The following is a 62,984-nucleotide window of genomic DNA, read 5'->3' as shown; positions in this document are numbered from 1 at the left end:
GTAATTGGTGCCATTGAAAATGGGAACTTGTTGGGCATTGGAAGAGTTGTTGAACACCATCTCTTCTTGGCTTTACAGACTCTCTTTATCTCTCTTTGTTTTTCGAACTCACAACTCTCTGTATCTCTGATTTTTTTTTTGTAGACTCACAACTCTCATTAACTCTGTTTTTGGTGGATTCACAAGTCTCAACAAGAACCACTCACAAGGCTCTTCAAGCTTTGATGCTGAAGTGCGGAAAAAAAATAGTCAAGACTTGAAAACACAATTCTTTGAATTGAAATTCCTCTCCCGAGAACCATCAACACTTGGTCCTTATAAAGACTATTGTTCCCTACAAAAAAGAGATATGAACTATATGACAACTGACTTTATCTCAACAACTTTGACTAATGAACCTAACAATTAAATGCTAAATAATAGGATACACACTAGACATGGGAACATGCTAACAAAAAACATGATAAACAGTTTGCATAACTTGAATTACTTAGCAAGATGAACTTAACCACATCCAAAGAAGTTAAAGTCAGAATCTTTAACTATCTTTATCACTTTCAAGAAACTTGTTAGGTTACAATTTAACACCAAAATTAAGGCTTTCAGCCAAGTTGATAACGGAGGTGAACTCAAGTTTTTTATTCCTTTTCTTAAATAGAATTGAATTTTATCTCGATTCTCTTATCCTTATACTCAACAAAAGAATGGAATTCCTAAAAAGAAAGTATAGACACATTGTTGAAACGGGTCTAACTCTTCTTACACATGTTTAAATGACTTAAATTTTGGGTTGAAGCCTTCCAAACAGCTACATATATATCTCATTAAAAAAATACCTTCTGTACTTCATTTCCTTTCACCTTATGATAAATTGTATCAAAAGCAGCCTGACTATTCTTTTCACAGGCATTGGTTGCTCTTGTCATCCTTATCTTCGACCTTATTCATCTCAAAAATTAGATTTGCATTTAGCTAAGCGTGTGTATTCACTGGATAAAGTCAAGCTCATCATAGTTACAAATGTCTTATTCCTTATGGTGAAGTTTTTATCTCGTGAAATGTTCAATTTAATGAATTTGAACTTCCTTTGAAACAATTGTTTCATTGTTCTTCTTTACATTCTAATCATTCTTCCAATCTTCCCATTCATTATTTGCCTTCTCATTTTAACTCAGCACATATTTCTCATATTTTTGTTAATAATTCAGTAGAATAATCTAAGCACTTTTTACCCCATCCACAACTTTCATCTTCTTCTCCACATTTGCATTCCCCTCTTCTAATCCTATTTCTCAACCCTCTATTCTTATTCCTTCAATACTTTCTAATTCTAATCCTAGTCCTGCTCCCACTATTGTCTCCTTTCATCCAATAGTTACTAGATTTCAAAGATGTATTTTTAAACCCAAACTCTATACCTCCCCTAATTGTTTCTCCTCTGCATTGGTACTTGAGAAGGAACCTTGCTCTATTCAGGATGCATTGCATGATCCTAAATAATTTCAAGCTATGAAAGAAGAATTTGTTATCTAATCAGACTTGGGATCTTGTTCCTTACTCTTCAGATATGAACTTAATTAATTGGATGCAATGGGTGTTTAGAATTAAATATAATTCTGATGGTATTGTGCTCAAGTATAAAGCATGTTTAGTTGCAAAAGAATTCAATCAAACACCAAGCATTGATTTTTCAAAAAAAAATTAGTCTAGTGAGTAAAGCTCCAATTATTAAAGTTCTTCTTTCTTTAATAGTAACTTTTGACTAGGATATTCAACAACTAGATGTGAACAATGTTTTTCTAATGGTAACTTGCAAGAAGTGGTCTTTATGCATCAACCTAAGGGATTTTCTGATTTAGTTTATCCTATTCATGTTTGTAAGCTTAAGCAATCACTCTAATGCTTGGGGTTTTGTTAATGCAGTCTCAAATGTTTCTTTGCTTATCAAGCATATTTAATCTGATGTTCTATTTGTTGGTTTATGTTGATGATATTTTGATAATTGGTTTCAATCCTACCTTAATGAATTCTTTCATCAAGAAGTCGCATTCTAGTTTTTCTCTTAGGCAGTGAGATACTTTTTTATTTTAAAGCACTTGGAGATCTTACAGGAATATTGTATCTTTCTCAAACCAAGTACACAATCGATCTATTACACAAAGCAGGAATGGAAAACTGTAAACCATGTTCAACACCTATTGCAGCTGGTATTCCATTTAGTGATGAAGGTGCTCCACTTACTGATGCCTCTCTATAAAGGAAGCTAGTTGGCTCACTTTAATATCTCACTTACACACGTCTAGATATTGCTTGTACTGTTAATAAGCTGAGTCAATTTTTGGTCTCACCTAAACAGCAACATTGGCTTGCTCGTAAAAGACTTTTGAGGTATTTTGAAAGGCACACTTGGATTAGGCTTGATCTACTCTTAATCTACAAGTTTGTACTGATGATAATGCAAACAGTAAAGTTACTACGAAATCTACTGGAGGTTTGTGTGTTTATTTAGGAGGAAATTTAATCATATGGAGTTCAAAGAAGCAATTAGTAGTTGCACGATCAGTTGCAGAAGCTGAATACAGATCCTTAGCAAATGAAGCAAAGGAGCATATGAAGCAAAGTTCAGTCAGGGCTGTCTTACAGAGACCCTAGACAAGAGTTATTTTGGTAGTCTTTTAATAATATAAATAAAAATTTTAAAAAAAATAAAAAAAAATAGATGTAAAATCACTAATTAAATTTTTATATTCAAGACTAGAAAATAAAATCTTTTAATTAACAATATAGACAAGAAGTAAAGATATAAAAATGTAAAAGTTGAATAAACAAAAAATGTAGAGAGTCCACAATTAGTTCCTACAAATTAAAAAGTTATCGATTTACTTTTATTTTTTTTTAATTTTTTTTAATGCCTATATCATTGTGGTTTCCCCAAGTGAAATTTTCGACATCCAAAAAATCTTTTTTATTAAATAATCTTTTAAAAATAACATCGCTTCTTACCTTTATTCTATTATATTACTTAGTGTATATCTTATTATTCATTGTCAAGCATTAAAAAATGATCTATAAACTTAAGAAGTTGGGGTGTCCTCTCGTCTAAATGGCACATCATTATTTATTATCTAACATTTAAAAATAGTCTAAGTTTGAAGAGCCTCCTTATCTAAAAACACTTCACTATTTTTTGTCTAATATTAAAAAATGATCCGTAGACTTGAAAAGTTAGGGGCTTTTTTCATCCAAATAAAATAATAAAATAAATAGAGTATAAATTCAAATAAAAAATTATGAATTAGTGATTTTACATCTTAATAAATAAATAAATTTTAATTAGTGCGTACAATCCGAAACCAATCATATATATAATATATCTTTTATATTATAGTATAAGTTCCCCAGATTTTTGTTAATGTTGATTCCTCATTCACCTAATCAAATTCAGTGGGAAGACCTAACCAGCTGTTAGGTACGTAGTATTTACTCCATGGAAGCACTCGCAGATTATATCAGACAAATTGAAGAACAAACATGATTTGAGTTTTATTTTTCTTTTTTTCTTTCTGCTTTTGACTAAGGATAAAAATACGAGCAATTAGTGTAATAATTTTTTTAGACATGATCATGAGATTTTTTTCTCATTAAAAAAATATTCTTTTTAAATCCTAACTACTACCAAAAATATGAGTTGTCCCGTGTTCGAATCTCATAGCTGAGTTCTGTGATTTAACTCCTTATAAAAATTTTGGAGCTAGGGGGCTAATAAACAATTTCATCTTTTGGTCCAAACAACATGAGCTTTCACCCAAATCCCACCACAATCCACAATGTCAAATTTTGTATCCCTTACTCTCTCGCTCGATTTAGATCATTTTAAGAGTGAAATGATTTAATATTCAAACTCAAACTTAAAAAATACACAAAAAAAAAAACTCTTAAATCGCTAAACTACCACCACAGGATAATATACGTGACACGTCATTATCTTAAGCTTGAACTAATTAATATGTAACATCTAGTATTCTCAATAAAAAAAAAAAAGAATTGAATAAAGAAAAACTTGGTTGGAAAACGAAAATTTAAGAACCGTGATCAACACAAACAGGCAAACAAGAGTCAGAAGGAAGGATCGAAGGCGGTGGCCTCGTCGTTTTGCCTTTGGCGATGTACCCATTCGGTACCAAAAATAATTAATTAATTTCACGAGATTGGATTGTACAAAATGCAGGGGCAAGCACATGGGAGCACCGCTATGTACAAGCCTAAAATTTACCTCTTGAAAGAAAGATTTCAAAGCAAATAGTAAATTGTACAGACAGGTTGATCCACTAATGTTTAATCAACTGCATTATTATTTCGTTTAGGGGACAAGGGTGACAGCGACTTAGGAAAGATAGGAGCTAACGAAAAGGGAAAGGGTATAAATCAACTGGTAAAGGAAAAATTATTGGAATGTGGTTCTTTGAGCTCTAAAGTTTCGTGTTCGAGCTCTAGTTAGAGAAAAAAACTCAATAGCTAAGAACTATCCTGAAAATTAAAAAATACCAAACCGCACTGACTTCAACGGAAATAGGTTATGAATAGAAATTGACTACTGAGTTATCTGATTTAGATCTCTTGCTGGAATTGTGAGGTCGAGCAGTAAGGGCGTTTATGATATTACGTTAATTAAAAAAAAAAAAGGGGAAAGGTTATTTCAAAATGTAAAAAAAAAAAAAAAAATCCGTAATTAACACAAATCCCAAAAGTGATTATTGAAATTTAGGGTTTACTATAAATAAATTCTAACAGTTCAATTAGTGCACCAGGGGGCGAATGCAGAGAATTTGCAATAACAGCGGCCGAACTCAATTATTGTGTAGAGGATGTCTGACATGTCTCAACCTATTGTTTGTTCAGCCAGGCTCTGCCTCTGGGTCCAAGTCTGGGTGATTCAAACAAGAAGGTTTATCAATGGATGGGATCCATCTATATCCAACAAACCGTCCGGCGAATTCAAACGGCATTTACGGCAAGAAAATACCCTCTAAAACGGCGATTAATGTTAAGGGAAGGGAAATAGGGAATAGCTCAGCACAGATCAGATTACGTGCAGTCCAATAAGAGTGCTAGTTGTACAACTGGGCGACTGAGATAGATTTAGTTTTGAGTGAGTTGGTTAGTTTATTCCTTCAGTATATTCATTGAACGAGAATTGAGCCAAGTTACTTTCCAGAATTCTCTCGAGCTCGCTCTTTCTTCTGTGTTCTCTTCTTTTCACTTTTATTGATTATCTTCACAATATTAATAATAGGAAGGAGTAGGATAGCCCCAGTCCCATTTCCTGAAATTAAGCAAACTTGATGTGCATTGGTGCAACAATACATCAGCCAGCCAGAGCTAGCAAACATGGGACTGTGATTTGATCATGACAACCACCTTATAGTGTTCTTCAAGCAACACCAGCAGCCAAATAAACGTGAATACATTATTACTCAGTATCCTGAATTTTCCCCAAAAAGAGAAGAAATAAACAGGACGACTAGTAGTCAAATAACAATGTCTTGTCACTAACAGCGGCCACCCCCAGACATGCCTAAGGTTCACCGCCGAGCTCTACTCGAAGATTGTCGTAAGGATAGACCTTTGGAGCCTGCATATGGGGGAAAATTTTATCAATCATACGCTCAAGCTGGCAAGAGGAATAATAGGAAAAAGTATGATGGCAAGTTTTCAACCTACGGGTTTTGCTAGCAGCCATCTAGCTATGGATTCACTGTTTTCTTATGGTAATAGTCAAAGGAGACAAATAGTAAAAATAATCACAGCAACAAGACATCTTTCAACAAAGTGGAAAGTATGAGCGAAGGACCTATTGGATCTCTATTTCTAATCAACATTAGTCAAATGATGAAAATGGTGCCTCATGATTTAGGAGATAAAGCTGGCAAGAGAAATAACAAGACCAAGTAAGATTAGCAAGTTTCCCACCTATGACTTTTTTGCTAGCAGTCTTCTAGATTCAGTGGTTTCCCATGATATTATAACCAAACGAGATACAAATAGGCAAATTCTATCAAAGTCAGACATTATTCAACAGTGTGGAAAGTATGTGCAAAGGACCAATTTGATCTCTATTTCTAATCAACAATGGTCAAATAATGAAGTGCTCATGAATTGGGACACATGAACATTAAAAAAATGGAAATATATGGCATTCAAACATGGAATGGAGTAGGGATGTCAAGTTGAATACTATATGGAAAATTTATGAGCAGAACAATTTCAATTAGAGTACCTTGAAGTGTCAAAAACAAAAATTATGGTTCAAATAGTTGAAAGGCAAAGATCTATAAGAACATACAATGTAAGCCTGCACTTCCAGTTAAATTCTTAGTTTATCTATGGCACAATTGCACATGGTGAATCAAAGCTAAAGAAATCCATTGAGATCTATGAAGCATAGATATTGCCATATGGCATGGACACTTGACAACTTATCAAAAAGGACACAACATGGAAAGTACTCATCAATAATAATAAGCATATGTTTCACATGTGTATACATAAAAATGGTAGCCATGTCTTCATTTTTTACATTACTAACACATTCATAATTTTTTATATAAAGCTAGTAAAAGTTTATCTTCACATTTCACTTGAACAATCCACTATCTGTATTACAAAACTCGGTTCAAATAAAGTTGATTTTCAGATTTAAAATTCTTAAAATCAAGAAGTTTATATCAGAAATCCAGAGGAATAACTAGTGGATATAAAACTGCATGCTATGTTGTTTAGCAAAAAATATTTCATGTTATTTTTTATTTTATAGTTAATAGAACTTGTAATATGGACCTAATCACCGATGATCATGCATGGTCCTACCATGAAGACGAGTGTCCTCAAGTATCAGACAAGTGTCCAGTTGAGTACTTGGCAGATGTTTGGATGTGCATCTCCAATGCAATTACCCGACACAGCACAAAGTCTTCTTAAAAGTTTCAGTACTTTAGATTCAGATCCAACCAGAGGATCCCCGTTTGATTTGTGTCGTATAAAAAAGCATTCACAAGATTATGCAATCATCCAATGGAAAAATTAGTACACTTATTTCACCAAAGACTTTTCCATAGCTACTATAAAATATCTATAACAAAGGAGAATTTACATCAAAAATCAGATTTCTGAAAAAATTAGAGATAAAACTTGTACAAAATAAACCCTGTACAATTCCTTCAAAGCAAGACCATTCAACAACACCACCACCAAGCCTTCCAACTGGGTAAGGTCAGCTACAAGAATTCTAAATCACCAATCATCTATATCTATGACTATATCTTTTGTTAGTCATTATATCTCATGTCACACACCAATGAGTTTTCCACCAAATCTTTTCTAGTCTACTCTCTTCAAAGGTGCATCTCTTGGTCTATTTTCTCATGTCTGAAATTTTAATTGAGTCCTGCACATATTATTTTTAAACATAAGATTCTCCAACATTATTAGGAATGGCATTATTTTAATTTTGTCCTTTTCTTATATGGTTGCATATACATCATAACATCCTCCTCTCAGTTGCATTTGTTAAATAAGATAAGTAAGGGGGTATTAGTGTATTTATCTTTAAGTAAATGTATGTATATATATGCTTATGTTGTACACTTGAGGTATATACAAACAATTCATTTGTATACATCTAACATGGTATCAGAGCCCAAACCCTAACCTAACCCTAGCCGCCGCCGTCAGCCGACACCATCACTGCCGGTCGCTTCGCCCGCCATTGTCATCAGAACGGGTCTCTTCGTCGGCCGCTGGTCATTCAGCTATCGCGGCTCTTCTTCTCCAGATCCGGTCATCTTCTTTTGGCCACGCCCAGATCTCGCCTTCACCGTCGCCGCGCCTGCACCCTCACCATCACCGCACCTGCGTCCTCACCATCACTGCGCCCGTGCTCGAGCTCACCCTCACTGTCACCGCTTCTGTCCCAGTCATCTCTCCGTCACCTTCGCCATGCCTGTCCAGATCCAGCCATCCTCAGGCGAACTCCAGTGACAGCTTAAGCTTCTGTGCTCCAGATCTACCCATAGGTATTGCTCTAGATCTGTTCTTTCTTCTCCTTGGTCATGTAACCCAATCTACTCCAGATCTACCCAGATCTATCTTCCCTCTCTTTGGTTGTGTAATCAAATCTGCTCTAGATCTGCTGTTCTTTCTGCATCATGGATTCATCTCCAGCTCACTCTTCATCCATAAGCCGCTCCACCATGTCCACACCCGTGACCATTCCCCATTTTTCGGGCACACCGATTATTACAACGGAGAAATTGAGCGGACAGAATTATTCTGCTTGGTCATGTACAGTTGAAATTTGGTTTCTTGGTCATGGCCTTGAGGATCATTTATCGAAGACTATTTCAACTGTTTCTGAGGGGGATCAACCTCTTTGGCGGAAAGTGGATGCCAAGTTATTGAGTTTATTGTGGCAGACCATTGAGCCGACCTTAATGCCGATATTTCGACCTCTTCGGGAGTGTAGTGCCCTATGGACTCGGGCTCGTGAGCTGTATACTAGTGACATCACTCGTATTTATGATGTGATTGGTGCTTTGTTCAATTTACAACAAACTGATTTGGATATGACCACATATTTGGGTAAGCTTCAAGCTTCTATTACCGACTTTAACGAGTTGATGCCCTTTGATACCGATATCAAGAAACAACAGCAACAACGTGATCAAATGTTTATTATCCTCTGTCTTCATGGAATTCAACCAGAGCTTGACTCAGTTAAGACACAAATCCTCGGCAATGCCTCTCTTCCTCCTCTGACAGAGGTATTTGCCAGACTATTTAGAGCCTCATCTATTACTGTTGATCGTGGCAGGTCCGTTCTTGAAGATCACTCTACCCTTGTTACGACCCCGACTGGTCGTGGTGGTCATCGGGGTGGTGGTCGTCCACGGCCCCAGTGCTCCTATTGCAATCGCCTTGGTCACACTAGAGAGACTTGTTATCACCTACATGGACATCCACCTCATGCAGCCAGTACTGCTAACATGGTTGTGGGCATTTCAGAGGGTCAGGCATCTATCACACCCAGTGATTCCTCACCAGTGACTATCTCCGAGGGGGAGAATGCTCAGTTTCTTCAGTTCCGGGCAGCACAATAGGCTACTTCACCTGTCACATCCTTCGCTAACACTGGTAACCCTACTGCCTGCTTTACTAAGTTTTCATCTTCTCTTGGCCCATGGATCTTTGACTCCGGTGCCACCAATCACATGTCTGGTAATCGTTCTCTCCTATCTCATGTTCAAACTTCGCAGTCTCTACCTCCTATTACATTGCCTGATGGCTCTCAAGCCTCAATCACGGGTATTGGTACTGCATTACCTCTCCCTGCCCGCGTGTAGTGTCAAGTGAGCTAAGGTCGCTGCATCGGCGCCCGGATGTAGTGACAAATAAGCAAGGGTTCCCGCATTTGCTTGAACGGATGTGGGTAAAGAAGTTAGTCCAAAATCAAAATCAAAACCAAAACCAAAAACAAAATCAAAATCAAAAACAAAATCAAATTCAAAGTCAAAGCCAAAAACAAAATCATAGATTAAGGATTGGGTCATGGAACATAGGAACATTAACAGGCAAAGCTATGGAAGTGGTAGATGTGATGATTAAGAGAAAGATTAATATTATGTGCCTCCAAGAGATGAGATGGGTAGGGAAAAAAGCAAAAAAATTTCCAGAAAATGGATATAAAATATGATACACAGGAAATGATCGAGCAAAAAATGGAATGGGGATTATTATGGATAAAAGCTTAGTAGATAAGGTAGTGGATGTTAAGAGAATAGGGGATAGGATTATTATGGTGAAGGTTATTCTAGGAAGAATGACTAAGAATATCTTTAGTACATATGCACCACAAGCGGGGTTAGGTGAGGAGATAAAAGCAAAACTCTGGGAGGACCTAGAAGGACTCATACAAATGATACCAAGAGGGGAGAGAGTGATTATAGGAGGTGACTTAAATGGTCACGTCGGTAGAGACGAAAACGGCTATAGAGAGGTACATGGAGAGTATGGATTTGGGGAAATTAATAATGAGGGTAAGTCTATTCTAGATTTTGCAAAGGCATATGGGCTCATCATAACCAATACTAGATTCAAAAAACGGGACAAACACTTAATCACATATAAAAATATCATATCAAGCACCCAAATAGATTATTTCCTCATGAGACAAGAGAACCGAGTATGTTGTAGGGATTATAAGGTGATATCGGGAGAGTGTTTGACTACTCAACATAAACTTCTAGTACTTGACGTCCAAGTAAGAAATTGGAAGAGAAAAAATCACATAAAACAAAATCCAAGAATTAGGTGGTGGGATTTAAAAGGGGAGAAACAACTAATCTTCAAAGAAAAATTAAGAGGTAGAAGAGAATGGAATGGACAAGGACAAACAAACCAAATGTGGAGAGAAATGACTAATGCCCTGAGAAGCACAGCAAAAGTAGTGCTTAGAGAGACAAATGGTAGAGCCCCTAACCTTAAGGAGTCTTGGTGGTGGAATGAAAAAGTACAATTGAAAATTAAAAATAAGAAAAATTGTTATAAGGCTTTATATCAGTGCAACAATGAAGAAAATCAAAAAAATTACAAAGAATCAAAAAATGCAGCAAAAAAAGCTGTTAGTAAAGCAAGGTCAAAAGCATACAAGAATTTATATAAACGACTTGATACAAAAGATAGAGAAAAGGATATATATAAATTAGCTAAAGCAAGAGAAAGAAAAACAAGAGATTTAAATCAAGTAAAATGCATAAAAGATGAAAATCAAAATGTATTAGTGAATGAGGGAGCGATTAAGGAGAGATGGAAGGAGTATTTCACAAAATTATTCAATTATGATGGCGACAAAAGAGTTAGGTTGGGACATCTTAGTAACTCCGAAGGGAACATGAGCTATACATTTTATCGACGCATAAGTCCAAATGAAATAAGACAAGCATTAAAAAAGATAAAAAATCATAAGGCAGTGGGACCGGATAAATTACCAATAGAAGCATGGAAATGCATGGGAGAAGAGGGCATCTCCTAGCTAAGGAAATTATTTAACGCGATTCTTAAATCAAAAAAGATGTCAGATGAGTGGAGGAAGAGTACTTTGGTCCCTATATATAAGAACAAATGAGATGTTCAAAACTGTGAAAATTACAGAGGAATTAAGTTAATGAGCCATACCATGAAACTCTGGGAGAGAGTAATAGAGCAGAGGCTTAGAAAAGAAACAGAGGTTTCGAAAAATCAGTTTGGTTTCATACCTGGTAGGTCAACAATGGAAGCTATATACCTACTGAGACGCCTAATGGAAAGGTATCGAGAGCATCAGAAGGACCTACATATGGTATTTATAGATCGAGAAAATGCCTATAATAGGGTCCTTAGAGAAGTATTATGGAGGGTTTTAGAAAAGAAAGGAATCCGAATAGCCTATATACAAGCCCTTAAGGAGGACATGTATCATGGTGCAGAGACAAGGGTCAGAACATGCGGAAGGGATACTGAACCGTTTAAAATTACAATAGGATTGCATCAAGGTTCTGCACTAAGTCCATACTTATTTGCTTTAGTAATGGATGAACTCACTAAAGATATTCAGACAGAGATGCCATGGTGTATGCTTTTTGCAGACGACATAGTGTTGGTGGATGAAACAAAAGAAGGAGTGAACGCTAAGCTTGAGTTATAGAGAAACAATTTAGAATCTAAGGGATTTAAGTTAAGCAGAAAGAAAACAGAATATATGGAATGTAAATTTAGTAAGAATGCAAGAGTGGAGGATGTTATAATAAAATTGGAAGACCAAATCTTACAAATAAAAGATCATTTTAGATATTTGGGATCAATGATTTAAAAAGATGGAGAAATTCACGAGGATGTCACACATAGAATTAAGGCAGGTTGGCTAAAATGGAGAAATGCATCGGGGGTGTTATGTGATGGTAAAATCCCATTAAAACTAAAAGGAAAATTTTATAGGACAGCTATAAGACCAGTTTTGTTGTACGGCTCAGAATGTTGGGCAGTCAAATACTAACATGAGCAAAAGACGAGCGTAGCGGAGATGAGGATGTTAAGATGGATGTGCGGCCATACAAGAAAAGATAAAATTAGAAATAAAATTATTCGTAATAAGGTAGGAGTAGTGCCAATAGAGGAGAAGATGAGAGAGACTAGACTAAGATGGTTTGGTCATGTGAAAAGGAGACCAAGAGACGCTCCTGTGAGGAGAGTGGATGAAATGGAACAATTAGTCAAAAAAAGAAGTAGAGGTAGACCTAAGAAAACTTTGGGAGAAACATTAAAGTTTGATATGAAGTGTATGGCCATCAATGAAGATATGACAAAAGACAGAAATGCATGGAAGTCTAGAATTCATGTAGCCAACCCCACATAGTAGGATAAAGGCTAAATATGTTGTTGTTGTTGTTGTTGTCAGTCAACTCACTCGCAGTCTTAATTGCTCTATAATTTTTTCATCTGATTCTGTTCTTGTGCAAGATCGGGGGACTGGACGGACGATTGGCACGGGGCTTGAGTCTCACAGTCTCTACTATCTGTCCCCCCCCGCTTCTTCAGTGGCGTGCACGACAACAACTTCCCCACTACATGTCCATTGTCGGTTGGGGCACCCATCTCTTCCTAATCTCAAGAAGATGGTTCCCAATCTCTCTAGTATTTCTTCCTTAGAGTGCGAGTCTTGTCAATTTAGGAAACATATTCGTAGTTCTTTCCCAAGTAGAGTTAATAAACGTGCTAGTTCTCCTTTTTCAGTAGTCCATTCAGATGTATAGGGTCCTAGTTGTGTCAGTTCACAAGACAGTTTTCGTTATTTTGTAACCTTTATTGATGATTTCTCTCGGACTACATGGTTATATTTAATGAAAACGCGTTCAAAGTTATTTTCAGTCTTCACTACATTTTGTGCTGAAATTAGAACACAGTTCAATTTGCCTATCCGTGCTCTTCGTCGTGATAATACTCTTGAGCATTTGTCTCTCCCATTTAGATCTTATATGGCATCCAATGGGATTCTTCACCAGACTTCGTGTCCTAGAACCCCACAACAAAATGGGATAGCTGAACGCAAGAATCGTCATTTAATTGAGACAGCCCTCACGCTTCTTCTTCATATGCATGCTCCACTTCAATACTGGAGTGATGCTGTCTTAACTGCATGTTACTTAATTAACCGCATGCCATCTTCTGTCCTTAATGACCAGATTCCTCATTCCATTCTTTTTCCTCGGATTGACTTATATTCTCTTCCTCCTTGTATCTTTGGGAGCACGTGCTTTGTTCACCATCTTACCCCAGGTCGTGATAAGTTATTTGCTCGTTCCGTCAAATGTGTTTTTCTGGGTTATTCTCGCCTTCAAAAGGGGTATCGTTGCTACTCTCCTCAATTAACTCGATATTTTGTTTTAGCGAATGTTACCTTCTTTGAGTCATCTCCTTATTTCCCTTCTTCATCTGCGATCTCCGATTCTATGTCTGTTGGGTTACCTTTGCATGTTCCTTCTCTTGACCTCACATCATCTCCATCTCCAACGTCTTCACCATCTCCACCATCCTTTGCCTCTCGCCTTGATCGCTCTGATCTTCAGGTCTATCAATGGAGTCCACATCTCGTGGCCCAACCAGCACCGACTGTTGTCGCTAGTCCGCGGAAGCCGTCTCCTGACTCATCCCCAGTGCCAATTCGTTCTTCCTCCTCTGGTCCGTCGCCTTCGACTTTTGATCTTGACTTGCCTATTGCTCTTCATAAAGGTACTCGCCATCCTATCTCCCATTTTGTTAGCTATGATTATCTGTCCCCTGGATATTATGCTTTTGTTTCTTCTTTATCTTCTGTTTCACCTCCTAAATCTGTTACCGAAGCTCTTTCCCATCTAGGGTGGCGGGCTGCTATGGTCGAAGAAATGTCTGCTTTACATTCCACTGGGACTTGGGACTTAGTACCTCTTCCCAAGGGTAAATCTACTATTGGTTGTCGCTGGTTTTACACTGTTAAAGTTGGTCCTGATAGCCAGATTGATCGTCTTAAGGCTCGCCTTGTTGCTAGAGGATACACTCAGATTTTTGGTCTTGATTATGGCGATACATTCTCTCATGTTGCTAAAATCTCCTTTGTTCGCCTTTTCTTATCCCTTGCTGCTATGTTTCACTGGCCTCTTCATCAATTGGACATCAAAAATGCCTTTCTCCATGGCAATTTACAGGAGGAGGTGTATATGGAGCAACCTCCTGGCTTTGTTGCTCAGGGGGAGTCTGGACTGGTGTGTCGCCTTCGAAAATCTTTATACGGTTTAAAACAGTCTCCTCGAGCTTGGTTTGGTCGATTTAGTTCAGTTGTTCTTGACTTTGGGTTAACTTAGAGTGAAGCTAATCATTCTGTTTTTCATTGTTCCCAGTCTGGCCGCCACATTCTTCTAGTGGTGTATGTTGATGATATAGTACTTACAGGGGATGATGATGTTGGTATCACTGAATTGAAGGCACATCTTCACCAACAGTTTCAGACGAAGGATCTGGGTCCTTTGAGATATTTTTTGGGTATTGAGGTAGCTCAGTCAAAGCAAGGCATCTATATTTCTCAAAGGAAGTATGCCTTGGATATGCTAGAAGAGACATGATTGCTAGGATGTAAACCTACAGATACCCCTATGGATCCAAATATCAAGTTGTTATCGAGACAGGGGGAGCCTTTTTCTGATCATGGGCGCTACCGTCGATTAGTTGGGAAACTTAATTACCTCACAGTCACTCGTCCTGATATTTCATTTGCTGTGAGTATGATAAGTCAGTTCTTGGATTCACCTTGAGACAGTCACTGGGATGCAGTGATCCGTATTCTTCGATATATTAAGGCTACCCCTGGTTGGGGTATATTGTATCAAAATCATGGGCACAGTTAGATTGTGGGATATACGAATGCTGATTGGACAAGATCACCTAGTGACAGGAGATCCACATTTGGATACTGTGTATTTATGGGTGGAAACCTAGTCTCTTGGAAAAGTAAGAAGCAAACTATTGTTGCCAGATCTAGCGCAGAGGTTGAATACAGGGCAATGGCCGTAACAACATGTGAGCTAGTGCGGTTGAAACAATTAATTAAGGAGTTAAGAGTTACGCAAGTTAAGCCTATGCAATTGGTTTGTGACAACCAGGCTGCAATGCATATTGCTTCTAACCCTGTGTTTCATGAGAGAACCAAACATATTGAAATTGATTGTCATTTTGTTAGAAAAAATGTGCTTTCTAGGGATGTAGTTACAACATATGTGGGTTCTAACGATCAACTGGCTGATTTACTCACCAAGTCACTTAGAGGGTCTCATGTGAATTATATTTGTACCAATCTGGGCATGCTCAATATATATGCTCCAGCTTGAGGGGGTGTTAAATAAGATAAGTAAGGGGGTATTAGTGTATTTATCTTTAAGTAAATGTATGTATATATATGCTTATGTTGTACACTTGAGGTATATACAAACAGTTCATTTGTATACATCTAACTGCATTCATTTTGTGCATTTAATACTTAACCACCCAATAGCCCGTACCATATAATGAACAAATCTTATAGCCGTCTCATAAAACTTCTTTTTACTGCCCAATAGCCGATACCATATCATGAACAAATCTTGTAGCCATCTAATAAACAAAATATTACAATTGTATAAAATATTGGAAGTACTTAAGTTAACCATCTTGTGTTGATTTTGTAAGTAACATCCTTAGTAATCTTTCCCATTTGAGCAACTAATCTAAGATATCAGAACTAATATTTCCTTGAAATAACTTGATCTTCAAGTCTCATCATAACATCATCATACTTCTTTTTAACCAAAACTTATATTCTATTATTCAATTTTCAACCTACTCAACTTGAAGCCTTTGAATTTCATAGTATCCTTTCGTAATTTGGGCTTAACATTTACACCTTTTTTTTACCTATCCACCAAAATAATGACATTGTACATAAGAAACATTATGACACCTCTTCTTGGATGTGCATAGTAAACTCATCCATCATTAAAGCAAAGAGGTATGAATATAAATCTTTGATATAATCCAATTGTAATTAAAAAAACTCAGCATTTCCTCCACAAATGCTAAACACGATTCTATTTTGTGATACGTGTCTCTAATAACTTGTCTATAAATAACCTGGATTTCCTTTTCCTCTAATGCTCCATACCAAGAGCATTATGATAATTTTTCTTTTATTTTTTGGACTAGTGCATGATGAGAACTATTGATTGCCAACAAATATCTGGCCAGAAAAAAAAAATTTGACAAAAAGCCAATAGTTGATCATAAATTCCAAGCTATCTTAAAAGGAGTCGATTTGGAAAGAGACCATTGAAGGAGAGGTTCATTTACTATTGCAAATTCAAGTGTTAATAATATTTTCTCCCAGCAATATGCTTGCACAAGCAAGGTAGAAGTTATTTTACAACTTAGCCACATAGAGAATATGTCTATTAGCAGCAAGGAAAAAAAATTTGAAGTCTTGCACACCATGTGTCAAAGTTTAGGGAAAAATACCCTTAAACAATTGCAAGGTCGAGGGACAAAAGACAGATTTGTAACATTTTTCATGGGGAAATCAAATGAAACTTAAAAGTGGTCTGAGTCTGTGAACTGGCAGCAACAAAATGAGTTCTTCCTTGCTTTTCTCCCTTTTCTTACTCATCTTCCACTTCATATTAGATTTTCTGTGACTCCTTACATACCTCTGATTTTCCAAGCTGATGACAATTATCATTTTCTCCGTTCTTTTTGTTGCCTTTTCTTGGTTATGCCCAGGCGGCACCTGAGATGCTTGATGCCTCATCAAAGGTAGTCACTTAGCTGTTGCCTTACTAAAAGGGCCTCACCTAGTAGTACTAGACGAGGTGCTTCCCTAGAGCATTCCTTTACCCAAGTGCCTAGGCAAGCACCTCTGTCTTCTTTGACAACACTGCTGCCCATATTTATTTATCTTAAAGCCATTTTAGTTGCAAAATATTTATAGAGGCTTACTTTTATCTCTTTTTCCCCACATTAATATTTTTATTTTTGCTCTATCGAATGAGTATGATTTTATGCACAACAATTTTACAATATTGGGCTAATTGAGATCAATAATTATTTTTCCTCAATCTATATTCTCAATGTTTGATGATAAATTTGTTTAAGTTACATATGAAAAATGGTGCAAACCAATGTTGTATCCTGTGGAAAGGTATGGTTTTATCATAATTGGTCATAATTGGACGACCAACAATGAAACATTAATACATCCACTAAGGATGTTAAATCATAAATCCCTTACATCTATATATGTCTTATGTATTTTTTAGATTCCATCTTTTATCCCTCGTCCTTGCAATTCTTTAAGGATACATTTGGATAGAAGGATTTCAAATGATATCTTTTGAAATTTGTAATTTGAAATGCTCCACCCTAGATCTAGACCCAAATCCAAATACTTTCAATAAAAGTGTATCCAAACAATGAATTTGGACTTTCAAACTCCAAATGACACAGTGAAATAACCCTATCCAAACTCAACATAACTGTGAAAGGGTATTTTTCCCAAAACTTGGACACATTTGTACATTCCAAGGGTATTATTTGTAATTTTGGTTTTCTGTAATTTGTTTTTAATTTTTATTTCTATTAGGGTTATTTGTCTTGTAGTTAGAGGTTGTTAGAATATTTTCTCCTTCTATCTTTTTCCCTTTTTTGTCTTGTAGCTTAGATAGTTGCAATGCCTTGTCTTGTAGCTACAGCTATGAGCTTATCACAGCCTACGTTGGATGGGGAATGGAATTGATGAATGTTTTGAATTCTCTCTAATTCTTCTCTGTGATCTCATCTTCTTCTTGCTATTGTTCTCTCCTAATATTTCTCTCTCTCTCTCTTAGATATCTTCTCCCTTATCTCATCTGATTTCTTCCCCAAATTTCTCTCTTAATTTCCAATCCCCTTTCACACCCTAGTTCAACCCTAAGGGTGTGACAACTGGTATTAGAGCAGACAACAATTCTAACCGGTGCTGTGGGATGCCACCGTTTTGATCGAGAGGAGGGCTATGTTTGTTGCGGTTCTAAACAGGAGTTCCGACCCATACTGGTGAAGCGACCAAGGTATTGTGGGGTGCTACCGTTTTGATTGGAAGACCATTCCGACCTAGACTAGTAAGCTTCCTGCAGGCGCGACTGTGGTGTTGTAGTTTTGATCGAGAATTCTTACCCGTTTTGGAGAGACGGTTGTGAGCAAGACAACCAAGAAGTAGTGTGGCAGAAGCGACGAGGATGAACAACACCAAGAGCAGCTCGATGATAAGATGGACATGTGCCTTCGACAGACCCAAGAGGAGTTGGGTCGAACTAGAGCAGAGGGTGTGGCCACCAGGGAGGAAGTCGTTGTCATGACCCCAAGGCAGTACTTGTAATTGTACTAGAGTTGTTAGTTGTAGTTACTTGAGTTGGTTAGTGTGTTAGTTGATTAGTGGGTTAATAACTAAATGGTTGTAAACAGCCTATAAAATAGGTTGTAGATTGTAGATTAGAGAATAAGAGGTATCGACTGATTGAATGAATCTATCTTGTTTCACTCTCAAATCTCATATTTCTCTCTGTCTCGTCTAAACCCTCCTATCTTTCTCAATGTCTCCCTCTTCATGTTCTATTCCTTTCTTCTATTTTGTTCTTCCTTCTTCAATCTCTTCCAAAATCCCATTTTAAACCCTAGGGTTGTGACAAGTGGTATCAGAGCCAACGTTCATTGGCTGTAATTGAGGCAATTGGTAGCAGTAGATTCCGATGACTCTCGAAGGAATCGATGAGTCGTCAGAATCGATAAAACAAAGATTTCGAGTGTTTCCAGCAATACAAGAACTTTGATGAGTTCAATTGGTGACGATGTGATAGGCGAGTGCAAGCATCCAAAAGAAATCAAGAATGATTCAAGAACTCAAGGGAATTCCAGTCATTGGTTGGTGATTGGGTAAGAAGTGGGTATAGGCTAGAGTGACATGTTCCAAGTAATCTTGAAGCTACAACGAGCCGAACACATAACCAGAGGACCGTTGACCTGCAGGCGAGCACGAGGAAGCCACTTCCGGGTTGAATCTTGGAGGCGAAGTAGGAGTTTAGCCATTGAATTGCGATTAAGGCAAGGGCAACAGACATTTGGCATGAGACGAAGGTGTCGATTCCAACGAGAAAGAAAGGCGTGAAGTGGGAAGAGGTCCGAGTGAGCGGGAACCCCAGCGATTACACTAGTTGATTGGTCTTGAGGGTGATCAAAGCCGGTTCGGAGGAATTTCGACAGTTCTTGTTCGTCGTTTGCAGGTGAAGTAGATCAGGCGAGTCCTCTAATCAATTCTTGGGGACTTTGAAGGTGATGGAATAAGTCTGGGCATAGGTCCAAGAATTAGTCTTGATTGAAGTGCAAGAGCAATGCTTATCGGCGGAGACTTCAGAAAATTCAATAGCTGATTCTAGCAAGCTCGTAGTAGTGGGTTTGGATTCCATCAAGGAGTTGATTACTCAATCTTTAGAAAAATTGCCAATGCCACAACATCAAAAGAGGCCTGGGAAACATTCAAGTAGGCATACAAAGGAGCTAACAAAGCCTAAGAGTCTAAGTTGCAGTAAGTTCAAAGGGAATACAACCTTTGTGAGATGTCCAATACAAAGAAAGTAAAGCAATACTTTTCAAGATTGGCATATTTGGTCAATAAGATGAGAATCTATGGTGAAAAGATTGAAGAGAAAGTTGTTCACAAAGTCTTCAAACTATGTCGATTAAGTATGATTGTGTGGTAACTTTCAATTATGGAATCTTGTGACGTTAACAAAATGACGATTGTAGGATTGTAAGGTACTATAGAAAGCCACATGGACGGAATTAATGAAAGGATGAAGAAACCAGTTGAAAAAGCTTTGCAAAGCCAATCAAATTTAAACAAAGGGCAAGATGATCAGAATAATGGTGACCCCAATCAAAAGAGGCAATGTAATAATTGAGGTCAAGGCTATAAAAGACATGGTCCAACAATTCAAGTGACAAATTTGGCCAAGGAAAAGGTAACCATTCAAACTACAAAGAAGATAAGTCTGATATTCAACGCTATAAATGCAAAAAATACTAGTTCAAGTGGTCCAATTATTGAGGTAATCAGGCCAATGTTGCAGAACATAATGGCAAAAATAATCTAAAGTCCAAAACTTTGCTACTAGCACACAATGCTGTCAATACAAACAAGAACACGTGGTTCTTAGATACTGATTGCAGCAATCACCTGTGTGGACAGAAAGATATGTTCTCTTCTTTAGATGAATCTATCCATTCAGAGGTGAAATTTGGAAGCAACACAAACATGCCATTCATGGGAGTGTCAAATTTCTATTAAATTGAAGTATGGCTCTTACAATTATATTTTCATATGTGTTCTATGTTCCTAGCCTTCATCCTAATTTGTTGAGTGTGGAATGATTAACAGAAAAGTGTTATGTTAGTCGAATAATGGGGCCAATGTAGTAGGTTGTAGGCATTGATCTGGTGGGCTGAGGCCTGTGTAAATAAAAGCCACGGATAAGCATAGCTGGAGAAATGTTCCAGCATGTTCCCAGGCAAGTTGTAAAGCAAGTGGGGAGGGCATAACCGCTTTTGGCGCCCATTTAGGCCATAGATCAGTATAAAAGGAGCTGATCTGCGCCTCTACCCCTATGTTGAATGAAATTAGGAAATTAGTTTCCCTCTCAATTCCCATTCTCTCTTTCCCTCTAATTCTCTCAATCCTCCCTTCTCTCTTTCTCTCGCTCTTCTCAATCAATCGAGAACTCACTTGTCAAATCAGGAATCTGACAAAAAGGGGTATGATATGCTTATTAATCATGGAATCTGCACCATTGTTGATACAAAAGGGAGGTTGCTTGCAAAGATAGATGACTCATAATCGGTTATTTCCATTGAAAATTTTGCATGAAAAATTGTCACGCCTGAGTTCTATGATTTCTGATTATAATCATAATCGGCTATGGCATATGCGTTTTGGGCACTTTCACTTTTCTAAGTTGAATTATTTGGCACATAAACAGCTGGTTTTTGGGCTGCCTGCTATTGATATTCCTCACCGCATCTGTGAGACATGTTTTGAGGAAGAAACATAGAGATGCTTTTCCAATTGACAAGTCTCAGAAAGCAAGAAATCCTTTGGAAATCATTCATTCAATTTGTGCTCAATTGAGGTATTCACATGGTGGTAGTAGGTATTTTATTACTTTCATCGATGATTATAGTAGAAAAGCCTGAGTATATTTTCTGAAGCAAAAAAAAGAGACAAGTGTATTTTCATAAAGTTCAAGTATTTCGTGGAAAAACAATGTGGACTCAAGATCAAAAATTTGAGGACTGATGGGACACAAAATACCTCCCTTGCATAGATTTTCTGGAAAAACATGGCATTCAGCATCAGATGACCACTAGATACACTCCCTGACAAAATGGAGTGGCAAAAAGAAAAACAGGACCGTCATGGATATGGTGAGATACATGTTGAAATTTAAAATTTTGCCTACACATTTTTGGGCAGAAGCTGTTGCATGTGCTATATATTTATTAAATGGGTGTCCAACAAAGACTGTTTGGAATCAAACACCTGAAGAAGCTTGGAGTGGTAGGAGACCTTCCATCAAACAGGTAAGATTTTTTAGTTGCATTGTGTTGATGTTTTGCATTGAGAAAACAGTCCAGAAGGTTAAGAAGAACAGGAGATGTCTCGAGTGTTTGAAGCGACTGGTTTTATTCCAACTTAGAAGAGTCTAGCTTAGGTGTTTTATTATAAGGGGTATTTTGGTCTTTGTGTAGACTAAATAAAAACCTTATAATTACCACCCATAATGTCTATAAATAGGAGACATAGGGCAAGGCAGTCACAGATAATCATTCATTTTCTATGATTGAGTGCAGAGTGTGTGAGAGGAAAGGCGTGTGTCCAAGAAAGTCTTTGTAATCTCCAAGAAGATTGTACTCAGGTAGAATAGAGATGGAAGAGTGAAATATTGATGATTCCAAAAGTCTCTAGATACAAGTGAGACTGTTGTGAAGAAGAGAGGAAATACTTTGTGTAAAGAAGAGTGTTTGTAATCTCTTGAGTGCACTGAATTCATGAGTCAGAGAGGAAGAAGAGAGGGACTTCTTGTAACTGTTCTACACTTGGTTTCTTGTCGAATTGATCTCATTCTTGGTGGCTAGATGTAGGGCCATTTCTGTGGCCTGAACCAGGATAATTCTTGCGCATCTTGTTATTGTGGTTTGATTGTTTCATTTCTGTTTTCATTCCTTTAATTCTGTCTTTCATTACAATTGCATATTTTCTGTTGTTTGAGATTGATTTTGGGTGAGGAGTGTGAGTGAATTGGTAACAAGAATCATTGATTGAGTTATCTAAGAGCTCCTGAACTTAACACATTACATATGCTCATGTGCTGGATCAGTTAAATAAGGAACTTGATGATAAAGGTGACAGATGTATTTTTACTGGTTATAGTGAAGAGTCTAGTGCCTTCAAATTATACAATCCAGAGACTAATACAGTGATTACCAGTAGTGATGTGACCTTTGATGATGCTTGAGGAGCTCAGTTTAAGGGAGGCAATGTAAGGAGATAAACAAAGCTTGGATTGCAAGATATTATCTATTTTAGTTAGTGACAATCATGCAATAGTCAATCCAGTATCTGCTTGATTTAGGAATGTGATCATTATTAAGTAGAGATAAGGATACATAATTATAGTCAGATTAGGTTTCTGTGTCTAGTATAAATGTGTAGAAGTTAGGGATTTTTAATTTGAAAAATTAGTATGACAGCATATAGAGTTTGAGTAATAAAATAACGTCTTCCTCAATTACGAGAGGATAGATGAGGTGACCATCAATTACGAGACATGTAATAGGCTTAGGGTTATGGAATGAGACTCCAAGCAAAGACAAAGAAACTAATAAGTATGATCACAAACAAGAAAATTTTCTTCCCCCTAAAATGTGGTTATTAGCGAAAATCTCTCCAGTTATGCTCAAGCACAAGCACAATAATAAGCCACGGCACTCAACAAAACAATAAGTTTTGCAAGACACCCCACATAAGGGGGTTCAAGGAGCTTGAAAGTGCGGGTCAAGCGAATGAACCCCAACAATGAAGTGTGGCATCTCAAACGAGGGGTAGCAAGCATCTCAATTCAGACAAGTGAGTAATGCTAGTACTAAGTGCCATAGGCAGAGGCAATCTAGTAATGAAGTGTTGACATCATAGCAAAAAGAATGCATGCACCTTTGCTTGGAGGTGCAAGATATGATAATAATGGGCTAACAAACAAATGCTCTCAAGCAATACAATGCAAGTATCTAGGTGAGGAACCACCTGTCAAAATAATTACCAAACATGCCATGATTGCATCAGATAAATGTGTAACATTAGTGCATTAAATGTGACCACACAAAAATATTTATTACAAGAAAGGTATTTGTATATGATATTCAAAATTGTATCCTCTAATCTGTTATAGATAGACAAAGCAAAGCATGAAGAAATGAGATTGACAGGAAACAACAGAAACAGAAAAGTGAAGAAATGAGATTTGGTTTCTGAAAACCCTAAATAGAGCAGAGCTTGATGAAGTGAGATGGAGAGAAGCAAAAGAGGAAGAAAAAATATTGATAGTCACTGATGAGTGAGAAAGTACATGTAACTTCAAGGGCTAAAATATTGGAGTTAATCCCCAAATAGGGGGATTAAGGCTTCAGGTGCTGTTGTTGTAGGGGGATTGTCGTAAAACCTAATCATCTAAACCACATAAATGTTTGGTCTCCTTTTCTTTCTTTCTTTGAATGCATACTTATTTCTACTACATTCATGAGAACACCATAAAAAATCCCAACAAATTGATCATTGGTAATGGTCAAAAAAGTCATGCCATACACCACCTCCATTTATATACTGCTGCTCCAAAAAGTTCATGAATAAAAAGGTTACTTAAGTTTGCTAATGGGACAAAGATGTGGGCAGTTTACTTCAATCTCCAATAACCTGTTCAATGAAACCTTACGACATGAGAAACCTGTCAATATTCCATTTCACATTTCCTTCAATGATAATTTGTTCGTCTCTATATTAAACATCATTTTGATGCATATTTACCACCAAGTTATAAGAGTCATATAGGTCTGGCTCTTTTTTATTAATGACCCCACCCACCCCACACACTCCCGGGCAAAACTCTAACAAATCACTAAAGACCAAACCAACTCCCCCCACCCTTGATAAATGTTTCCCCCAATTTGTTCATCAATGTGTTATAGCATGGTAACATTTCCTGAATATGCCAAAATAAGTTTATTCATAATCCAAGACAAAGAAGAGAAACCAATTTTGATCTTGTTCATAAGCCAACCATGTTTGCAAATTCACCATCCTCCAAGAATGTCATAAATGTTAATCAAACTTTATCAAAGAAATGTGTCCATCTAGCAAGAAATCTGGTTACTCGGGCTAACACTAAAAATATGCCCATTCAAATTCAGCTCTTAAGGCAAATCAGTCCGTCTAAATGAATAAATACAAATATACATGCAGAAAGCAGAAGATAAAGTTGTTACGAGGTTCATCACCCCTAGATTTATAATGCTACCCAAGTTCAATTTTTTTGTGAAACATAAGATTGGATCCATGTTTGTGCATACAAATGGCAGCATTATGGTGCGGTGTTCAACCAAACATAACGTAGCAACATAATCTGATTCAGATGTACCAAAACCAATGCCATTCATAAGATTCAAGATGTCAAATTAGTAACGAAATGGTATTGGTAACTCACAAAAGGTGTCTTAGAGGCTTTGTCATTCCAGACAGCCAGCAATCCAAGAGAAGCGAAAAAACTCAAACCCCCGCACAACCAAGCCAAAGCTTCATACTGCAGGATGCATAAGTCGAAAATATAAACGGAACTTCATTAAATTCTGTAATAATCCCAAAACAAAAAAAAACATAATCCCAAGTATAACAATCAGAAGAAACAGGGAATTTCAGATTTTACCTTCCCGACTGTGTCGGCGATGCGATCTATACAAGGTTCCGGGAATGAAGTGCCGTTGTCCCAAACCAGCTCGTCGTTTACTGGAAGCTGTAGGATACAACAGTAAATCAAGTTAAACATGTTTCTAGGGTTCTAATCTTGAGAGAAAAAAATGAAGCTTTCTAAGGTTTCGTAATTTCATAGCAAATGCAGCAGAAAATCCAAAAATCGAAAAGCGCGATTATTATTCTTAGGGTTTTAGATGGGAGAGAGAAGACGATTACGGGTTTGTCGGGGACGATGTGTTTGCCGACGGGGAGGCCCATGCCGGAGCGGAGCCGGAGAGAAGAGGCGATGGAGCGAGAAACGACGCCGTTTCCGCCCATGATCCGAGACGCTACATGGCTCAATTTCCCTGCCATTGTTTTCCGGTCAGAATGATGCAAGTGAAGGCTTTCTTCTTCTACTTCTTATTGGGGGGGTTGCAGCCGCACCGGTAGCTATGCAATTGTTTGCTCGGAATGAGAAATTGATGAAATTTGGAAGGCCAAGGAAATCAATTTACATGGTTTAATCAATTTTATATAAAATATTTGGCTAAATTGAGAAATTATTCTTGAAATTTATGTAAATTATTTTTATTATTTTTATATTTTAAAAAATAGCACTGATCTTCATTAAAATTAATTACAGTACATCACATACTCCATGCTATTAAATAACAATTGTTAATGTTATTAAAAATCTCAAAATACTCTTGCAGTTAAAAAATAAAAAATACTAATAGTGATCGACATGACCATCCCCACTACCATGGCATGGCATTGTCATTTATCGGTTCAAAATCCATCAATAATATATTTAACGAAGAATAAATTTGATTACGAATCACTTTACAATTGTAAAAAGAGAAAAATAAAAATTATTATTAACATATGAAACTTTACCACAAAAAAAAAAAAAAAAAATCATCATGATTCATGGGTTTTCATTGAGGGAGAAAGAATTATTTGTATAGTCAATCCGTATAAAAAAATAATATGAAAAAAGATAGCTCAGAGAAATGAGTCACTAATTAGAATTGAATATATTAATTCAATTGAATTTCATCAATAATTGGTCATCAAATATAATGAAGGAATATAAAAGCAAAAATAATTAATTTGAATTACAAACATGAGAGAGAAAGAAAGATGGAGTTATTTAAATACAAGGATAAAATGATTAATTTAAATATTTTATTAATTATATGAGAGGTTAGTGTTATTTTTAAAAATATAAAGATAATTAATGCAATTTAAGCAAAAGTAGTAAGTGGGGAAATTTACCCATAATTTTTTTATCAATTTCTTATAGAATGTTATAATTTTGATCAATGTTATATATAAGTTTACACAATTTAGTCAATTTTATAATTGATCTTACAATTTTAGTTAATTACTAAAAATGATGAGAATAATGAAATAATTGAGGAAAGTTATATTTTTAGAAATTATTTTATAAATATTATGTTTATGAGAAATTATATGTAAATTATTTTACAAGTATTTTTATATCAAGTTTATATTTTATGGATTTTTATATCAAATAAAAAAGCATTTCGACTTGATAGATAAAAATATATTTCATGAAGTAGTTCTTTAATTATACATTAGTTATTTTTTATTATTCGTAATTGCTAAAAATATTGGAAATTATCCAAAAATTCTAGGATGATGAAATAATTAATGTAAGTTTATATTTTCATAAATTATATTAGAAACACATTTATGATGTTTGTGAAAATTATGTATATTATTTAAGAAAACTATTTTCCAAAAAAAAATATCAACTTTTGATTTTTGGATTTTTTTATCAAATAATAAACCAGTTTTGACATTGATGTAAATAAAAATGGGGATTGCCAAGCAATTTCTTAAAATTATTCATTAATTCTTTTTTAATTATTCAATATTTATATATGAAACTAACCACAATTTGTAAGGTAGAGTATGAAATTAACTACAAAAAGTTGGCATATCAAATTAAAGAAATCAAATATATCCATTATAAAATTGAACAAAATTGTAAGGTCAATAATGGCTTGATAGAATTCATTAGTAATTTGTAAATAAACTTACCTATTATGTGGCCCGATTAAATGGGATAATAGGGATGTAGTTGGTAGCGATTACCTTGATAAGAGGAATCGTCTGCACCCACTATATTAAGTGATTATCAATTCTCTCAATTTCTATAAATATATAAAAAATCACAAAAAAAGACATCTATCTTGAATGACTTCTATGAATTAAATGACCAAGGTTTGGAGTGAGAAACTAATTGACTAGATTGCATTCGAAAACAATTAAGCGTTGTAATTTTGTATCTTTGAGGATTCGAAATGACGTCTTCATCATCAATCAAATCAGGTACATAACTCATGTTAACAATATATAAAGTATGAAATCATGTCAATTTCTAAGATTCTGGTTATGCAATTAAGAAATATGAAATATGTAAGTTGTGATTACATGTGGTATCGAAGAAATTGAATGGTTTCTGCTTTTAAGTAATAATATTTGTATATGAGTGAAAGATTATCTAAAAGGAGGATGAATTAGGTATTTTGACTATTTTAATGAAATAATAACAAATATCTTGAAATATTTTATAATGCAGTAAAGTTATTTAAAAAATAATAATTTTCTTAAACTACAAACAAATAACAGATGGAATAAGCATGTATATGTATGTAGCATACAACATATTTCATAAAAATGATTTAAGAAAACTTTAGACATTTGATAAGTTAATATATGAAGATGTATGTATTTAAAAAAGAATATAAGAGAGTTTTTAAAAAGTTAAAAATCAATTTGAAACATATGAAATAAACCTATGCAATGAGAAATGACTATGCAATTAGAAAATCTCAAATAAGTTCTTATATGCAATGAAACTAATGTTTGAAATTTTTTTATGAAATTTATTCAAAGTTGAAATAGAAATGTTTTATGAAAATCGAATATAAGATATACATATAGTTTTTGATATAAAGATAGAGAACTATATTTAGAGTGAAGAGTCTATAAAATAGTTATTAAAATGTGAAAGTATATAATTTTTAAGATGATTTCAATCAAGAAAACGTTTTAATGATAGTTAGAAAAACAATACATTAAATTGAATTTATGAATAAAAAATATATGCATAGCAGATAAAGAAAAATACTATTAAAATGAAAGTAACATGAACACAATAATTTTAAAGTAGTTCAGCCAATTGCTTAGTCCACTATCTTACCTCTCCATCAAGGATTTAGAAAATATCCACTAAAGATATTAGCTTCTAGGGCTCAACTATAACCTATATACAGTTTTTACAAGCTCAACTGAAACCTCCACTTTTATGGGTTAAGAAAGAACCTCATCTTAAGCAATAACCTCTACTTTTAACGGTCTAAGTAAGAGTCCATGCTTTTCACAGGTTAAGTAGTAATTTTTACATGTGACTTTTTCACACTTGGCTTAGCCACAACCAAGACATTACTTTTCAAGGTGCAAGCATAACCTCTATAAGAGTTTTACAAAGAATTGTGAAAAGATTTCTCAAAAGAAAAGTATAAGATGTACAATGATACCAACTATTCTCTTGAACAAAAGAGAGTTACAAGATTGAATGAATGAAGCATTCAACTCTCTTATCTAAATTTGGTTTATAAGATATACACGTAATCTCACTAGATAATTATTTGGAGTAAAAAAAGAATGAAAACAAAGCACACTCACTCAAGCTAAACAAATTAGCTAGAGAAGGATTAAGCTTGTTGTATATGGGTTGGCTCTATATTTGTAACATCCCGTATCGAGCAATAAGAAGGATCGAAACAACTTATCCTGATGGACCTACACGAACTTTCCAGGGGGATCACCCATCCTTGGATTACCCCAGGTCAAGCACGCTTAAGTTGGGAGTTCTTTGTCAACATTCAGCCCGAAAGGTATCTAGCTGGTGTTGTTTTCTTCCTTTACTTATCCTTGATATATACTATTCTCATCTGGGCTCCTTGGATATTACATTCTCCCCCCCTTGAGCACATGACGTCCTCGTCATGCGACCTTACAACTGGTCCCAGATCTCCCCCCTTGCATGGCCGATGTGGGATTGGCCTAAGGTGCCTACATGCACCCCTCCTCGGAGACTCAGCATCCTCGCTGAGGTTTGCCCCACCACCGCGCTCGGAGGCTCGGGGGTCGGCTCTGATAATATTGCTTGAACATCAGCACATATGGTTATGTCAGCAGCATAGGCTTTCTTTGTGGCTCAATAGCCATATAGTCGATCTCACAACTTGGCATTTTATAGAAATTTGTTGGTCGGATTCAACATTGAGACCTGCGCAAATCACAACTTCTTTGATTTGACCAATAACGGGCAAAATTGTTAGAAAGCATATGCAAATTATATAAATAAGCATTACACACACTTGTATAAATATAGTTTATCAATCTTTTATAAGAGAACACAGTTAAACGTCTTGGAATAAAGAAAAAAAGTTTCAATGGTCAAAATTGCCATTTTTTAGTTTTCTAAGGAACGATTATAAAATTTGAAATTAGATGTCAATTATTCGACTAACTCCTAGAGATACTCAGTTGGATATACTCAATTGGATATCTCAAGTAATCGATTATATAAAAGTCTCACTCTAGTATGACCAAGTCATCACTCGACTAACTCAAAAGTTACAGAGATTTTGCATTAAGCACTCGACTATCAAGCTAACTTTACTCAACTAACACAAGCATGCACTCTAGTATAGATAACTGATACTCGACTAAAATTAAGCATAAAGACTTAGTCAGATTCAATCCAATCTTTACTCGATCAAAACAAATAGATACCCGATTATAAAAACACATTAGTCGATTAAGAGAAAGATATATTCGACTAAGGAGATACTTAGAGTTTTGATAACAGAAGGATACTCAACTGAAAAACATCCTTACTCGATTGATTTTTGAAAAACAAAAAGCTTGTAAAAAATACTTGAGTTGATTAAAAGAAGGTTTTGTTGAAGCACATAATCGACTTATTTGAAGAATACATTAACTATTACACGACTAAAAATATGATCAGATTTTAATAGCTATTAAGATACTCGATTATAAGCATACCATACTCGATTGTAGCTTTAAGAAAAAAAGAATTTTGTATACTCCAGTAGGTTTTTGTGATACTGGATTGAATACTTGAATATATTGAAAAATACACTTAGCAATACTCACTTGATTCAAACTACTTTTGATCGAAGGCAAGTGTAGAAGCATTAAAAAATTGTTTGAATACTTTACCTTCAAAAGCTTCAAAAATACACATACTTAGTTTACAAAATGCTTTTATACTTAAGCCGATTTTTAAAAATATTTTCTTAAACATTTAACATCAAGCTCGATTGACACAAAACATGTTTTTGCTATTTTGGAGTATATAAGAATATATGAGCCTGAAGTTCTCTAATTTAAGAAAAAATATATTTATAAGTTTCATACTTCTTTATCAGCCAAAACCAATACTTAGTTGTTTGGGAAGAAATACATAACTATATGAGTATGAGGTTTTTTAATATACATGTATAAAAGTATTTATATAAAATGTTTTGAAAATTATCAATAAGCTAAATTTACTGAAAATATATTTTTCAAGATTATTTTTCATAAATCAAAATACAATTTTCCTAACAATGAGGAAAGGGATAGAATATGATAGTTGTAGAAAGTAACCTATCGTCAAATGTCAGGAATTTACTCAAAGTTGCTAACCCAGCCCATATGCAGATAGGTTACTCGTTGGAAAGGTTGTTGGTGGTAAACTCTGACAGCAGTAGTGGCATTTACTGATGGTTACGAGTAGCTTCTAGAGAAAGAGATATGAAGCAACGACAACACGTCCTTTCTTCTTTTTCGGTCATGACCTTTCATCTTTGTCATGACCCTTCTTCTTCTTCTTGTTCAGTGATGGCGACTATAGGAAACCTTTCATCTTCTAATGTTTGACCATCAAAATCCAATGTCAAGCCATGAACCATGGGCTTGTGGCTCATTGTAACAACCCACTTCCACTTACGGGCGCCACCGGTAAATAATCGATCGGATTACTCACCCGACGAACCACAACTAAAGGGTTGGACTATGTTTCAACAGGAAATGCCCTAAGTGGGAACTAGGCTTCGTCCTTTCCTTCGCTCCACTCAGGAATCGATTCTAACTTAAACAAGAAAAACTCAGTAGACCGAGACCCGAAACCCGAGTGAGCTTCACCTCTCTTCAGCTCGCCTCAAAGCAAGCCAGAGGTGACCCAGGCACAAAGCTAGCATAACAACACTTCGCTGAGTATTGGGGATTTATGAGAACATACCTCGCTGGTCTTTACTCGGTCCAAACTTGGCTTCAACAACTAAAGCCACATATACATCATGCAAACTCACAATCATCTATCACACTATGATGATTACAATAATTAGATGCATCCAACACTCAACAACACATACATTTACTCACAAGGGTATACATACATAACACCACATGACTACGTGCAAGAGATAATAAGATACATAACTCGGGCAACATGGCTAGTTGCCACAACAGCCTCCCGACGCCATCCCTTCTTGCATCTAGACTCGCATCATCTACACATGAGGTAAAACCTCATGACTCATAAAGACTCAGTAAGGGTGCAATGCATGTAAATATGAATATAAAGATGTTTATGTATGCCAAATGCATGCAAATGAGGCTAGGCCCACTTATCCTCACAACCCTTCAAGGTTTGAGGCATTAACCTATCAGCCCTCACAACACTGGTCCTCCATATGGCCATCGGTCCACTAGGTCTTGCATCACACAAGATATAACCACTACATGCCAATGCAACATAAAAACATTATCAAACATATTTACCAACTTACAAGGCCACCACCACATGGGGTCATCCCTTACGTGGCTCAAAGCCTTATCTTTGCCTTGGCACGAATTCCAGCCCGAATCCCGAGCTTTTCTAGGATCACCGCCTCCCTGGTCGAACCTAGATGCCAATCACACAAAACCCCACAACATCAACATTAACCAATGCCTTCGCTTTTGCTTACACCGCAAAACCACCCAGCAATAACTCAAACAAAGAACCCCAACCATGGCCTAAATCAGCTATCAACAACTTTCCAAACAACCCTGACATAGGGTTTAATCCAACAAATAATTATTCTACATTAACTCGCTTGATGCAAATAATTTGGGAAGAAAATATTAATTTACCTCGACTCAACTGGAGAGAAATTCGAAAAATGCTCCCACCGATGATGCCTTCCCGAGCTGCCACTTGCGCCCAAAATCCCATTTTCAAGCTTCCGACACGCTCCTCAAGCCTCTAATTAATTTCCTGAACTTTCCTAAGCTTTTTTGGAATTTTTGGCTATTTTTCTCCATTTTTCTAGATTTTCCTTCTTTCTTTTTATTTTATTTTCTTTTTCTTTTTTTTCTTTTCCTTTCTATTTTCCTCTTCTTCTTCTTTGGCTTCTCCTACGCACGCACTGTTCATCACCTTCAACCTCTGCCGAGCCTCCTTCTCTCGCTCACGCTGCTCCTGCGCGCGACTAATGCCAGCCACGCCGCCGTCTTCAACCAGCACCGCCTCCGATGGCGGCCACCAGCTGCCGAGCCACCCACACCATCGGTTGCCTCCGCTGCGAACAGCCATAGCCAGTCATCTTTGCACGCCACGAACTGCCATGGCCGATCGGCCTTCGCTGCAACAGCCACTGCCGTTGCCTCCGGCCACTGTCGCCGCCTCTGCGCGCTTGCCTACTTCACTCGGCCACTAGTTCAGCCACCACTAGCCCGCACCAGCTACTGTTTCCTTGTCGGCCATGGCTGCCGACACCTCAAGCTCTCTCTCTCGCCCTTTCTCTTCATCCATCTCTCGCATCTCTCTCTCTCAAATGCTCAATCAAGCTCCCTCTTGATTTCAATCTCTCTCTCGGCTCTCTGCTCCTCCCTCCCGAGCTCTCTGCTTTTGATTTTAAAATTTCAAATAGGAAGCTTCCTCGCGCATATACGACCTCTCTCTATATATATACACATAATTACAATTTTTAATCCCCCTATTTTTACCATAATTCCACTTAAAGAATATAGTAATTACACTTAGGAATTTTCTATAATTTCTCTTGGACCCTCCCAAGACTTTAAATTATACCACCAAGCTACACCAAATCCTAATTTATCAAAATTAATAACTGACTGCTATTCGAGAATACCGACCTCGTCCCTGTGCCTGCACGAGACCTTTATTCGACCCAAAAACACTTAAGGGTTGCCTTACTCAAAAAATTGAACCACCCCTAGGGTCCTCTCAGCTTCCAGGAGATCCCCTCCGACTGTTCGGTATTGGCACCCACTCGGGTTTATACAAAATTTATTCTGAAAATTATTCCTAGTCTGACCGCTTCCAGCGTCATTAATCTCAACTCTTAACGCTCATCAATCTCTTGCCCTCTTCCTTGGATATCCAAGTCCCAAGGCACTCATAGCCGCCAATTCGGTAATTTTATTAATTAATTTATCGAGATTGACCCTTGGGCTTTTCGGACCACCCGAGGTTCTGACAAAATAATTCAAAAATTATTTATTTTCAATACCATGTAATACCGGGTATTACACTCATGACAGACATGAAGTTACCAGCACATTGCACTTTTATGCATCAAGTGTAAGCATTTGCCAACATAGTAAGATGCTCGCTCAAGTAGGCGCCCAAAGGTTGGATGGGTTGCCGAATGAGAAAGATAGCTAGCAGCCAAGACCACTAGTGATGATAGTTGCAAAGAAAAGAGAATGTGAAAGGATGACGGTAAATAGATAAAGAAAGAAAAGAAAACAAACCCTAAATCTTCCAACCTAGTTTGAGGAGATGGTCGAGTTTAACCCAGCCCACCCTTTTAGAAATTTGGATCCAGTTGGCTACACCAAATCTGCACAATTTTGGATCAAGTTTAAACTAACCCACTCAATTAATTTCTTAAAAAAATTAAGTTAAATTCTAAGTAAAATTAAGTTTTCAGAATACGGTTTGTGTTGTTTTATGATTTCCAAGCATTACAATTTTAAAAGAAAAAAAATGTATTATGATGAATTATGAATTTATACTTAATAATTATGTAAAATGCATATATTATTGTTATAGTTTGATAGTCGCCAAAGTGTCTAACTAGTCGTCAAGTTTCCAAATGAGTAAGCTTTACAAATTTCTGTCACAAAATTTTAATCTAGTACAATCATTTTGTAATAAAATAAAACTAGAAAATAGTCTAATACAAACTGTATGCACTCGAGTATTTACAAAACTTAGTCGATTGGATAGCTATTTATAATCGAGTAATATGTGATAGTTTTGAATTTATAGCCATTACAAAGAATTTAATACGCACAGTTTCTCATTTTCAGAGTTCAATCAGAACATTAAATGTTGATGGATGTTTTTCATACAATTTGTACATTAAAATTGATGTTTTAGAGACAAAAAATGGCAGTTACCTTGTAAGACCCCGAGAGCCCAGAGAAGTTAGTATATATAGAGAATAGTGTAAGAAAGAAAACAACACCAGCTAGATACCTTTTGGGTTGAATGTTGGCAAAGAACTCCCAAGTTAAGTGTGCTTAACCTGGGGTAATCCAGGAATGGATGACCCCCTGAGAAGTTCGCGTAAGCCCATCAAGGTAAGTTGTTCCGGTTCTTCTTATTGCTCGATGCGGGATGTTACAAGTGGCATCAGAGCCGACCCTCGAGCCTTTGAGCACGATGGTGGGGCAAACCTCAGCGATGAGGCTGAGTCCCGATGGGGGTGTGTGTAGGCCCCTATAGGGGGTGCATGTAGGCACCTTAGGCGAATCCCACATCGGCTATGCAAGGGGGAGATCTGGAACCAGTTGTAAGGTGGCATGACGAGGACGTCATGTGCTTAAGGGGGGGAAAATGTAATACCCCGATAGCCCAGAGAAGTTAGTATATATCGAGGATAGTGTAAGAAAGGAAACAATACCAGCTGGATACCTTTTGAGCTAAATGTTGGCAAAGAACTCCCAAGTTAAGCGTGCTTAACCTAGGGTAATCCAGGGATGAGTGACCCCCCTGGAAAGTTCGCGTAAGCCTATCAGGGTAAGTTGTTCCGGTCCTTCCTATCGCTCGATGCGGGATGTTACATACCTTAAGACATTATTCATTCAGGTGTATTCCAGCTGATGCATTAAAGAAAGGAACACTATATAAGGATCTAGAGTTTGAAGAAACAAGTAACTGAAGAGAAACTAATCTACTCAAAATCTCAAAGCTTTCAAGTGTGCTTGTCATTCTTCAAAAGAAAAGAAAAAAGAGGTATTGTGCTTTTCATTCATATCATTCTATCTTTTTGTAAACCCAAGAAAAGTATATGTTTACTTGAATCATTTAATATCTTCTCTTGTATCTTTTATTCACACTTTCTTGTGAAGTTGTAAAGGTTAAGCCTAATTTTTGTAGAAGACATTAGTTGTGGCTCATCTTGTTTAAAAGTCATTTGTTGTAAAAGATTTGTAGTTGAGCCTGTTATAAAAGCTACCCAAAGTAAGTTTGGTTGAATAAATCCTTGATAAAGAGCCAAGGTAGTGGAGGAGGCACGTAGCTGAATCACTTTAAAATCCTAGTGTGCTACAATCTTTCAATTTTTCTTTACTTTCAACTTCATTTTATTTGAATTTTTTTAAGGGTGAAAGCTTAATTTACCCCTCTCTTAAGCTAACTGTGTTTTACACAAACCAAACACAATAAGAAACATGCCACAAGAAGTACCCAACTTCTTAAAATTATACACATTGACATTTGTGGACCTTTTGACACTCCAACTCATAATAGAGAAAAATATTTCATCACCTTTATAGATGATTTTTCACATTATAGGTATGTTTATCTATTTCTTGGAAAATCTTAATCAGTAGATGCTCTTGAGACTTAAAGGACGCAGTTTGACAGAAAATTAAAAATTATTAGATTTGATAGATGTGGTGAATACTATGGAAAGTATAATCAGTCAAGATAGTGTCTGGGTCTATTCACTAAATTCCTCAAAAGTCATGGCATATGTGCATAGTATACATGGTAAAAAAAGTGTAATTGGACAATATTAATGAAAAGGGTTCAAAGCATAATGAGTAATACTTTGTTACCCAAATTTTTGTGGATGTATGCATTCAAAACTACAATATATTTGTTGAATAACGTTCCTAATAAGGCAGTTCAAACACCTTTTGAATTGTGGACAGAAAGGAAACCTAGCTTAGAGCATCTGCATGTTTAGGGTTGCCTAGTGGAAACGAGAATACATAATCAACATGAAAAGAAACTAAACTCTTGAACAAAAGTTATTATTTTATTGGTTACCTAAAGAAGTCTAAATGGTACATATTTTATTGTCTAAACTATAGTTTGAAAATAGTGAAGATTGGTAATACAAAATTCTTAGAGAATGGTGAAATTAGTGTGAGTGAGGAACATCAAAATTTGGAAGTAAAGGAAGGTTATAATGAGTTAATAAAGGAAATTAGGGTAGATATCCTTTTATCCATAACTTTTCCTTCTTCAACTATTATGTTGAGTGTGCCTAGTATTGAAAAACATTATAATAATACTCAACAACAATTGGTTGAAGATTGCCTTAAGGTACTAGCTCACAAATGACTAATGCAGATGAACTACGAGAAATGCTATTAAAGAGGTCTCAAAGAGAAAGGAGGTTAACCATTTCAAATGATTATGTGGTTTATTTACAAGAGTTAGACTTTAATATTGGAATTAATAAAGATTAAGTTTCATTTTCATAAGCCATAGAAAGTGATCAATCAGATAAATGGATAGATGCCCTGAAAGATGAGTTGAAATCCATGAAACAAAATGATGTCTAGGATCTCATTGAATTGCCAAAAGATTGTAAAAGAGTTAGGTGAAAATGGGTTTTTAAGACCAAATGCAACTCAAATGGCACCATCAAACTATATAAAGCTAGATTGGTTGCCAAGGGTTCTATTCAAAAGGATGGCATTGACTATAAAGAGACATTTTTGGTTGTCTCAAAGAAAGATTCATTTAGGATAATTATGGCACTGGTAGCTTAGTATGATTTGGAGTTACATCAAATAGATGCAAAAACCATATTTCTTAATGGAGATTTGGAGGAGCAAGTTTATATTGATTAACCTGAGGGTATTCCATAGAAAGTAAAAATCAAATAATGTGTAAGTTTAAGAAGTCAATAGATGGATTTAAACAAGCTTCCAAGCAATGGTACTTTAATGATACCATAATATCTTTTGGATTCAATGAAAATATCATTGATTGATTTATATACCAAAAGGTCAGCGGGAAGAAGTTTATCTTTTTAGTTTTATATGTCGACAACATCTTGTTTGCTACTAATGATTTGGGCATATTGCATAAGACTAAAGTTTTTCTCTCAAAGAATTTTGAAATGAAAGATATGGGAAATGTATCCTATGTGATAGGATTGAAATATCCCATGATAGATCACAAGAGATGCTGGGGTTGTCTTAGAATCAGAAAGTTTACAATGAAAAAATTCTAGACAGATTTAACATAGATAAATGTTTAACTAGGATTGTCCCAATATAGAAAGAGGATAAATTCAACCTCATGTAATGTCCAAAGAATGATGTGAAACAAAAGTAAATGGAAAGAATTCCATATGCTTCAATTGTGGCAGTCTTATGTATGTGCAGACCTACACTAGGTTGGATATAAGTCTCGTAGTTGACATGTTAAGTAGATATCAAAGTAATCCTGGATAGAATCATTGGAGAGCTGCTAAGAAAGTGCTGAGGTACTTGCAAGGAATAAAGAATTATATGCTCATGTACAGGAGATCCAATTGTTTAGAAGTGATTGGATACTCATTCAAATTTTGTTGGATACCTTAAAGTAGAAAGTCCACAGTTGGATATTTGTTTCTATTATTAGAAGGAGCAGTATCTTGGAAGAGTGCAAAGCAATTTGTCATTGTTGCATCTACCATGGAAGTAGAGTTTGTGGCATGTTTTGAAGCTATAATCCATGCACTATGGCTGTGAAACTTTATTTTAGGGCATGGGATTGTCGACACCATAAGGAAGCTGTTGAAAATTTATTATGATAATTTTGCATTAATTTTCTTCTCCAAGAAAAACATATACTCAAGAGATGTCAAACACATGGAATTAAAGTATTTTTTTGTTAAGGAGGAAGTTCAGAAATAAAGAGTGTCAATTGAGCACATTAGGACGAATCTCATGATAGCATATCCTTTAATAAAAGGTTTACAACAAAAATTATTTAAAAAACATGTTCATAGAATGGGTCTTGGTTGTAATGATTATTGACGCTTGTAATGATACTCTGAGCTTTTTTATGTGTTTTTGACATACATTATGCATATTTCCTATTTTTTATGTTTGTGTATACATTATTTATTTTCAAGTAAATAGGAAAGTCTTTACAGATATTATTATGGACCATTATGGATTATGTATGATGAGTTGCAGGTGTCAGAGTATATGAAAGAAAGTGTAATGCATTAAATAGTACATAATTGCCATAACTCTCACTAAACAATTTATCATGTTTTGATATATCATCAGGTATTATCTCAAATGTAAAATAATTGTTACATTATAGTAATTGGGCCAAGTGAGAGAAAATATAAGAAAACCATCTATTATGTGGCCTAATAAAATGGGATAATGGGGTAGTGGTTCGTAGCAATTAATAATATGTATAATATGCAATTATGTTAATTTTTAAGGTTCTGGTTATGTAATTAAGAAGTATGAAATATATAAATTTTGATTACATGTGGTATTAGAGTGGGGTTATGAAATTGAATGGTTTCTACTTTTAAGTAATAATGCTTGTATATGAGGAAAGGGGAAGAATATGACGGTTGTAGAAAGTAACCCAACGCCGGATGTTAGGAATTTGCAAACATAAACATAATAAGGACTACCCAAGACTCTTTGTGAGAATGCCCTCTAATATTCAAGTTAGGTATATCCAAATAAGTCAAGTAGAAACGTGGAAGAAAGAGGAAAAAAGAGGAAGTGATAGAGTGGACTAACTTAGGAGATTGGATAAGAAACAACTTCTTAGAACATTTGTAGTTGTTGACTTGTTGGAGGTGGCTCACTCATCCCACATCATTAATTGAGTGGGATGGGAGGGTTTCATTTTATTATAAAAGAAACCCTCCCCCATTTGGAAAACAATCCCACAAATTGAATATTTTCTCCTCTCTTTTTGTTTTTCTTCTTTGAAAATTAGTGAAGTATTTTGGTGGTGTTCGAGGACGTAGGCTAACTTGGCCAAACCTCGTTATATTCTGGTGTTCTATTTGTTACTATATTCAATAATTTTTATTAGATATATTTGTAATAGTGTTAGTGATATATTGTGCTATTAAGTGTATGCCTAGAAAAAATCTATATACGGAGTTTGGGTTATAAGTGAGACTGCTTGTGACCTTTCCAGTCTTTCCTAGTGCAAATTTTTGTTCAATTGTTCATGCACCATTCACCTATATAGATACTGTTCATTTATATAGTTACTATTCACGGTGAAGTTGAATTTGGAAAAAATAGCTCGATTTTTCCAACAATTGGTATCGGAACTAAGATTTCTTAGTATGCTTTATGGTTGCAACTGTGTCTGATCTTTCACATTAGAAAAGATTTTATTGGATTGTTGATATTCTGCTTTGATAACTATTGAATATAAAAGATGGCAAAAATGGTAAATGAAAATAGTTCAGAACCATCCATATCGAGAGCTTCTTACTCTTCCACTTTAGCGAGAAATTTAGCAAATACAAGAATTGCAGTGGAGATGTTAGATAGTTTGGGCCATTTTGACATATGACAATGCGAGGTTTTAAACACTCTCTTTCAACAAGGTCTAGATATTGCCATTGGCGAAAAGAAACCATTTGATATTAAAGAAAGAGAATGGAAGACCATCAATCGATTGCGTGTAGTATAATTCGATCATGCCTGTCTAGAGAGCTGGAGTATGCATTTTTGAAGGAAACTTCTATAAGTATTATGGAAGGCATTGGAGTAAAAGTTTTTGAAGAAAAGAAGTCAGAATAAACTCTACATGAAAAACAGATTATTCCGCTTTACGTATGTTCTTGGTATCACGATGAATGATCGTATCACTATCTATAATCAGTTGGTAACTGATTTGTTTAACTTGGATGAAACATTCAAATATGAAGATATAGCTTTAATGTTATTGGGATCTCTTCCTGAGAAGTTTGAATTTTTTGAAACTACTCTGCTTCACGAGAAGATTTAGGTGTCTTTTAGTGAATTTTGTGTTGCTTTGTATATCTATGTGTTGAGAAAGAAAGACAAAAAAGAAACAACGCATGGCTCAATAGAAGCATTGATTGTAAGAGGTCGTTTGCAAAGCTAGAAGAAGGGAAGGAAAAGGAGATCTAGTTCGAGATTCAGATCGAACAAAGATGAGTGTGCCTTTTATTGAGAGAAAGACCACTAGAAGAAGAATTGGCCAAAGTAAAAAATTAAGGCAAACCTGACAAAGGGAAAGTTGTCTCAAATGTAGCTGAGTTTGATGATGAAAACTCAAACTTTTCATTGGTTCTTACGTCTTCGATAAGCTATTATGATGCTTGGCTTTTGGATTCGGGTTGCAACCACAATATGTGTCCCAATTGGGACTGGTTTTTTGACTTTCCAGAACTTGATGTAGGAGTTGTTTACACAGCAAATGACACACCTTGTGAAACAACTGGAGTTGGCACAATCCATTTGAGGAATTATGATGGATCGAACAGGTTACTGATAGATGTGAGATATGTGCCGAGTTTGACAAAGAATCTCATTTCTATGGAAACTTTAGAATCTAAGGAACTTAAAGTAACTACAGAAAATTGAGTTATGAATGTGATCTCTGCTGCACTTGTATTGATGAAAGGTATTCGAAAAAAGAATAACTTGTATTATTATCAATATAATGTAGTTATTGAGACAACAACAATAGTAGCTTTTAATAATAACAGGGATACAAAAGGAACCAAATTATGGCATATGCATTTGGGACATACAGATGAAAAATCCTTGCAAATTTTAACTAAGCAAGGATTATTGGAATGTGTCAAGATCTACAAATTGAACTTTTGTGAGCACTGTGTCAATGGGAAACAAATGAGAGTGAAATTTGGCATTGCAATCCATGATACCAATGGTATTCTAGATTATGTTCACTCAAATGTGTGGGGACCTTTCAAGACAACATCTATGGGAGGCAAACACTACTATGTTATCTTTGTCGATGATTATTCCCAAAGAGCATGGGTGTATTCTTTGAAGAAAAAGGATAGTGTTGGGATGTTTCCTTAAATGAAAAAACATGGTGGAAACTCAAACTAGTAGAAAAATCAAACGACTCAAAACAAATAATGGTTGCGAATATAGAAATGATTCATTTGATAAAATTTGCCAAGATGAAGGTATTGCTTGACACTTCACAGTCAGAGATACATTGTAACAGAATAAGGTGGCAGAGCGCATGAATCGAACGTTGTTGGAGAAAGTTCGATGTATGTTGTCCAATATTGGGTTGGGTAGACAATTTTAGACTAAGGTTGTAGTATATGTGAGTCACCTTATTAATCGATTACCATCTGCTACTATTTGTGGAAAAACACATTTTGAGATGTGGTCTGGAAAACCTACAATAAACACCTATTGATATGATGATTAATATATTATTCAAAATCATACCTCGCAATATAATAAAATTTGGTATACAAATTATTTTAAGAATGGAATTAAATTAAATATAAGATAAATTAATAATGAGATTAAATAATATTAGATTATATTCGATGTAAAAGGTATAACTCAAGATAATACACACATTTAGTTTTATTTTTTTATAATTTATTAATTATATAAATGATCTATGATTTTCTTAAATTATAATAAGGGTACTACATTTAAGGTGCCTTTAATTATAAAGATGAACTATGATTTGTTGTTAAGATGGATTTAATGTAGTTGAGTTTCAGTAATCAAATATTTTTATTAGTTAATAAAATATTTTAAACTACAATACATTTTATTATCGATTAATAAAAATGTTGAGAAGCTATAAATAAATATATTAAATGTATATTAATGCCCTAAAATACTGCTTTAGCAAAACCCTTTTAGTAAAGTGCTTTTTGGCATAAGACTAATTTGGGATAATCAACCTTGCGCAATCTTTCGCAGCTTGTGTTCTCAATTTTAACAGAGAAAGTAAATCGTGAGTGGAGATTTTATTTTATTATGTAGGGTAGACATGGCCAAAATTGAACCGGACCGGCGGTTCGAACCGGAACCGGACCGGCCGGAACCGGACCCGGAACCGGCCGAACCGGAACCGGAACCGGAACCGGACCGAACCGGCGAAATTCGGTCCGGTTCCGGTTCAAGGTTCCGGAGAACCGGAACCGCCGGTTCCGCGGAACCGGAACCGCCGGTTCCGCGGAACCGGAACCGGAACCGCCGGTTCCGGTCCGCGGAACCGGAACCGGAACCGCCGGTTCCGGTCCGCGGAACCGGCCCCCCTCCCCCCCCGTGCGCGTGCGGCCGCGCACGGTGCACCCCCCCTCCCCCCGTGCGCGGCCCCCCCCCTCCCCCCCGTGCGCGGCGCGCCCCCCCCCCCCCCCCCCCCCCCCCCCCAACGGTCCAAATTGGACCGTTGGACAGCCCCCCCCCCCCCCCAACGGTCCAAATTGGACCGTTGGACAGCCCCCCCCCCCCCCCCCCCCAACGGTCCAAATTGGATTGGACCGTTGGAACCCCCCCCCCCCCCCCCCCCTCAAACTTTTTTTTTTTTTTAAATTTTATAATTCCTATCTATATATACCCCTCCCTCCCCCACTCATTTTTCACACTTTCTCTCTATCTCTCTCTCTCTCTCTCTCAAGTCTCAAGCTATTATTATTCTCTCAATTTTGTCTCTCATTTAATATTTTAATTTCAATTTCTTCAATCTTCTCATTTTGTTATTTATCAATTTATTCAATTATATTATTAATTATTTATTACTTGTTACTATATTATTTTATCATTATTATATTTTTTTATTATCATACTTTTTTCAAAAAAATGGCAAGTGAAGGTAGAAATGTTGAAAATGTTGAGTTTGAAGCTCAAAATTTTCAAACACAAGAGAGTGAAACTCAACAAAAGGGAGGTGGAAAAATTTCTACTTCTGATATTTTTAATATTCATTTCAAGAAAACACCAAAAGGAGATGGTAAATTTGATGTATCTTGTAATTATTGTAATCAAGTATACAAATTCAAGCAAGGAGGTGGATATGGTACTTTCGCCCGACATTTGCAAACAAAGCACCCGCTCAAGGTTGGATTGAGCCGCGATCAAACACAAATATCCGGGTTTGCTACCTCTTCAAACTCTCCTCAATTATTTCATTATAATGAAGCTAATTGTAGGTCTGGTTTAGCTGAAATGGTAGCAATTGATCATTTATCTTTTAGTTTTGGTGAAAAATTAGGTTTTACTCGATTTTGTCAAAACTTTGTTAATCCTAGTTTTAAATCAATTCCTAGAAATACTTTGAAAAGGAATTTGTTAAAATTGTTTAAAAACTCAAAAATTGAATTGATAACATATTTTCAAAACAATAATATTAATGTTTCTATTTGTAGTGATATTTGGAGTGATCATTGGCAAACTCATTCATATATGGGTATTACTTGTCATTGGGTTGATGAAAATTATGTTTTACAAAAAAGAATTCTTGCGTATCGATGTTTTGATGAAAGTCATAATGCTGAAAATATTTGTAGAATAATTCAACAAATTTTACAAGAATATAGATTAGTTAATAGAATTTTTTCAATTTCTTTTGATAATGCATCGGCTAATACTGCTTCTATTAATGAATTGAAAAGAATTTGCCAACCAAATTTTGGTGGAAGATTTTTTCATGTTAGATGTGCATGTCATGTTTTAAATTTATGTGTTCAAGATGGTATTAAGTCACTTAATTCTTATTTAGATCCAATTAGAAATGTTATTTCTTATATTTGGGTACACCCTCGAACTGCAAAAGCATGGGCACATTTTTGCACCTCCAATGGTCAAACCCCAAAACGTTTTTCAAAAGATGTCCCTACTCGTTGGAACTCAACTTTTAAATTACTTAATCAATCTTTTGAATATAAAGATTTATTGTGTTCTTTTGCAGCAAATTATATTCCACAATATCCTATTTTTCCAACTATGTGGAATGTTTGTAGTTCAATTTTGAATATTTTACGAATTTTTAATGATGCTACTCATACACTTAGTAGTGTTTATAAACCAACTTCACATCAATTTTTAATAGAAGCAATGAATGTGGCCGGTGTATTAATGGAAGGAATTAATGTTGAAGAAATTTGTCATGCTGTTTTAGAAATGAGAGAAAAATGGTTACGTTATTATCAATTTATTCCTGAAATTTTTCTTGTTACTATGGTATTTGATCCTAGGTGTAAATTTGATGGTTTAATTGAGTGTTTGTCTAACTATTATTCGTTGTTAGGATTAGAAAATAATGAAGAAATTGATGTGAATATTATAATTTCTAAGGTTAGAACTTTATGCAATCAATTATATGAAGCATATGTTATTGCTCCTAGTAGTGAAGAATCATTTCCATCCATGGCTCCGCATTCCTCTTCCTCCCAACCAATGAAATGGGGTCATAAATTTTTAGATCAAAGGAGGAAAAAACCTAGATCGAGCTCACATTCGGAGCTCGAAACTTATCTAACCACAGTTTTTGAGTTTGGTGATGATACAGGTTTAAATTTTGAAATTTTGGAGTGGTGGAAAAGGCACAAGGAGACATTTCCAACTCTTGCAATTATTGCAAGTCAACTTCTTGCAGTTCCAGCTTCAACTGTAGCCGTTGAACAAACATTCAGTAGTGGAGGCAACATTTTGGACGAAAGAAGATCAAGATTGGCTCCAGAATCATTGGAAGCTCAAGTTTGCCTCGATGATTGGGAAAGAGCTAACATGCGACGTCAAGAAGAACTTATCCATTCATCATCATCTGACGAATGGGTTAATGATGGTTCAACAACGGCGACTTCCGACTCCAATGAAGATGCGTAGGATCCAAGTCCATATTTTATTTTTTTTCACATTTGTAAAAATTAATTACTTGTATTACATTTTTGTTGTAATTATTTTTTAATGAAATTAAGTCTAATTCTATTTTTTATTTTTTATTTTTCACATTTGTAAAAATTAATTACTTATATTACATACTTGTTTAGTTGTTTTAATTATTTTTAATGAAATTATTACTTATATTTCTTCAATTTTTAGTAGTGTTTTTTTATTAAAAATATGGTTGAGAATATTTATATTTACAATTACATTTAACAATTAAAAATCGAAACCAAACCGAACCGAACAACGGAACAAGGACCAAAATTGAATACAACAATATTTAAAAAAAAATTAAAAAAATTCGGTTTGAACCGGAACCGGAACCGTTGACCGAACCGGCTCAAACCGTTGACCGAACCGGTCCAAACCGTTGACCGAACCGGCACGAACCGGAACCGGAACCGAACCGTCCCAAACCGCCCTTGGGCGGTTCGGTTCAGGTTCAAAGATTTCTTGAACCGGAACCGGCGGTTCATGAACCGGAACCGGCGGTTCATGAACCGTGGCCATGTCTAATGTAGGGTAAGAAATCAAATTCATGATTTACTAACATGAATCCTTACTTATCATAGTCCAACCACTTGACCTATCAGACAACATAAGACTAACTTGTTATCATAATCCAACCATTTGACCTATCAGACAACATAAGACTACCTTGTTCCATGGGAAGAGTTGAGACAAATTAATCTCTTCTCCTGGGATTAACTTATCACACTCGTTTAACTGCACGGAACAAAAATAAGACTTTTAAGGGAAGAATTAATCTAAATCTTAACTCGCTCTCCCCAGAGGCCTATGATGGCTCTACCAGCATTGCCATTGATATTTTGTTATGTGAAAATTTATAGCCACCAAATACGCAAAAGGCTCAAAGCATACGAAATTTGTTTGCTTTTATCATCCCCCATGCTAAATACTTGACATCCACCAGTTAGTTTCCACAACGTAAACCCCATACAAAAATGGTTCAATAATTCCAAGATCCACAGGCCGCCTTCAAAAGAAACCAAATCCAAAGCACGCCCAGCGGAAACATGAACCCAGCAGAAATCCACGAGTCAAATCAAATACCCAACTGGCTCTGCACCTCCAATATAGTCTTCGCCGAGTGCCTGAGCTTCTGCGTCTCCTCCCCCGTCAGATGCACGTTAGTCACCGCCAAAACCCCGCCGCGGCCCAGCTGCGCCGGCAGGCTCAGGAACACATCTCCATCGATGCCGTAGAACCCTTTCGCGAGGACGGAGACTGGGTGGATCCTCCTCTGGTCTCTGAGAATGGTCCGGGCGAGGCTGGCCACCGAGTAGCCGATTGCCCACGACGTGTAGCCCTTCAGACTAATGACTTCGTACGCGCCGTCCACCACCTGCTTGTGAATTTGCTCCAATGTTTCTTTCTCAACTGGGATTTGCTGTCTTTCCAGGAAGCTCAGCACCGGTACTCCTCCCACGCTGATGCTCGACCATAGCGCCACCGAGCTGTCGCCGTGCTCGCCAACAATGTATGCCTGCAAAATTATAATTATGAAAAATATCATCGCTGACTTCAAAATTATCATATGGGTACCAAAATTATAAACTCCCCACCTTGCGAGATCAATGAAAGTTGTATTTTATAACGTATCTTTCTTTGTGTTTTATTATACAACTTGATCCCGTAATTGTAATTGAAAAAGAGCAATTTTATCATCGCTATCTGACATAGGTATTTTAGAGATCGCATGATTGTGAGCCGAGGGCGGCCAAGCACATCGGCCCAATCATCCGAAGCCCAGTCAGCCCAGGTTCAAAGCCAAAAAGGCAAGCTCACAAGTCGCTTAAACCAAATCCAGTTCACGAAATTTCAGTTTCTCACAAAGCTGCTAAGCTCGCGTAATGCAGTAAGAGCGAGTTTATCAAAAATTCTCAATAGCCTAACTGAAAGAGTCATCTTTCCCATTTTTAAACAAATTAAATCCCTACTAAAGCGGAATCTGTTTCTGATTAGAAGGAAGCAGAGAGAGAGGCGTTATCAATGTGATAATATTTTCTTATTTTGAAATCTTATCTCAATTGTAAATGCCTCACACTATAAATAGGAGTTGAAAATCATTATATGGGACAAACACAAACAATAACATATTGTTACTCAGCCGGAATAATCAAAAGAACTCTCGAAAATTAGGTATCATTCAAACTTAACCACCTGAAAACTCCCTCACATATTTCTTTTTCTCTTCTTTTTTTTTTTAAATCGCATTTACTTTCTCAGTGCGCGATCGACCAATTCTCAACATCGACACTATCAAAATTCAATCTTTTTTTATACAAAAATTACATTTATGTAAAAAATGAAATTATTTTATATAGTGTGTAAATCTATGGCAAAATAGCTGTTCTAATTTCGGGAACAAAACCTATGATGCAAGTAAGGAAGGGCGATCGACTACCTGCACGTCCTGAGCGTTGACGTCTAGATGATCGGCGATCAGGAACCGGAAGCGAGACGAATCCAGGTTGGTGCCCGACCCGATAACCCGGTTCGGGTGAAACCCAGAGAGCTTCCACGCAACGTAGGTCAGCGCGTCGACGGGATTGGACACGATCAGCAAGATCGCGTCGGGGGAGTGATGCGCGAGCGGCGGGATGATGTTGGAGAAAAGCACAACGTTCCTCTGCAGCAGGTTGAGCCTGGACTCTCCCAGATTCTGGCGGGCGCCTGCGGTGACGATGCAGAGGTCGGAGGAGGCAGTGATGGAGTAGTCGACGGAGGCGAGGATGGTGGTGCGGGGGAGGAAGGCGGCGGCGTGCTGGAGGTCGAGCATCTCGCCGCGGAGCTTGTCGGGGTTGACGTCGACGAGGGCGATCTCGTCGGCCAGGTCCTGTGTGAGGATGGTCTGGGCGATGGCCATGCCGACGTTGCCGGTGCCGACGACGGAGATCTTGGTGTGACGCCTGATGGGCGACGGCGGGGCAGCGTTCTGCAGCGGCTTGAAGAGGGCCTGCGCGATGTCTAGGCCGCCGGGACCCAAGGACGACGACGAACTGCTCTTCTGTTGCATTGCTTGTGTTCTGGCAAGTTTCTCTAAGGGCTTAGGTTTTCAGGGCTCGATCACGATGTAATGCACAGAGATTGGGGATGAAGAAGAGGGAAGACCGGAAGAAGAGGAAAAGGTCAGATGGGATGCGCAATGCGCACTCCCTGTTCCTTGCATTTTAACTTTCACTCATAAAATTGAAAAGGATATTTTATAATTTTATAATTATCAAAATTTAATTTACAAATAACATTATTGAATAGAATATAATAAGTGTTTGGAAGAAATCAACCCAAATATATGAGATTATACATTAATAAAATGGATTTTCCCCCCTATTTAAACAGTGCAAAATTTGCTAAACTTACAAAATATTCTTAAACTTGAATGAAATATTTTATGAATTTTTGAGAAAATGTTTAGAATATACTTGTGGAATGTGAGCGAGAAACTCATTGAAGAAGCTTAATTAGGTGATGAGAATTAATTAAATTAGCTAATTGTTGTTGAGAATTAATTGTTAATAAATTGTAATTATCGATAGTTATGAATATAAACCCTTGTAACTCAATTCTCAGACTTGTGAAAAAACAAAATGAAATTTTTTCTTGTTTTTCCCTATTTCTTTTGAAATTTTTTACGCGTCTTCAATTTTTCTCTTATTCTTATTCAACTTTATCACTTATATCATTTGATATTAGAGCTATATCTCAGTTTCAGCTTTTTGATCATGGTGATATTTGAGAATACTCAATCTCAAGATTTGAAGAATCTCTCAAAGGGTTTTTAAGGGACACTAACCATAGACGAGCAATTGGAGAAATCAATTGGGGATTTGTAGCTTATGGTAACGAAATCCATTTCGAAATTAAAAAAAGCTCAAACGCCATCTTCTCTAAACGAACGAAATTCTGAACCTAGCAATCATAATCAATGTCGACCAGTAAAAGTTGAATTTCCCCCATTTTTTGGTGACAATTTGAAGGAGTGGATTTTCAAGTAGAGCAACTTTTTTGGAATTGATGAAACCCTATTGAATCTAAGATTAAGATAGCAACTATTCGTTTGCAAGGAAGAGCATTACAATGGCACCCATCTTTTATGAGGAATGGTTCAAAAAATTTGATGCCCTGGGAAGAATATGAAAGTCGTATAACTAGCAGATTTGGAGAACAAGCTTCTGAGAAGAATCCTATGCTAAAGAATATTCTTCAGGAACATCTTGATGGATTTGATGTTTTGTTGAATAAGGTGACATTGAGTGAAGAATTAATATGCTTTGACTTGTTTATTGGTTAGATGAAATAATGAGATTTATAATCCTATTGGAATTTTCCTACCTAAAACCTTGCAGCAAACTTATTAATTGGCTAAGTTACAAAAATGTTGCCTTAAATACCATCTACCCTAAGCCAAAAATTTCACCCGAAACTTCCCAATTTGCAACGAGTTCTTTCTATCAACCTTATGTTACAAAAAATTGTAATTACTAATCACACCTCACCTCTTACATCCAACTATAGCAATTCTACTTGCCTTTACCTCCTACTGAGACTAAACTCAATCCAAACTGAGGCATTCAACCTTTCCAACAAAAAAACTAAAACCCTTACCAGCAAAGAAATTGATGATTGTTGAGTTTATGTTTTGAATGTTTTGATGATGACTACATTATGCCAAAAACTTTAATGTTCTCATATGTTTTTGTTAAGTTTTAAAAGATTATCCAAAATGGAGGTGAATTGGGTGTTTTGACTATTTTTAACAAATGATGAGAATATTTTAAAATTGTGATGCATTACCTTATTTGAAGAAAATAATTTTCTTAAATTACAAACAAGATGCAGCAGCAGATAGAAAAAACAAGAATGTATATGTAACATGCAGTGTCTTTCATAAAAGATAATTTGATAAAACTTGTAGGGATTTGTTAATCTTATTTATGAAAACATTAATATGAGAATGTATGCATTTAAGAAAGAATTTAAGAAACATTTTTGTATTGAGAAAAACCAGTTTAACATATTAAATTTAATTGTATATATTAGAAAAATAAGTAACTCCGCCTAGGGATGTTATCAACTGCCGGTCCCAACCTCAGATAAAGGAAGAGGGTTGTGTTAGGTAGCCGACAGCCAACGTAAAATCTAGTTGGATCCAAAACATGAACTCTAGACAAATTATGAAAAATCGTTGGGGCGTAACCCTTCATAGCGACACGTTACACTACCTGCGTGTAGTATCAAGTGAGCTAGGGCTGCTGCATAGGCGTCTGAGTGTAGTGACAAATGACCAAGGGTCCCCGCATTTGCTTGGTTGAATGTGGGTAATGAAAGTAGTCCAAAATTGAAACTAAAATAAAAAATAAAATCAAAATAAAAAATAAATTCAAAGTCAAGGTCAAAACCAAAATCATAGATTAAGGATTGGGTCATAGAATATAGGGACATTAACAGGCAAAGTTATGGAAGTGGTAGATATGACGATTAGGAGAAAAATTAATATTGTGTGCCTTCAAGAGATGAGATGGGTAGGGAAAAAAAATAAAAACTTTATCAGAAACTGAATATAAAATATGGTATACAAGAAATGATCGAGTGAAAAATGGAGTGAGAATTATTATGGATAAAAGTTTAGTAGATGAGGTAGTGGATGTAAAGAGAATAAGGGATATAATTATTATGGTGAATGTTAGTCTAGGAAGAATGACTATGAATATCTTTAGTATATATGCATCATAAGTGGAGTTAGGTGAGGAGATAAAAGCTAAATTTTGGGAGGACCTAAAGGGACTCATACAAATGATACCAAGAGGAGAGAAAGTGATTATAGGAGGTGACTTAAATGATCACGTGGGTAGAGACAAAAATAGCTATAGAGAGGTACATGGAGGGTATGGATTCGAAAAAATTAATAATGAGGGTAAGTCTATTCTAGATTTTGCTATAGCATATAGGCTTATCATAACCAATACTAGGTTCAAAAACTGGGACGAATACTTAATCACATATAAAAATGTCACATCAAGCACTCAAATAGATTACTTTCTCATGAGACAAGAGGATCAGTTATGTTGTAGGGATTGTAAGGTGATACCGGGAGAGTGTTTGACTACTCAATAAAGACTTTTGGTACTTGACATCCAAGTAAGAAATTGGAAGAGAAAAAATCAATAAAACAAAATTCAAGAATTAGGTGGTGGGATTTAAAAGGGGAGAAACAACTAATATTCAAAGAAAAATTAAGGGGTGGAAGGGAATGAAATGGAGAAGGACAGCCAAATCAAATATGGAGGGAAATAGCTACTACTTAGAGAAGCACGACAAAGGTAGTCCTTAGAGAGACAAATGGTAGAGTCCCAAACCTTAAAGAGTCTTGGTGGTGGAATGAAGAGGTACAATTAAAAATTAAAAATAAGAAAACTTGCTATAAGGCTGTACATCAATGCAACAATGAAGAAAACCTAAAAAAATTATAAAAAAGTAAAAAGACAGCAAAAAGAGCTGTTAGTGAAGCAAAGTCAAAAGTATATGAAAATTTATATAAATGACTTGATACAAAAGATGGAGAAAGTGATATATATAAATGAGCTAAAGTAAGAGAAATAAAAAACAAGGGATCTAAACCAAGTGAAATGCATAAAAGATGAAAACCAAAATATATTAGTGAATGAGAAAGCAATTAAAGAGAGATGGAAGGAGTTTTTCACAAAATTATTCAATGATGGTGGGGACGCAAGAGATAAGTTGGGACATCTTAGTAACTCTGAAGGAAACGTGAGTTATACATTTTATCGACGCATAAGTCCAAATGAAATAAAGCAAGTATTAAAAAAGATGAAAATTCATAAGGCGATGGGATCGGATAATATACCAATAGAAGCATGGAAATGCATGAGAGAAGAAAGCATCTCCTGGCTAACAAAATTATTTAATGCGATTATTAAATCAAAAAAGATGTCAGATAAGTGGAGGAAGAGTACTTTGGTTCCTATATACAATACACAAAGGAGATGTTCAAAACTATGAAAATTACAGAAGAATTAAATTAATGAGCCATACCATGAAATTCTGGGAAAGAGTAATAGAGTAAAGGCTCAAAAAAGAAACAAATATCTCAGAAAATTAGTTTGGTTTAATGCCTGGTAAGTCAACAATGGATGCTATATATCTACTGAGGCGCTTAATGGAAATGTATCGGGATCAGTAGAAAGACCTGCACATGGTGTTTATAGATCTAGAAAAGTATTATGGAGGGTTTTAGAGAAGAAAGGAGTCCGAATAGCCTATATACAAGCCTTTAAAGACATGTATCACAATGCAGAGACAAGAGTTAAAACATGCAGAGAGCATACTAAACCATTTCAAATTACAATGGGACTGCATCAAGATTCTGCACTAAGTCCATACTTATTTGCTTTAGTAATGGATAAACTCACTAAACATATTCAGACAGAGGTGCCATGGTGTATGCTATTTGCAAATGACATAGTGTTGGTAGATGAAACAAAAGAGGGAGTGAACACTAAACTTGAGTTGTGGAGAAACAATTTAAAATTTAAGGGATTTAAAATAAGTAGAAGAAAAACAGAATATATGGAATGTAAATTTAATAAGAATGCAAGAGTGGAGGATGTTATAATAAAATTGGAAGACCAAATTTTACAAAGAAAATATCATTTTTGATATTCGGGATTAGTGATTCAAAAAGATGGAGAAATTCACAAGGATGTCATGTAATACCCAAGAACTTTGGGTTATTATTTTAAAGGAAAATTGGAAATTCGGGAAAATTAAGTACTTGAAAAGCCCGAAAAATTTACCGAATCAGCCGAAGGGAGTACCCTAAGGCTTAAATGTCTAAGGAAATAGGAACGCCTCTAGCAAGCATCTCGAGACATGATTTTTAGGACCGAAAGAAATGCAATCGGGAATAATTTTCGGTACAGTAAAAATGTAGTTGCCATTTAAGCTGCAAAACCAAATTCTCGTAAGAGACTCCCAAAATGATGACGGAAGCTATGGGAAGCTTCGGTTTATCGAGTAGAACAACCCTTTAGAGGTTTCAGAAAGAAACGAGTAAGTTTAAAGCCAACACAGAGAAACGGGCCTAAGTGCAATTTTCCAAAGTTTCCCAAGGAGGGTCAAAATGACATTTTTTGCAAAAGTTTCAAAGAGAAAATGGAAAGATTGGAACTTAAGGGGCTCAATGGCAATTAAGGAAAGAGTAGGGGTTGTGAGGAAATGGGCTAAAATGGGAAAAACGGAAACTGAAGGGCCAAAGTGCAAAAAAAAAAAGAAAAATTCGGCCATGGCTTCTGACAGTGGCGCACGATCTTTGGCCGGCCATTTCAGGCAATGGGCTAGCACGATGGATGGTCGGGGATCTAGTGGGAGTCATCATGAGCAGCCATCGAGCACCGGGGTGGCTAGAATTTTGAAAAATTCCGGCCAGATTGCAGGCGGCAATGGTGTGACCTGCAACTCGATATTTTTGTCAGGTGAGGTTGAATCCAGGTCGATTTGGGGGAGGGGGAGACACCAAAGGTGTTGGGTAAGAGGGCCAAGGCCATTTCAAGCTCCGTGTTTACCTATAAATAGAGCTTTCGGTGGTCGAAAATTTTAGAACTTGGAGCTTCAAATCGACGCCTATTTTGAACGAATTGAGAGGAAAGGATAGAGAGTTTTTGTTTCCCATAGCTTGTAGGTTATATCTGGAGCATTTGGTAAGCAACGGAGTAGAAACGAAGGCGAATCGAAGCCTCGTCGGAGCCCTAGGCGGACCGCCTGGCCGAGACTTCAAGGCCTTCGTTGACCGGCTTCCAGACCTCCTTTCGAGCCATCTCAGGTACCCCTAGGATCGAATTTGCATAAGCTTTCATTTGGTATAAGTTTTGCAATTTTCCAGCAAGCTGTGGTCGGAAAAGATGACCGGCGTGTGGGCCCCACGTGCTAGTCTTACTCGCCCTAGGATGCGTCAGCACGTGTGGGTGGGTACGGGCTTGGTTTTTTGTGCAATTTTTTTTAAATAGCTTAGAAAAATATTTTATAATTTCCTATGTAAAAATATTTGGAGAAAAATAGGTGTAGGTATTTATTTTGAAAAATTAGTAAGGAAAAATTGAGGAAAAATAGAGAAAAAGGCAAGAAAATTGAGGAAAAATAGCTTTTATTGATTATTTAAATAAATATTTTGCCTAGGGTGCTTTGAGAAGTGAGGTGAAATATTTGGTGCGAATTTCAAGATTGGCACACAAATCAAGACAATTAACACATTTTTTGAGGTATCCCGATAATTGTGAAATGTGAGTGGTTTTGTCCCTATAACCCATATATGATATGATTTCCTTTTTATGTATGATATTTTTTATACGTTATGATCATTTTCGTTCATATACTGTTGCATGGGAAAACGTGATATATGCACGACATGATATTTTTGGTCATATTAAAACTCGTGCATAGGGTTGGGAGGTTACCTTAAGGGTGTAGCCGTAATTCCCCTAGGGTAATTAATGGAACAACGTTAGGCTTATCCTGCAGAGGTTCGGGATTCCGCCTAGGGTTCTGTACCGAACTGGTGGGCTTGAGAAGTTACATTATGGGTATATATTTATAAACGTCCATGCATCATGCATCATTCATTCATATTTATCTAACCCTCACTTATAAGATTTCATCTTCTGATATTAGATTATGTCCCTAGAATATTCCACGTTCCAGGCGAGGCAAGCAGTCGGAAGGGTAAGGAAGTAATCGAGACTTGATCGTGTTGGAAATTTTGTGGGTCCCATATGGGACTAGGACCATCTATTTTATTCGGATGTACTGTTTAGATTTTAGTATTGTTTATTATGTTATGTTGGGTGAACGATATGTATGTACCCACATATGTTATGTTTTTTAGGTTTCTTACAGGTTCTGATCTTGCTTCCGCTTATGTTAAAGTGTATAATTCTTTTACTATGTTTGGGAGTGTTATTAAATAAAAGTTATGTTGAGAATTTATTGCTAGTTTATGTTTGATGAAAAAAAAAAAAATCCTAGCATATATTAATGCCTTGGAAGACGGGGTGTTACATGTCACGCATGGGAAATGATGACTCAAGTTCGAGCCTGGGGAGAAGATCGAGCAAAATCTTGGGAATCCAAACCTACAATAAATAGAATAGGGTGGTCACATTTGAGTAATAAAAGTAGCGATGTAATAAAAATTATTGAAAATCCTAATCATTACCTAACACCCTGAATCAATTATTTTATATGTTAGCCCACACAATATTTGAATTTTGTGTCATGGAATTCGTTGAGTTTAACCATTGACTACGTCATCATGTCTCGCCTTGAATGTTATACGTAAGTGTATAGTGGAACTACATACCCACTTATAGGTTGTAATAAGAATAATATATATATATATATTTCTATATTCACCCATAAACTAGATTTCTTTCAATATAGATAATATTTTTAAAGTTTCTCTTTTTCAAAATACAAATATATTTTTATATTTATAACTCAATTGATAAATTTTTAAAAATATAATAATTAATTAATTAGTGATTTAATAAATAGCTTAAAAGAATGATTTGCAATGTGCTAACTTCAGAATAAAATGAATCCATCATAAATCAGGATTCGGGATAAACCCCCAAGTCATCATCATAAGCTAGCCTAGAATATACTCGAGGTTAATCTTGCTCGGTCTCGAGTAATCTAATAGAGCTTTGTTCTTAAAACTCTGATCAACAAAGTGACTCGCCAGTCATATCGCCAATTCCAAGAGACCTAAGGAGAACCCAAGTTAAACCGACGTCGATATCCTGAGTAGGACCAACCTAACCAAGTTATCATAGGTTCACGGACAAGCAACAAAAAGGGGAAACAAGTCGAGTGGGCTAGCCTAGGGACTGCCACAACTGGCTCAAACCATGCCCAACATATTAGGCCATTCTATAACCCAATTGGGCCCCACTATCCCAGGCCAAACCTTACTCGACTTGCCCAACCCCAAAAGCCTTTTTTTCTTTTTCTTTTATTTCTTCCTAACAATCTGCCATCGCCAGCCGGTGAAATATGGCCAACCAGCATAGCGATTCGAAGCCCTCGCCATGAACATCAACATATCTCAAAATGAGAGCCATCAGATAATTAGATTTTTACAGATCTAAAAATTAATTTTCGGCCAACATGGGGCTCATTCTAGCAATTGCTGACGACTTTTTCAACGATCGGAGGCTACCACGAGATGCACAATACTAAGGGAACCAACATATCCAAAAATAACAAAGATCGGACGACTAGATTTTCATAGATCTAGGGTTAAATTTTTAGCCAAAAATAAAACTCACTACCAGCCACCGTGGTCGACGATTTTCAGTGATCTGAGACCGCCATCCGACACCCTCGAGCATTCCGACTAGGGGTGTTCAAAAAATCGGTGTACCACGGAAACAGACCAGACCGAATCAGTCATTTTTTTTTTGGGCGATTGAAAACGGTTTGAAGTCTGTCCAAACCGCGTGGTTCGTGGTTTGGGCAATAGGTGGTTCGGTTTAAAACCGAACTGCCCAGAAAATAATAAACAAAAATTTTAAAAAATATTATAAAAGCACTGAACATGAACAGCTTCGTGCAAGAATTGTTATCTCAAACCAGACCGCTTTTACAACAGAAATATTATGCAATAAGAAGCAAGCAATATAACTTGTTGCTAGTGGACCAACTTTAGCAATTTTAAATGCACGTGCTTTTCAAAGGGGAAACGAATATAGTATTCAGTCAATAAATAATCATCTGTTTGGATTTGAAATTGTGAAGACAATTGATCATGTTGGCATTCATGTTACTGGTACTGGAAATCCAAATTTTAGAAGAAAAGATTATTGGGGTCAATTTGGAAGCAATTCCTCAATAGGTTTATCAATGTCTCACGCAATGGAAGATCCCTTATCAAATCTCAATTATGGTGGGATTGGAAATGTTAAAGTCAATAGAGTTGGGGACTCCAAAAATGGTATGTTCTTATCAATGGGCAATTCTTGCAGAATGGGAGATAACAATACTAATTCAACAACCACTGCATCTAATATAAAAATACTTAAAATTTCACAATTAGATGCTATCCAATTTTAAGTATTTTTACTTTATACTTTTACTGTTTTACATACTCATTGCCATTTGATGTAGCAAATTTGGGAGGTAATTATTTTAGCATTTAAAGGCAAAAATATATAGAGTTGAACAGGTTTGCTTATGGATGATAAAAAAACAAAAACAATATATATAATATAATTAATGTTATATATTTTTATTTTTTGTCAAAAACATGCATTGTCGTGGAATTAATATTGGCTCTAATGATTCAAGCTACTTTTCACCAACATGATTGGCTCAAACTCATTTAATCAACTTTTTTTTTTAAATAATTCAAACATAAATAATGGAAGAATATCCTCCTACACTCAAGAGATTATCTTATTTTGTAATTAATTGAACTTTAATTTTTTTTAATTTAATAAAATGATGAAATTTTTTCATAAAAATATGTATTATTTATTTTTTTATAAAAAAATTAATACTCTTAAAAAGGTCACAATAATTTTTTTTGCCTAAGGCCTCAAAATGTATTGAGCCGGCTCTGCTTCTAGTGATGTTGTGATCAACATGTTTTGTGATTTGAATGTTTGTGAAATTTCCATTTCGTTTCCTTTTAGTAAGGATTTGTGCATGTACCCAAAAAAAACATAATTACGATTTATGTCAAATTAGATATGGATCAATTAAAATTTGGATTTAATAACAAAATTATACCTTCTAAATTCACATATTTAAATTCCATGAACTCTAATCTCATAAGTCTAAGATCTAATCCAAATTCATACTATAGTTAATGTATACTATATTTAAATTCACATATTTAAAAATCATAGTTATAATTATGGCACAAAATTCAAATTTGACTAAGATTGTGATTTATAATTTGATCGTGATTATGATTTCAAATTTAATTATGATTAAAATGTTGTCAAATTCGATTTTGAGTGAGATTTATCTTATCTGGAGGAATATCTTTATAAATAATCTCTTGATTAATATATGATTTCATGTGTACATCTATAGATAATTTTAGGTCTATAAATAGGTGCCAAATGTTCTGGAATTTGTTACAGCAATATCATCTTGGTGTAACAATATCACTTTTGTTGCAGTAATATTTGCTTAGTAATATCTTGTTCTTTCTGCCCGTGATTTTTCTCGATTTGAATTTTTCATGTAAAATTCTGTGTTTGTGTGTGTGATTGATGGTTTGATCATGATTTGTATTCTATCAAAAAACGTAACAAAGTGGTATAAAATTAATTGGATCAAATCATCAACGCTTGACAGATCTCAGTTGTTGGATCTACATCTTTTTGATCATCTTTCAATTAAAACATAGATTGCCCACGCTGCCATCGCTGTTGCCACTGGCCGCCACCATCGCTGTTGCCACTGGCTGTCGCCACCGTTTAGCCACTGCAGCTGTCAAGCATTCCACCACACATCGCCGCTGCTTTGGCCATTACTGTTATTTGCATCCGCTATCGTTAGCTCCAGTTTCTTTACCTTTGGCCACCATCGTGACCCTTGTTTCGCGTTGTAGTCATCATCGGCCATTTAGTTTCCTCAATCTCCTGCTGTCTATGGTTCTTACACGGCTATCATTGACCACTACTGTCAACTATGACTGTTGGCTTTCCCCTTACCATTGACTGCCATACTGTCGTTGATCACCTTCGCAGTAGCCGTTGATTGACGACCCACGCTGCTTTGCTTTTCATTTACCGTGCGACCGTTTTCCTTCACCGTCACCTACGCCTCCGTCATCATCAGCCTCCTATGTAAGCTTGATCAACCGACTGTTCTTTCTATTCGTTCATTGACCATCTTTGTTCTGTCTTCGGTTGTTTTTCCCCTCGCCATCGGTTACCCGAAGATCCTGCCCTTGGTCTGCCATTATTGAAGTAGCTAAGCTTCCTAGCCAAGACCTAAATCTCATCTAGATCTAGTCTAGACCCGAATATGACCCAACCCCATTGGCTCACTCTAGATCCAACAGATCCAGATCTGTTTGTTTGCCCAGATTTGCTCTTTAGATCCGATATTCTGGTTTGTTTTCTATTAGGGTTTATTTATGAATCGTTTGATATTATGTGGGGTTATTTGATGGCTATTTTAAAGTACAATATTCCTAATTTGTGTTTTATGGAAGAAAGTGTTACTTGAGTTTATTTGCAGTTATGTTGTTGTTAGTTAGTTGTTGTAATGTTATATATATGTTGTTGATTGTATAGATATAAAAGTTAGTGGCGTTAGTTAGATGGTTTGACAATCTTACATTTAAGCTCGTTGAGTATATAAACTCAGTAGTGCCTTCTCCTTCTTGTATCTTTTATTTCTTTAGCATTTTAAGATTAGTGGATTACACAAAAGTTCTTTCTTTTCTTTCTTGCTGTGATCTTTTGTGCCTTAACTTTCTTTTCGTTACCCTAGCTCTTTTGTTACATGGTATTAGAGCCTTTGACTTATGTCCATGGCATCTAATCTAGATCTCAACTTCTCTTTCTTTCTTTCACCTTATTCTTCATCCTCCTTGTCATCTGCTTCATAATTTGATTTTGTGGCAGCGACAAAGGATTTTAATTTCATACTAATTAAATTGGACTCGAGTAACTACATCTTCTAGAAGGCTTAGATCTTAGCAATGATCAAAGCCTTTGATCTCCTACCATTCCTCAACAAGCCACCTCATCCGGTGAAGTATGTGTTAGATCCAGCTGCTGGTAAAGCTAGATCTCCAATTGTAAATCTAGAATACTTGAATTGGATGAGATTAGATCAACTACTGCTTGGTTGGTTGTTTTCTATGATGGACAAGGAGGTGTTAGTGTAGGTGATTTACTGTGAATTATCTACCGAGGTATGGACTTTTCTTGAGAGTTTTTATTCTCAACAAACCATAGCAAAGTTGTTTCAATTAAAGCAATACTTAAGGTTGGTTAAAAAGAACTCGTCGTCTATTAATGATTATATTTTGAAAATTAAGACTATAGGTCATGCTCTTCCTTTTATTAGTGAGCCTTTGATTGATAAATATTTTCTTTTTGTGATTCTTAATGGCTTAGATCATGAGTATGAGACTGTTGTTAGTCTCATCACCTATCAAATGGATGATATTAACCTAGAGAAAGTGTAACGACCCGATAATAGATTTAGTTTATTTTGATATTAATTTTTATACGCATAGGTAATGCAAATGCTAGTTCATCTTATTTAAAAATAATAATATAAATAAATAAATGAATAAATTAAATTAGTTAAATTCTGGAATGGTTGGGGTGTGAGTGAAATAAGGGGAAAGTTGGATGTGGGGTGTATGTGTTGATTTTAGAAATTATGGGTGGTTTAAGAGTGATTTCCGTAAGCTAACAGTGGGTGGCTTTAAAATCAAAGAGATGAATTATATTAACGGGCGAGCGCGTGAAGGGTGTTGGGCCTCGGGTTCGAGCCTGGGTTGACTTAGCTATAATTTTTCCCAGCAATTGGGGCGCCAAACGGCGTCGTTTCGTCTGGGGCGGTCAGCAGCTTTGGGTGCGACGTGGCTGCCTTCTAGCCACTCTCTTTTTGTGGCTTTAAAGCCACTTAATTTTGCTATAAATTGGAGTCTTGGGCAGTAAGCAAGAAGCCTTTAAAGGCTTTAAATTGAAGGCAAGTCTTGTAGAGAGGAAGCACGAGCCACTAAAGGAGAAATTTGAGGAAGATAAGGCACATCCAGCAATGGAAAATAAAAAGAAAATGGGAAAAGAAGTGATGAAAAATAATGCAATTGAAATTTAAAGCAATTAGGTGAGTTGAGAAAATATCTATTTGAGTTTCGGTATGGTTAGATTTATCTATGGAATCGTAACCTGATTATCATGGGTAAAAATTATGTTATTATGCAGTGCGTATTATATTTGCGATGTGCAAGCAAAAAATGTTGAAAATAGCTATTAACAGGTAAGCTCCTAATCTCGTTCTAAGCTATTCTCTTTTAGTTACTGTGAAAGTTCCTGTTGTGAGTCTCCTTACACCATCCATTTCAATATTGACACTACAACAAAAATGATTTGTTGAGATATATTTTTTAGAGTATTTTTTAAAAAGTGACATGTAAAATATAATTTTAAGCCACAATCTAAAAAAGTGTCTCAATACAATAACTCTAATGAGACACAACAATTAAGTGCCCTAATAGACAAATCTAAGTAGCTTATAAAATACTATGTTAAGGCACAATTTAAAGAAATGTCCCAATAAAATAATTCTAATGAGGCACAATGATGAAGTGCCCTAATAGACAAATCTTAAGTTTTCCAATAGAATAATTCTAATAAAACTTAAATATACTATAAAATTAATATAGGCACATATATTAATAAGATGATGTGAGTAGGTGATCATGCGTGTGCAAGAAGAATGAAAGGTTAAGGGTTCAAGTTGAGGGGAGGGATAAGTTACAGTTAAGAGAAGGTTTTGTGGGGGATGTGAAAAATAAATTTATACTAATTTTTGAGGCATTTTAAAGTGTCACAACAAACTTAAATTTATAGTTATTTGTCTTAATAAGTTTTTGGGCCACGATTTCATGCGACATTATTATTAGTGCCTTAATAGTTAAAATGCCCTAATAAACTATCTATTAAGCCATTTTTAAATGCCTTTTAATCCAAAATTTCTTGTAATATGAGTAAATTCGGCATGGTTGGTTTACTTGGCTTGTAACGTAAAATTCGGTTGAGTCATGTGTGTACTCTAAACAGGGGTTTTGAATTGCCCTCAAATCCTTAAAGAATGATGCATTGTTATTAGGTTTAGATTACATAAGAATTTGTGTCTCCTTGCGAATGGATGTTTATATGTGTGTAAGGATGTGGGGGTACCAAGTTATTGACTATTGATCGTTGGGTTGTGGCAATCGATGGTTGGATGTATGAGAGACAATTATTAGCATTCACGATAAACTATAGATGGGCCAGGAGAGTTGGTACTGCCAGTCACCCATCTTGATTTTGTACATATCATGGTATTGTTGTGACACAAGGGAATTGTGTTGCATTCATTGGGGGACATACTTTGTGTGTGTTGGGAAGTGTGGGCATTAGCATAACTTAGTTGGCTTACTAAGTGTCGACTTAGGTATAATAGACGAGCATATGTATTTAGAACATTTTTCTTGTGTGAGCTCTTATGTGGGCGTAGCATGGCTTGATGCTTGGTTTGTTTATGCTGTATAAGTCATTGTATTTCTTATCTGTTGCATTACATGGTGAGTAAGAGTGACTATGATGAATGAGAGAAGTGTGTAAGACTATGGGCATGAGACTCACAACAGCTATATCTTATAACTATGTGTTAACTATAATGGCAAGAGATGTTATGTGATGTGATAAAGAGCATGTTTCAAGAGTAATGATATGATAGCCTATGCTAGGTAGCTAGCAGG

At 36.0% G+C, this 62,984-nt stretch overlaps 2 protein-coding genes across 2 annotated transcripts; both read right to left on the bottom strand.

Moving 5' to 3' along the window:
• Positions 1-5,353: 5,353 nt before the first annotated feature.
• Positions 5,354-25,644, bottom strand: LOC127787294 (NADH dehydrogenase [ubiquinone] 1 beta subcomplex subunit 8, mitochondrial). Its single transcript, XM_052315265.1, has 4 exons — positions 25,409-25,644; positions 25,146-25,232; positions 24,927-25,022; positions 5,354-5,632 (listed from the first exon to the last, which is right to left on the bottom strand). The coding sequence occupies exons 1-4, from the start codon at positions 25,544-25,546 to the stop codon at positions 5,576-5,578; spliced, it is 378 nt and encodes a 125-aa protein (XP_052171225.1). The 5' UTR covers positions 25,547-25,644; the 3' UTR covers positions 5,354-5,575.
• A 20,677-nt stretch (positions 25,645-46,321) lies between these two features.
• Positions 46,322-48,629, bottom strand: LOC127787387 (L-lactate dehydrogenase B-like). Its single transcript, XM_052315406.1, has 2 exons — positions 47,871-48,629; positions 46,322-46,949 (listed from the first exon to the last, which is right to left on the bottom strand). The coding sequence occupies exons 1-2, from the start codon at positions 48,480-48,482 to the stop codon at positions 46,509-46,511; spliced, it is 1,053 nt and encodes a 350-aa protein (XP_052171366.1). The 5' UTR covers positions 48,483-48,629; the 3' UTR covers positions 46,322-46,508.
• Between the last annotated feature and the right edge of the window lie 14,355 nt (positions 48,630-62,984).

Source organism: Diospyros lotus, chromosome 12 (assembly GCF_014633365.1).
Source record: "Diospyros lotus cultivar Yz01 chromosome 12, ASM1463336v1, whole genome shotgun sequence".
Classification (NCBI taxonomy): domain Eukaryota; kingdom Viridiplantae; phylum Streptophyta; class Magnoliopsida; order Ericales; family Ebenaceae; genus Diospyros; species Diospyros lotus.
This window is presented reverse-complemented; position numbering and strand designations above follow the sequence as displayed.

Coding starts and splice junctions, on each gene's coding strand:
- LOC127787294 (XM_052315265.1), bottom strand. CDS start 25,546: ATGGCAGGGAAATTGAGCCATGTAGCGTCTCGGATCATGGGCGGAAAC. Junction 25,233..25,408: donor ACATCGTCCCCGACAAACCC/GTAATCGTCTTC, acceptor TGTATCCTACAG/CTTCCAGTAAACGACGAGCT. Junction 25,023..25,145: donor TCGCCGACACAGTCGGGAAG/GTAAAATCTGAA, acceptor TGCATCCTGCAG/TATGAAGCTTTGGCTTGGTT.
- LOC127787387 (XM_052315406.1), bottom strand. CDS start 48,482: ATGCAACAGAAGAGCAGTTCGTCGTCGTCCTTGGGTCCCGGCGGCCTA. Junction 46,950..47,870: donor TCAACGCTCAGGACGTGCAG/GTAGTCGATCGC, acceptor ATAATTTTGCAG/GCATACATTGTTGGCGAGCA.